The sequence below is a fragment of the Coregonus lavaretus genome, assembly GCF_964263955.1.
Source record: "Coregonus lavaretus genome assembly, chromosome: 8".
NCBI lineage: Eukaryota > Metazoa > Chordata > Actinopteri > Salmoniformes > Salmonidae > Coregonus > Coregonus lavaretus.
The window spans coordinates 19,280,179-19,350,469 of record NC_139995.1 but is presented as its reverse complement, the minus strand read 5'-3'; the positions used below and the strand labels follow the sequence as shown (position 1 = coordinate 19,350,469).

The following is a 70,291-nucleotide window of genomic DNA, read 5'->3' as shown; positions in this document are numbered from 1 at the left end:
TAGTAGTGTAATATGAAGTCCAAGTCCCCCCTGTGAGGACAGTGTCTCAGTGTGCATATCAGTGTGCAGGTGTACCAGCCGAGAACAATCCCATATGACTGTCATTTGTACAGCTTGGTTCAGGGCGAATTGCCATGGACACAGACACCTGTATGTAAAGTGATCCAGGGTAGGAAACCCAGAGACAGCCAGGATGTGTCCAAAGGTGTCCAAACAGATGAATGTGAGACACCATCAAATTAGAGCTACATAATTCATCAGCTTAGTGAGCACACATGAGAGGAAACAGAAGAGTGTGGTGCTGGTGGTGGTATTAAATGTGGACCACATTGTGGTCGCCACCAAATAGGTGCCCATATTGTAGCTCAGTATCACTTTATATCAGCCCAGTTTCCCTTTTTCCTTTTACTGGTGCCTTTTGAAATGGTTTACTAAATATTTTAATTGTTAGGTTTCTGTTTGTGTACCTGACAGCAACTGTGACCCATTTAGTGGTGACCCTGATTGTGCTTTCCTCTTCTGGTGTGTTCAGGGTTCAAGTCTTTTCACCCACTTCTACATCTGCAGCTGCTGAAAACCAGTGGGTGTTCCATCTCTCTCTCTCTCTCTCTTACAGGTTTCACTGTGTTACAATGCACATGCTCAGTCAAATGGGCCGTTGCTAAACCTCGACCAAAATGGCCTTGTTTAATTCATGTCTCCCTCTCCCTAGAGCATCATGCCTTTATTCCTATTATAATGTCAGCAACACCCACAGTCCCACCCAAACCCGAGAAAGGGATCTGCTCTGGACAATGGCAATGCTCCTTTTGAAGTGTATTCTGAGTGTTTGACTCTCTCTCCCTGTTTTGTCAGTCCAGCAGAGGCACCAGTATCAATACAACATCGCCTTCCAGCTCCAAAAATACAAAAGCTGTTGAATTGTTGTGTAATTTGGGGAAGTTCCTTAAGGAGAGAACACTGAAATCCCACTGGCCGAGAGTATAGTAGAGAGAGTTAGGCCATTTGCCTTTCCAGAGAGGAGGTATGTAGGTGAGCGGATAGGGCTGGTTTGAGGTTATTTAAACAGGAAGCCACACTGTTGTGTAAGGTATGTGCTGACTGCAGAAATGTCATTATGGCATTTCATACAACAATCAATCACAGCTCCATCAGACTTTGGGACTGATAAGGGAATGACAGGCCTTATGTGAGATACTGATTCTGGATCTGTAAGGGGAGCTTCAAGTTCATGTGCATTTCTCTGCTGTGATAGTTACAGTGCTCTTACATACAATAATCCCTTTAAAAGATTTGTGGATATCGTTTTAATTAAAATATTTGCATAACCAATCTACCATCCACAAATTATTGAACTACTGAGCATACATCAGATAATAGCACTTTGATCTGTAGTGATAATCGAAATGAAGATGGTTGTTGCTAATATCTCTATACACTAATGAACTGTTAGAGAGACTCCACATTCAAAGTATTTTTGGACACCAGGCCCACAACATAATTAGCTTTGAGCTAATTAGTCTGAGCAAATGTAATGATAAATGTCTCCCTATGAGCTCATGTGATGGCTTGATTAACTATATAATGAACTATCTAATATTTGTATTAATTTATCTGAAGGTGATGTCCTCTTTGGTAGAACCTAAACTTCTATAAGAGTAACAGTTATTATTACAATATCATATCCTTATTATCAATTATTAATATTGTATTATGACTTTGTTGTCATTGATATGGTCATTACTACTAGTGTTAATCATCCTTTCATCTCCCTGGGCTTGATTCTTTCTCACCATCTCAGAGCACTGGGCCAAGGCCATGCTTAAAAACACAAACAGCAGGGCTCTGTCGCCTGTGACCGCGCGTCCCGACAGTGCTTTGTTAGTATTGGGGCGAGCGGTGGACCGTGGACGTCGTGATTTGTTCACTCAAGGTATACAGGATATGGCAGGAGTTGCCAGAGCGTCGTGACTCCTGCATTTTTAAGCTTGATAAAGACCAAATTTAAAAGAAAACAAGTGGAAGCGAACACTTCTGCCAAACAAGGGCATTGGTGGAATTTATTTTCAGCATCCAGCCAGCCAGCCCAGATAAACATAAACACGACCACATTAAATATGGATTCAAAACAATCATTAGGTTACCATTCGTGCAGTTTTGTAATAAAAAAAACGTTATTTTTCAATCTGGATAGGCCTGTCAGACATGTTTATTGTAGGCCTAGGCCACGTAGCACTTTCAACAGGCCTACTAATAAAAACATACACAATAAGTATTATTAAATATTCTATTGAAATATAAATCTATTCAGCACCCGCTTTAAAATAATTGTGCCTACTAGCCTATACGCCAAATAATCGACGATAAATATTTTTTTCACGTTGAATTCCGTATTTTCATTTTGGTGACTGTATGACTTTAGGCTATTATCTCCTTGCCTCGACTCAAAAGCGTTTAATCATGCTCAAGCCTGAATATTTGCGTTTCAAATATTAGTCGTTTCATGTTAAATGCTTAGTCGTTTCATTTAAGTGGATGGTGTTTACAAGTGGTGACGAATGCGATGGAACAGAGATAAGAGCCACTGCGACAGGTTTGGGGAGGAGAGAGAAGCGCTGCGGGTAAAATAACCTGAAGTTATTACAGCAACCGTTCGACAGCGAAACACTTACAGGACCACCCAATCTATTTATTGAAGATAAAAGCGTTCATAGCCCTACAAAAAAAAAGTAATTTAGAGTAGGCCAATGTTAATTATTGTTTGGGCCGAGACATAAATCCATGCACTTCCTAAGCGTTTTGACAAAACATAGGCCTAGTTTATATTGTCAAACATGGACTCCCAATATTTGTATACCTTAAAATTACACAATTAGGCTATACCAGACTCTTTATGCGCAGGGTAGCTTTGGAATAGACTTATGAAACTCACCTGAGCATGACCGGGCTTTGCTTTTACACTTCGGCGTAAAGCTGGATGAAGATCCACCCAGCAGGCTACCGGGGTGGAAAAGACTGCTGCCGTATTCGTGTGGTGTTGGGAGAGAGTATGGGTAGGTCGGGATGGGGTGGTGTGTTGCGGGAGTTTGGGCACTCATCGAAGCCAGGCTGTTGCGGAGAGGACTGCAGCCCTCCATTTTCATTCCGTCAGCCAGTGACACTTGGTATTTGATGGACTCCTTTTCGTCCATTCTCGTCGAGGTGGAGGTTGGAGAAGTAGGGCCGAGGTCCGGAGACACGTCTTTGGGAGGCGTAGGAGGGAAACTGTAGAGATGGTGCGGGCTGCAGTGGGACGCAGGGGTGAGGGAAGACACTGGAGCAGTGCTGGAGCTACTACTGCAAGGATAGCCGGAGCTAGCAGGATGCAGTCCGGGCTTGCTGAAGTGACTGACCGCCCATGCGTTATGGTGGTGGGCAGCAGAGAGGGCCGCCTTCCCGCTGTCCAGCCACGGAATGCCGGGGCTGTGGATGAGGTGTGGCCGGCAAACCTGACTCCCAAGGCGAGCTGTAAATAACAAATATTATGATTTTTTTCTAATCGAAAACGATGTGTCCAGTTCTATCACACTGCGTAAAGTGCTATCTCCTTACCTGTTGATACCAACTCCAAACTATTTAAACTCGACATTGAGGTATAATTTTCTCAGTGTAAAAGTTATTCAAATAGCCTACAGGGCACCAACTTTAAAACCACGCCATTTTACAGTCCCCAGCTAAATCTTAAACAATAGTTAGGCTACTACAGCTCCGTACCATAGACTACTTGACAAAATATTTACAAATGTAAATGTTTACGCTTATTGCAACACAATCTCTTATTGCAGAAAGCATGTAAGGGAGAAACAAAATCCACGAGGAGAAAATGGGATCAGTGTAGAGGCCTTGACTGATCTGCTATTTGCCTATGGTCTATGGCCTGCCTGTTCGTCGCTCAGTTCCAGATCTCAGACTAAAGAATGTTATTAGTAATTTTGCGGTTTTGATTTTATATCCGGGAAGTGCCTCTCTCTCTCTCTCTTTCTAGAAACCCCTGCCCCAACAGAGGGTAAATGACATACTTCCCTTTCCTCTTGCTGTCTTTTGCTAGAAATTCTAGTTTTATGATTACATGCCGTACGCCAGAGACAGCCACGCGTATGGACATCTATTCGTTACAGTATTTCAATTTACATCATTTATGTGCTCACATTTTAAATAAAATACCCTATATAGATGTATTTTTAAATACAAGGTTCTGTGTGGACGACTTTTTACTAGTAATGGAATTTTATTTACTGGCATTGGAAAGTTTTGTGCATCAAACATCACACAACTAGTTATGGCAATAATATAGGCCTACCATCGATGAGTTTTAAAGCAACCGCCTGGGTGGTTGGATACATGATGTCTTATTGTAACTATACATGTTGTCTTATTGCACCCTCTCACAATTACCTAAAGGCTATAAAGCAGATTTTAATTAATACAGTTTAGTCACAAGGCTGAGCGCGTCTTACCATGTGCCTGGCTGTATGTAACCCTGGCCCGGGAGTTGGCATAGTAGGGGTTCCCCTGAGAGTCCAAGTGGTTTAAAAACACGTCCACCTCGTCTGGGGGTAAAAGCGGCGCCATGGGCTCCATGTAGTTGTGGGTCAGGCTGTGGTGATGGGAGTCTGGGTGCTGCCCATTCAGCACGGCGTGATGATGCGCCATCCACCGAGATTGATCGGCTGCGACTTCCATACCTAAGTCGTCGATCTCTTTATCCAAGATATAACCAAAACGTCGTACTTTTTCTGAAAATATAAATTATCTTTATGTGGTCCTTCTCCTGGATTAAGCACTTTTTACAGTCCCGAAATGTGGAGAAAAGGATGGAAGTAGTGATGTCATACGGGTTTTCGGCACACACTCCTTAAGGTTATTTGCTTCAGAAATAGAATCCTTGATCCGTGTTATTGGCTCTTACTGACACCTGCAATGAAACACAACAACATTTTCAAATTTAATACACAACCTGGTGCCAGACCTTTTTGCACAACTCCTTCGGCGATGTATGCAAAATATAAGAGATTGTTGTTTTCCATATAAATTCAATCATTCCAGGAGCATTGTATAGGCTACTGAAGGCCTTTTACAAACAGCTTTCACCACAAATGTGGATTTGTTTTAAACCATTGCTGCAATGTTATACTCATAACAAATGCATCCAATCTTATTCCGTTGGGAAAAAATATTTCTTCTGAATTTACCTGTTGAATGTTTGATCTATGACTACGATCAGCTGTTCAAAAACACTTTAATCTCTGAAACGCCTGATCCGTGAGGTACCCGGGCGCACGTTCCTACTGAATTGTGGCTGTACACTGACGCGACAGGCGCCAGTAAATTCCATATCAAGCGAGCCGGGGCGGAGTCACGGGCGAGCAGTGACCTCCTGTAAGCCAATCACAGATCAGTATAGCTGCAATTGGCTCATGTATTCCAGCTCTTTCAGTTTCCATTCGAAACAGTAATGCCCCGGACCAAAAAACTAAAAGACATATCAATCAGCGGTGTAATTTCTCGGGGGACTTTTCTCTCTCGTGAAGCTCGCAGAATGAGCAATTTGCCCCTGATAATGTCTTCTTTTACCAACACGCAGAGACAGACAGCCCAGATGGAGGCAAATTGAAACTATCAAATGTAAGCCTGACAATTTCTGTAAGTCAACTAGGCCTACATTATCTGGAAAACGCAGTAAACTATAGGCTGTTGTCGCTTAGCCTAGTTTACCACTTTTAGATAGCACAACATTATATTACTAAGAGTTTTAATTCAAAGTGTATGCCAATGCTATTTTGTATAGGCTAGTTAAATGAAACCAACCAGATTATATTTTCTACAGGCTTAGTGGGCTAATAGAAATGCTATCAAACATCATAAAATAATTAAGCAGTCTTTTGGTTATTATTCTGTATTCAACAGTAAAGTGGTTGGTTTTCACATATGCCTTGTTTTACCCATAGGCCCTTGTGGAGAACTGCATCGGCAGTTTGGACAAACTTTACAAGGATTATATATGCCAATTATGTAAATGTCTTGTAGAACAACACCAATTGCAAGTGTGAATTTTCACATGAGCCTGCAATGCATATAAACACAATTTTCAGCACCTCTAGGATTAATATAGGAGGAGCCGTTTTATGACCTCGAATGTGGGGCCATTGTTGTGAGCGCCTAATTGTCTTTAATTAGTATTCACGACATTCCTCTTGTGAAAACATTGGTTTTGCCTCAGAGATAGAACAGTCAAACACTTTTTGCATGTTAATGGAGCCTTTTTCTCACTTGGTGGTGCAGACTAGGCGTCAGGCCCGCCTCACCTGCGTAAAACCAATTGGTGACCATTAGCGACACTTTGTTAATTATTGTTTACATTCACCACATGGCTGAAACAAGAAGGCTTGTCCACCACAGGCAGAAAGACAGAGTGTCGCCAATAACCTTATAACAAGTGCGCCGGTATAACCAGCTAGGCTTTGTCCTATAACCGCTCTACATACCTAAATACCTATGTATAGGCCTATATGTGATTTATTTCAAACCAGGAATAGATTGGAAGTCCTCATAAGCAAAAGCCTATTGAATAATAGGCTACCAACTGAACCTCATAAAAAGTGGTCTATAATCCAGCGCTTGTTATGAGGTTATTAGGCTTAGCCTACAAGCTGTATTTTATTATAATGTGATGAAATACTGTAGCCTACACACTTTTGCACAGGTATTCTATGGGCCTGTCTGTACCTGATCAAAAGAATAGGGGGAAAGAGCATCCAGGATAAAATCGCCAGTCGAGACATACTTGTAAAAATGTGGCATTTCGTGCCATACATCACGATATTGAATATTAAAAATATAATGTTTAATTATGTATTTTTTAATAAAGAAAGTGTGTGTGGGGGGGGGGGGGGGGGAGTGAGTGTGTGTGTGTGTGTGTGTGTGATTGACAGGCAATAATTGGAGGGAGCTCGGGGCCCAGACTGGCCGCCTCTCTGACGCCGCGACTAGACGTCACAGAAAAGGAGAAAAAACCTCAGCGCATGAACTTTACAATCGTTCCAAAAAAGCCTCGAGATCAGTGACGACCAAGCTTTATTCATTCTGATAGAAATACAGTGATGTTTTGGCCAAGCATAAATCAAATAATTACATGCTTAGGCTACTATCCTCAACCTGTGAAAAAAGGGATGCATGAATAGCTTAATACATTGTTAGAAAGAGGGCATTTGGACAGTTTGGGCTTTGATATGAGGATGTCTGCAGGGTGTATGTGTGTGTGTGTGTGTGTGTGTGTGTGTGTGTGTGTGTCTTGGCATTCAGTCATTGGCATCTGGTCAGGGGCCATGACATGATGAGCTCAGCTCTATGTGCTTGTCAACTTTTAAAATCAACAAATTAGTGTATGTGGGGTCATAACACACCCAAGGGTCTCCCTATATGTAATCACCCAAATAACAGACCTTCTCCTGAAATGACACTGCTATAGCAGTTGAAAATGGCAGGTGTGGTAGTGAGGATATCTGTCTTAATAAATAGGTTTCTTTGAAATAATTTGCAACTCTCTGTCAATTGTCATTCATTGAGCTGCTCAAGTTACATAGATTTCAAACAATGTTTTCTATGGCACTTTGGTCTAAAGTACAACATAAATATTCCCTAAAGATATTTCAGTGAAAAAGTACAGGACTTAATGTCAACTGCATTTAGAAAATAATAATAAGCATCAACACAAGAGATCTCTAAACTATAATGCATCAATTTAACAGCCATGTACCAACTACATAAAAATTTAAAGCAAGAGGAATTAAGATCTTGTCTTGACCAAACCCTAATAGTGATCATAGCAGGTCATCCATTTTTTCTTTACATCACTGCTGCTGTCTGTCTGGTTGTCTGTCCTCGGTGCTGTACTCCTCTGTACTGCAGCCTGATCTGTGCTGTGTGGCTGGGACTGGGTGGGTCAGGCCCAGCAAGCAGCCTCTCCATTGTTGTTTTGCATGTTTGCCAAATGGATTACTCAGCGGGATTTACCCCTCTGTAATTTATACCTTCATTAATCCCATTTGTATCTGTGCTGGAACAAAGGATGGGAGGATGGGTTTGGGGAGGGGGGGGGGGGGGTCCTCTCTCAAGGACATAGCAGCATTGTCTCACAGGGGATACTATCCTACTAGAGCGGTAGAGCCCTTGGAGGTAAGCACATGAACCCTTTCTTGCTGCCTATAGCTGAGGGAAAACATTTATTCCTATAGGAAATGTTCATTGGCTATACATGGCAATAACAGGCATTGTTATGAATAAGAGGCAATACAATGGTAGAAAAACCATGTCAATTCAGGTTGCTTTTTCTCTTCTGCCGTAGGTTTGTAGGCCTATCTGTGCAGCAGTCAGCTTTAAAGTCCTACTCCAGTCTCCTTTTCACCCCATTTAACACCTGATTTACTTAACAAAAGGAACATTCCATGCTGAAGATATCCCTACGACCATTGCTAAGGTAAGGTAAATAACAGATGGTTGTTATTACTGAACCAGAGTAGATGTATGAGCCACAGAGACCATTCCAATAATTAACAGGTGCTGTTATGAAATGAGGGGGGGGGGGTAGAGAAAGCCACAGAGGGGTTTGTGAAGATAAGCAGAGCTGGGGAGAGGAGAATGACACAAACCAGCTGAAGCATTATTGTCCTTTACTCATGGGTAATTACATTGAGCCAGGGCACTGGGGGCTATAGTGTAGACACAAGCAGACAGCACCCAGCACACAGCTCATCCTATTGGAAGGGTGAACCCAGAACAGGGTTGTGAAAGCAATGCATTTTCACCCTCATATTAAACTAGATGCATTAACTGTTTTCTGAGTTGGTGAATCTGGCGACTGAATGTTCAAAGGAAACCCCATAGTATAATGTTCCATTATTGGATGGACTTCTGTACATTTTGGCTCCATGGATCTCACTGGTAGCCTTGACATAATATTCGAGTTTATTTATATTAGGTCTAAGTGATCATCTTGACCACACTTATCTGACACACAAACGCAGAATAGGGACGCTTAACTAGTATGGCGTGTGAGGGGACTGATAGGTGATAGGTAAGGGGCCACATGCCGAGTTTCGAGTGTAAGTGTCATTTTTATTAGCTGATGACAGTCTCACGAGGGCAATAAATCTGCCTGCGCGAGACAACAGTCCCGCCCCTGTTTCTATTCGACCACTGAAAGCATGACGTTATTGCCCTTTCTTGTGATGAAAGGGGGTTGGTTACTGGAGTCTTAATGCGTTTGAAAGCACGGGTGATTAGTGGATACATACATCGTCATATCAATATAACGCTGATGTTGATCTCACACCCATGATTGGTTAGCCTAGATCTGCATAATTCCATAATTCCATAACCCAACCCAAGGCCACAGCAATTGTCAAGTTTAATTCAAGTTAAATTGTGATTCACTTTTTAATACTTCACGAACATCTAGTAAAAAAAAAAAACGGATCACATTAAGTCAGTTCATTCAACTGTTTAGGCTACTCGTAATAACACTGTTAAACCATGAATAATTGAATCTGAACAAATGATAGCCTAATCGATGATCTTGTCTGGTGCAGCAGGTATTTCTTTGGGAGGACGTTAGCTCTACCAGATGACTTCATGTTCAATGCATCACATTGTGTTATATTCCTAGTTTATATAGCCTAATAGTTACAAAGACAGGTAATAACGAATACTCAAAGGAGCTATAGCATACTGGTTCTATGCATTTTTCACCAACTCCCTTATTTTAGGTCTATTTAGTCTGATAAAAAAAGTATGTGATTGTTTTGAAAACCAGAAAACCGCGTTTGATAGTATAATTATAGATTATACAGGGTGCATACAGCACGTAATCGCAGAAGATATTTGCAGAATTAGGTTACATGCTGCAAATCGAATTCTTATGAATGGTAGACTATATTATATAAAGAAATTAGAAACTGTTTGCATAAAATACATTGAAATGGGAGTCTTTTGTTATTATTGTGATAGCTTATATGTTCTCTTGTTCTTCCCACGTTCTAACACTGCTACTCCGTGACGGTGCCACTCCAAGTGCCGTGCCAGCTAGGGCTCTCTGTAGCCTATAATGTGTGCAGTCAACGACGCATGATTATAAGGTAAGTATATTTTAAATGATATATAGGCATGGATAAAAAAAAATAATCTTGGATAGCCTACTCTCACATATTTAATTTCAGTTGATGGAGAACTATTCTTTCAATATGCACCCCAACCAGTAACAAGATTGCAAGGAATTTACAGCATCCTAAATAATTCCAATTACAACAATAGTAAATAGTAAATATTGAATAGCTCTTACCACCAGACTGACTTGGTCCTGCTCTGTCTTGGAGAGGAGTAATGAGAGATTCAGTCCGGTAGCCTATAACCGGGTCTCCGTTTCGCCTGCCTGGCACTACGTAGTTCTCGCTGACGTTTCCCTGTTATGCGCACAGTTATGGGTGGTGGAGTGGTGGTGGTGGAGTGGTCCTGACTGCTTAAAAATCAATCCGCGTTTGTTGGTGATGCTGCTGTGGAAGCTATGTCCTTCTGTCCCAAAAGAGTTCTGTCAGCTGGCAAGTAGTTTAGCGTCCTCTCTCTCTCTCTCTCTCTCTCTCTCTCTCTCTCTCTCTCTCTCTCTCTCTCTCTCTATCTCGCTCTCTCTCTCTCTCTCTCTCTCTCTCTGTCTCTCTCTCTCTCTCTATCTCGCTCTCTCTCTCTCTCTCTCTCTCTGTCTCTCTCCACTGAAAACAAGGAGAAAAAACGTAATAGACATATGAGCAATGTATGTCGGTATGGTGCATCAACCAGTCTCAATCTTGTCTTCCGGGTCGTGACTTCTTTGGCCATTTTGATATGGACTGTGAAGGAGGGGACGCAAGGTATAGTGTTCATTATTCAAACCCTTTTAATCATAAAGTTTATCCGGCCAACATTTCCATTACATAATCGAAGCAGAACAGTTCCTTGTGGAATGTTAGAGAGAGTGGCACGTCAGTATCACTCAACCAACCCGTGCAAGGTGAGTAACCCAGTAACTAAGTGAATACAAAAAAAACGCTTCATAAAGAGACACTGTTTTATTATTGTCATCCAATCCACTTGATTGGATCAAACATCTTCCCAATCAGGTTATTGTGTCTAGCTGACTCAGATTTTTGTGATTATATTGAGCTATATTCGGTTGTTGGGCTCTCAAGCAAGCTAAAACTACATGCACAATATAATTGGCCTACAGCAATCCGGTGTAATTAATTCCTTCCCGGCTCATTTTGATTGAAATACGGTATACCCCATGACCGACCCTCCCTCCTCCCATCTTCTTTTTACTCTGTCCCACACATTAACACCAACTTTTAAAACATGCAAAGCCTCAAAATCTCCTGCACGCGACCTGGGCTCGTGCGCTGCGGCTAAAGCCAGGCAGGTGCAAGGGCACAAGGACTGCTGCATCACGGGCCCGTGTCCCCTAGAGTGCACACACACAAAAAGGAGAAAACCAAGCTTGCATTAAAAAATATAAGAAAAATTGAACTTTGACAGAATTACTTGCATTCATTTCAATGCTTAAAATCACTGATGCAAAATTCAGCAAATACCTCTGTTTTGCATCCTGAATAAGACCTTGAATAAAAACAACAAAAATAATATACACTGTCACTAGCTTATTTGTCATCCCCAAAGGCCTAGTTGATGAAATAATCGAAAGAAAAATAAACTGATAAGAATCGGTCTGGTCTACATATATCATAATTTCCACAAAATAAAGAAGAAGAAAGGCTCGAGAAAGAAAGACACAAGGTAGCCAATAGGTTATCTTGAGATGGCTTTATGGCAACCCTCCATGAAGGCAGAAAAAGCTCCCCAATGTAGGCTACACGGTTGTTGTATTTTGACGCCATACAAAAGTTTGTGCCTATAGGCCGATATTTTAAATAGCCTGTAAATAGTCTGTATGGCGCATATTTTAAATAGCCTGTATGGCCTACATTTTTCTTCGAAATGTTTTTGTACAATATCAAATTCAATGACCGCGCACAATTGAAGACACTATATCTTGTTGAAACTGGATAGAGCATTACATCCTTGAAATGTAAACTCGACCCCTGTCCTGATGTTGTTATCCCATTATTCAAATTAAAGTTAAGCCACAAAACTGAAAATGCACTCAACATTTGGCAATTTGGAGCAGATGTAAGAGATAAATTCGAATGTCCGTTATTTTCACTGTATCCACCCCAAAAGCAACAGTTCTTTCTTTTAGGCTACTAAAAGTTACACCAACATCAACAACAATGGTTATGATAATACTTGTTAATGTTAATAATTAGAATCAACCACTCATCACGAATAGCTCTTTTCGTTTAGATTATCTTTTCGTTTATTTACAAGAAGGTAGGCTATCATCACTTGACAAAAAAAATGGTTGGGCTAAATTAAGAATTTCTTAACATACCCATACCATTAAGCCAATTAGAATGCCAATTAGTTACAGATGAATAAATGTATGAGCAGCGTGAGCCTTGCGATCTGTCCAGCGAAAAGAACAGCCTCCTGATTTGAGCGCGCGATTAAAGTATATCAGCGCAGAGCTTCCATTCCTATTTGGAATAGAAAAAAAGAATAAAACATAGGCCTAAACTATAGATTGATAAAGCTGCCTGCCTATCACGTTCATTGCTCAGTTGGTTGAGCATGGCGCTTGCAACGCCAGGGTTGTGGGTTCGATTCCCAAGGGGGGCCAGTATGAAAAATGTATGCACTCACTAACTGTAAGTCGCTCTGGCTAAGAGCGTCTGCTAAATGACATGTCACACTGTCCACCCAAATCTAGCCTATAGTTTGACACCTATCTTATATTACATTTTAGTCATTTAGCAGACGCTCTTATCCAGAGCGACTTACAGTTAAGTGAGTGCATACATTTTTCATACTGGCCCCCCGTGGGAATCGAACCCACAACCATGGCGTTGCAAGCGTTATATTATGGACATTTTGAAGCAAATTGTCTTTAGGTGAGCCTAATGACAATTTTTTATTCTTTTTTATTTTATTTAACTAGGCAAGTCAGTTAAGAACAGATTCTTATTTACAATGACGGCCTACCCCGGCCAAACCCGGACGACGCTGGGCCAATTGTGCGCCACCCTATGGGACTCCCAATCACCACTGGATTGTGATACAGCCTGGAATCGAACCAGGGGGTCTGTAGTGACGCCTCTAGCACTGAGATGCAGTGCCTTAGACCGCTGCGCCACAAAGTTATAGTTTACGATTAGCCACAATAATTATAATAAATCAAGGTGGAGGACTTAATAATAATAATAGGCCTAAAAATAATTGAATAATAATATGTATCATGGGGTTATCATAATCACATAAGCACATGGACATGTATTCTGTGTATTTATTCATTTATTTAGCCTATGTTTCTTTCTTATCATTTTCAACATGTAGGGGTTTTGTCCTAAGTGTCTGCACGGCGCTTGGCAGAAACGTTATTATTTATATATGCATGCTGCATTAGATGCCAGGGCCCTTCTTCTTCCGATTATTAGCCTACCAGGGGTAATATTTCATCGGCACTAGGCAATCTTTGTTCTCTGTGAAGATAATAAATGGCCTAATCGTTATCAGCAAACTGCTGGGGGTGTCAGCACCGAACGAGGCTGGAAGCAGGGACCAAAGTGCCGCTGAATAAATTGGTGTTCCTTATCTCTCATTCCCAGATTATCGCCGCCTTTTCAAACTTGCACAAGAAATACATTCAATGCATCTAATGCATCATTTGTTGGGGGAAGATCCCGCAGGTTGATAGAGACAGATAGATGCAGAGAATGAGAAATATTTACACGTTTTACGCGCACGGTGTTGGAGCCAATATTAGCTCCATTGGGTTTTTAGATTAGTTTATTGGGTATAGGCCTTTGGTACACACACTTTACATATCAATACACGCTATATTAAACATATATCATAGTGAAGTGATATGATGGTTATCTGACTGATTAATCCTGACTCCTCGGTTGTTGTCTACATTGGTAAAGTGGTAGGTCTAAATGTGTTTTTTTACTCGTTTGCCTCGGATGTAACCATGCATGCGTTTTCAGATATGCTATCTATATTGAATAGTAGCTTTCTTACTATAACTTATATTAACTATCACCGTTGATATTTGAAACACAATGGAACATAATTACTAATAGATAATAACAATTCATAATGACAATATTAATGGACATAAATGACAATCAAATAAATAATAACATAATACTGTAATAATAGTAGCTTAGGCTAAGTAAGAGGAAGAACAACCACAATAATATTGGTCTACTATTCTACTGCTACTACTACTAATAATAATAATAATAATAATAACATATCATTATTATGTCTATTAATCATAGTATTATCAATGGCAATAATATTCACTTCAATATCGGCTTAAAAATACAATATATACTATAACAAATACAAAAGGCCATACTAAAGATTCCGAAATGCCAAAAGTTTATTATTGCAAGTAGACAAGCAGTTCCTGCTGTTTTTGTATATGTTTATTCTCTAACAAATGCCTTTCTTACCACTAGAATAAAATATTCAAATTCAAACACTATTCTTTTTCACTGTCTTATGTGTAGACCTATAATCTTAACAGGTATAGGCTTACGATAGACCTGGTGTGGTATGGGCCTAATATTTATTTACTCTGATATTTAATTATTGATGGCTAATGAGCGCATGTTTCGCAAACACTATTAAGGGCAAAAACTTCACCATAGACATCCAGTTCCCTCATGACTGCCCTTTGCTGTAGCCATAACCCTCAGAGTCTACATTAATCATTTGACCACACAGATAGTAAAATGTTTTGTAAGAGGGAGAAAACAGGTTTCCATTCATAATCGAGCATGGAACATTATCTACTATTTATGAGTGACACTTATGACAAAAAAAAATCCAGTATACACAACCTCCCCTTTTAATAACGACCCACTGCACACACTGGTTGAATCAACGTTGTTTTCACGTAATTTCAATGAAACAACTTGGAATAGACGTTGTATTGATGGGGCATATCCACCTGCCCGGTGCTCTGATGGTCTCCTGGGCAACCAAGATAACGTAGCAGCAGTTTTCCATATCAGCACCAGAGTCTATTATATCCCGGGATTAGCTCTCTTTCCGAAAAGGTCAAACACAAAGTCATGAAACCTGGTATTTTCACCCTGGACGTGAGTGCATGCACATTCGTATATGCATTCGTGTGCCATTTCATTCGTGTGCCTACAGTCATTAACTTAATGGCCTTCAACATTTCCCTGCTCACAAAATATCAACATCATAAAGAAGGATCTTCTTTGACTCATGGTGAATGAACATAAAGACAGAACAAGGCTTGGAGAGGTTACTCAGGCTATTTGTGTTATTACCAACCCGCTAGCGCTCGGTTTTAGCAATCGGGCCCAATGTACTGTTATGTAGCGACCCCTAGTGATGAAATTATGATTAAAACGTAGACCTAATCAAATGAGTAAAGCGAAGAAGTGTGCGTGCGTGAGTACCTGCGAGACACCAGAATAGTGGGTTTGATTCCCGGGACCACCTGTACGTAAAACGAATGCATGAGTGTAAGTCCTCTGTTAAATGGCTTTTTTTTGTGCATGTGTGTGATAGAGAGAGAGAGAGAGAGAGAGAGAGAGAGAGAGAGAGAGAAAGAGAAAGGGTGAGAGAGAGCGAAAGAGAGAGAGAGAGTGCGTGTGTGTGTGTGTGAGAGATAGAGAGAGAGACAGAGAACATATAGAGAAATTAATGCCAGATATAAATTCATAGAGTCTTAGAGAAGAGATGCAGGGGATGGACTCAGAGTGACACAGAGAAAGAGAGAGAGAGAGAGAGAGAGAGAGAGAGAGAGAGAGAGAGAGAGAGAGAGAGAGAGAGAGAGAGAGAGAGAGAGAGAGAGAGAGAGAGAACGACTGCAAAAGGCCATTGCACAGCTGGAATGTTCCAGCTGGGATTCCCGTTGGCTGGACAGGAAGAGAGTGGAGTCCTGACAGGAAGGGTGTGCTGGGAGGGCTAGCGCTGGGTGGGGAGAGAGAGCTGTTTCCTGTTAGCTGTTCTCCCTCTCTCAACACATTTCTCTCTAAGTTTTCTGTCTACCTATCCCTGTCTTTCACCATGCTTCACTCCCCATCCACTTTAGGGCTTGTAGGCCTATTGCTTTTGAATCCATCCCATTTCCCTGAAATGTTGCCCTTCAAACTCCTCATGTGAGTTCACACAGCCACAGTGTATGATACTTTGTTTAAGGGGGTTGTGGGGAAGAGGACAATGGGTCAAGCTGCCAGGCCACCAGGTTGCTTGAGGTGTAAGTAAACTGCTGTGCAGGAACCAGGTATTACCACGATGACACTTCCTGCCTGTCAGATCTGTCAGATCTGGCTCACAATGTAAGGCCATGTACCAAGGGGACAACAAAGAGTTAATGTCAGATTGACAAAAAGAGGGTGAGGAAACAAGGAAATAATGTGAGTCTCACTGTAGAGATGAAATAGAGTGGTATGTGATGTGTGAGAGGAAAAATGTATTTGTCTCTCCTAAGCTCAGTGGACAATCAAAGTTTCCTATCAGCTCTGGAGTAGGGGAAATTGGCTGCCCTGGAAAGGAGAGGGCCACTCTCACAGCCAATGGGAAGTGCCCCTGTCACTTTAATCAGGAGTGATAGAGAGAGAGGAGGAAGTGTGTGTGTGAGTGTGTGTGTGTGCTGATACTGGGTGTCAAGTAAAGTGTTACCGCAAGGGTATTTGAAACAAATACATATTTATTTGATGGCTGCCAAATATTTGATGAAGAACCAAAAACAACAAGTTAGTCGAATTAGTCTAAATATATGATCATAAGCACATGGTTTGGAGGGCTTTTAGATATGAATCTTAATATAGCCGATAGCCTAGAATGAAATACATGAGGGACATGGACTCTCCTCAACATTAGAGTAGACCACTTTTGCAGCTTCAATATGACTAACACATATATTTTCATAATGAGTGAGACAAGGTAATACAGTAACACTTGACATCAAATTCTAATACATGTATAGTAACTTTGTGATCGTTACAATAGCAACATTGTTGTTACACAGGACTTTGGAAATTGCTATATAGTTGCATATAATGGAGTTATTACATAGCTAAGTGGAATAAGGAACAGTCACTATTCCTCTTGTGTGCAGAAGTTACAAAAACTCTCAGCTCATTGCTATGCAATAAATATGCAATTACCAAAGTATTATGTAACAACATGCGAATAAAACGTTGCTCAAAAAGTCAATACAGTTTGATTACACAGGCACAAGAACAGTTTAATGTTACGTGTTACTGAGCATGCTAACAGTAACAAAATATGGCTATTACGTGTCAAAAGGAAACAAAATATCCCAAAACTGCCTTCTTGAATCAACTACAGTAGGTTGAAAATCATTTTAGTTTGTATTCTGAGTAAACTATCCCTTTAAAGATGGTATAGTGTGTGTTTGAAACAAGAACCCTTACCCTCAGATGGACAAAGAGGTTCGAAGTTGTTCTTGCTAAACATCCAAAGTCTCCCGAGTGGCGCAGTGGTCTAAGGCACTGCATCGCAGTGCTAGCTGTGCCACTAGAGATTCTGGTTCGAATCCAGGCTCTGTCATAGCCGGGAGACCCATGGGGCGGCGCATAATTGGCCCAGCGTCGTCGAGGGAATGGCCGGCAGGGATGTAGCTCAGTTGGTAGAACATGGCGTTTGCAATGCCAGGGTTGTGGGTTCGATTCCCATGGGGGGGCCAGTATGAAAAAAATTAAAATAATGTATGCACTCACTAACTATAAGTCACTCTGGATAAGACCGTCTGCTAAAATGTCTGTGTGCAATGTTTGCAAATGGCTTTGAATTACTCTGCAGTATTTTCAGGTATCATAAAATTAATTGCAGCTTTCAACCTTTTCAGTGGCCTGTTGATAAAGTCATACAGTAGTTGAGCATCACAACTTATACTTATCTGTACAAAATATAATTGGTTAATTGGTTTGAGTTGATTATGTACATCTGGGGCAATAGACATTCAGGAGAATGGATATTTGCAAAATGAAGAGTTTAATTCCAAAACGCTATATATCCATTTTCAGAAATGATGATAAATGAGCTTATCTTATCTCATTTACATAGGTATTCACACCCCTGAGTCAATACTTTGTAGAAGCACCTTTGACAACAATTACAGCTGTAAGTCTTTCTGGGTAAGCCTCTAGGAGCTTTCCACACCAGGATTGTGCAACATTTGCCCATTATTCTTTTCTAAATTCTTCAAGCCCTGTCAAATTGGTTGTTGATAATTTCTAGACAACCATTTTCAGGTCTTGCCATAGATTTTCAGTAGATTTAAGTTAAAACTGTAGCTTGACCACTCAGGAACATTCACTGTCTTCTTGGTAAGCAACTCCAGTGTAGATTTGGCCTTGTGTTTTAGGTTATTGTCCTGCTGAAAGGTGAATTCATCTCCCAGTGTCTAGTGGAAAGCAAACTGAACTGGGTTCTCCTCAAGGATTTTGCCTGTGCGTAGCTCCATTCCATTTATTTTTTATCCTGAAAAACTCCCCAGTCCTTAATGATTACAAGCATACCCATAACATGATGCAGTCACCACTATGCTTGAAAATATGGAGAGTGGTACTCTGTAATGTGTTGTATTGGATTTACCCTGAACATAACACTTTGTGCTCAGGACAAAAAGTGTTTTACAGTATTACTTTAGTGCCTTGTTGCAAACAGAATGCATGTTTTGGAATATTTTTGTTCTTTACAGGCTTCATTCTTTTCACTCTGTCAATTAGGTTAGTATTGTAGAGTAACTACAATGATGTTGATCCATCCTCAGTTTTCTCCTATCACAGTATTAAACTCTGTAACTGTTTTAAAGTCACCATTGGCCTTATGGTGAAATGCCTGAGCGGTTTTCTTCCTCTCTGGCAACTGAGTTAGGAAGGAGGCCTGTATCCTTTTAGTGACTGGATATATTGATACATCATACAAAGTCTAATTAATAACTTCACCATGCTCAAAGGGATATTCAATGTCTGCTTTTTTTTTTACCCATCTACCAATAGGTGCCCTTCTTTGCGAGGCATTGGAAAACCTCCCTGGTCTTTGTGGTTGAATCTGTGTTTGAAATTCACTGCTCGACTGAAGGACCTTACAGATAATTGTATGTGTGGGGTTCAGAGATGAGGTAGTCATTCAAAAATCATGTTAAACATTATTATTGCACACAGAGTGAGTCCATGGAACTTATTATGTGTCTTGTTAAGCACATTCTTACTCCTGAACTTATTTAGGCTTGCCATAACAAAGGGGTTGAATACTTATTGACTCAAGACATTTCAGCTTTTCATAATTCATTTGTAAAAAATTTGAAAAACATAATTCCACTTTGACATTATGAGGTATTGTGTGTAGGCCAGTGACAAAAATTCATTTTAAATTCAGGCTTTAACACAACACAATGTTGAAAAATGCAAGGGGTTTGAATACTTTCTGAAGGCACTGTAGCGTTTTGGAATGAATCTCTTCAAATAAGACTGTCAGATAGATTGGAATAGTATAAGAGATTGTGTGTGTCCTCTATTTATTATATTTCTATCTTCAACATGCAGTTCCAGATACAGCCCTGCCATTTGTTGAAGGCAGCCAATCCAATAGTTTCCAAAAAGTAGTCACTTCCTGAGAAATGTAATCAAATATTTTTTTTAAGTAGTTGCTTTCTCAAATCTGTATTCAAACTGTTTACAAAAGTAGTTACCTTCTGAGATCTGTATTCAAATAGTTGTAGTCACCTCGAAAGTAACTATTTGATCCCCCAGAAAAATAGTTACTTTCCACAAAGCATAGTTAAAACTATAGTTATCATTATTATTATAGTTATTTGACTCTTAGAGCAACATATATCCATAATTTTTTTGTAAAAAATGCAGCAATATTCAAACCATGTCTCTGATTTTTAAGCAATCAAGACATCTTTCTTTTATATATTTTTTATTAATTTGGAAAATGTTCTATAAATCTCTTTCACTTTGAAAATGTTGTGTAGGTTGTGTAGATCTGTAGGAAAAAAATATAATTTAATCCCTTTTTAGATTTAATTTTAAGGCAGAAAAATTTGAAGACAAGTGCAAGGGGGTGGATAGACTTTCACTAGGCACTGTATATATGCAGTACATGGACGCAATGACAACATTCTCAATGATCTTCCCCCTCTTTCTGTCTCTCTTCCACCTTTTCCTCAATCACCCCACCCTCCCTCCACCCCATCGTCCCCGCCCCTGACAAGAATGTGTCTCTCCACACCCGTGACACAATCCTCTGTTTGAAGTCAGACGAACACAACCCGTCCAGCAATCTCCCCATCTCTCTCTGTTCCCTTCTATCCCCTCCTCCGTCCGTCTGTCTGTCAGCCGTGCTCATCCCCACCCCCTGCAGCTGTGATAGGGGCACAGGCGCTGTCATTGTGCTCCTCTTCCTCACCCTGCCACCTGCACAGGACATGGGCCCCGACCAGGCCGCTTTCATCCCCCTCATCAGCGCAGGCCCCTCCGCCCCAGGCCTGTCACTGTGGAATGGCTGACACATAAGCCAGAGGCGAGAGGGCCACAGAAAAGGGGCTGCTGTTGTCACCTCTCCATCTCGGTTTGTTTCCAGGTCAAGAGGAGCTAAAATATGCAGGATTTGTCCACAGCGAAGCTACAGATTCTATCATAGGTCGCTATATTTGTAAATTATTTTGAATACAACAGGAGGCAGAGACCTGGGAGTGTGTGGGTATTGCCAGGATGCATGATGGGGATTTTCCTGATTTATTTAGCCTTGTAGCCCAAAGTTAATTATTTAAAGACCCAGCTAACAATTCTAGGGAGAGAGAATGTTTTTGTAATCTTACCCGTAATGTTGATGTTTGAGTGTCCAGTTTTCCATCAGTTATGGGAACATTCTATGTATGTTTGCAAAAATCTCCTGAGAAACTATTTAGCATGTTTTGGCATTAGAGTTAGGAGAACAGAATTTACCCAGAATGTGGTTAAACAGAATTTACCCAGAATGTGGTTACCATGTTCTAAGAATATCCTATTGTTCTAGACACTTTCATGGGACGTTGCACGAACATTAATGTGTCCAGTTTTCTGAGGTTTAGGAGAATATTCCATCAACGTCACACCCAACATTTGGACACAGAGTACAGAGGCCTAAAGCACTTGATGTGTGGATTAGTTTCCTCCTAATCTGCATGTTGTCTCTTCTGTCTTTTCTCTTATGCTGTGTGTGTGTGTGTGTGTGTGTGTGTGTGTGTGTGTGTGTGTGTGTGTGTGTGTGTGTGTGTGTAATAAAATGGGGACAGGGAGGATGGTGTCTGTTGGAGTGATTTATGAGCATGCGCTGTGAAGTGTCTTCAGTGCATAATATTGTTCTCTGACAGTGACTGGTCCCTCGGTAGGGTGTGTGTGTGTGTGTGTGTGTGTGTGTGTGTGTGTGTGTGTGTGTGTGTGTGTGTGTGCGTGCGTGCGTGCGTGCGTGAAAGAGAGAGAGGGAGAGAGAGAATGAGATTAGGAGAAAGGGGCTGCAGGTGAGCTCAACGTAATCAATCAGCAGCACGCCACGTTACTCTTTCCCTCTGGATTCCCCATTTCACAGGTACCTGGCTTTTTCTTTCGGATTCTTCCAAAACTATTAATCAATTCTGAAAAATAACTTACTTGCAATAGACTAAGTTACATAACAACCACATGGTGCCCCTTACCCACACACACACACATATGCACACACACACACACACACACACATGCACACACCAGTGTTTCTCAGCTTTCACTGTTCGCCACATCAGGATACAGTTCTGTTCGTGGATTCCGGTTTTAAACAGAATTTTGCTCGGCTTTGGCCAACAACTCAACCGCAGCCCTGGTGCGACCGGTTATCACATCCACTATAGGGTGAAGCTAAAGCAAGACAGGGACAGAACTCAAAAGAACATCTCTAACGAATCTTTTCCTTCTACCACCCACATATCAACCAACCACATACAGTAAATCACACTGAGCTATTACAAGAAAACAGTATGGCATGCATTTGTGTAAGACAATCAAATGATTACCACTATTGGAGTTGACGCCAGATGTAAGGAATTGGTGATAATATGAAGTGCTAATGCAACATACTGTACAATACTTTCTCTCTGTTGTGATATAAAAATAACAGTGTATTTGCCAAACATACAGCAGTTCAGAAATAAGTATACATATGATACTCAACCTGCTGTAGAATGCAATAACATCTGACATACTCGTAACCAAGTTGCGATGTGATGGTGTCATTAGATTGTAAGAAGCATTACATTACCTCAGCCGTTTTGTTTGACATAGCAAACAAGTGAGGGAAACTATGTCTACTATAGTCTGTCTGCAGTAGTTTGATGGTGTGAGAATGAGAGGCTGAGGGGGTCTCCCAGCCCTGCAGCTCCAAATCTCCACTGAAGCACAAACAAAAATGCCATTGTGGGGCCTTGTAGCACCACCGAACATCAGTGCTAACAGACATTGTCTTTGCCTTCCTCCAATCTGTATTTTCAGAATGATTATTGTATGGCACATACAATATGTTAATGTTATCATGGCGACCAGAATGGGTTTTGTTATTATGGCACAGGAAATGAACTAGGGCAACCTCTCATGACCCTAAAGGGAAAGCAGTGACCTCAGACTGACCTGTGTCTCATCTCCTGTTTGTCCGACTCTCTGATTGGGAAGAATTAAGCAGGTCTCCACCCTCCTCCAGAAGCTTGGATCATTCTGCTTAGGCCTGGTCTGCACACTATAATACATAATTGTTGGAAATTCATGCAATTTCCCAGAGGAGTGTGGAGAGAGAAGGGAAATGTAATCAATGATGTCATGCAGTATGTGATATCTTTGAATGTAATGGAGAATTCAATCCAACATTGCCCTCTTGCTTATTCATTGATTGACAGGTGATCCACTATTTAATATCTTCATCACATAACAAATTATATTCTTGGTGATGAGGAATTTAACAAATACATCAGCAAACCACATCTACATAGATACTATAGATGACATATGGATTGTGCACATCATATTTGTTTTCATATTGCAATAAAAAAAAGTCAGGATCAAACTTTGTACTCTCACTTTCCGAAGTCAAAAGCTGAATGAATGACTCAGGTCACCACCAGAGATGGGAAAATATATTGAGAGCAAGATTGCCCTCGGCTGGTGGAAGTAGGTTGCTGCCATTTGGATTTCACACTGATGTCAGGCAATGTTTCAACACATTTGATTTCAAAAAATTATATATTCTTTCATGTTTTTCAGATTTATTTCAAATTTGGTTCATTTTTCCCCATTTCATTTACAACTGGTACAGGTTCACATACATTATCACCCAATGTCTTTGATTGCCCCATACTCTTCCCCACACACATGGCCTAATCTCATGCATTCTCTAATCTATCAAAGAAAACATACCATTACAAAACAAGAAATCATACAAATATTAGAAATATTACAGAGGGACAATTAGAAACTTTACATGAAGATGCTAACCCTTTGAATTGGGGTCCACACTGTGTCAGAGCTTCAACATTGTTCAAATACACAAATGTAATGGCCAGTGGGAAGTAGCAATTGTGGTTCGTAAGTGCAAAAAATATGACAAAGACATTTAGAGATTGTTTGACTCACAAGGACCACCTTATTTCAGGGGCACCGGCATTGATGACTACTTCCCCCTTTAGAGGAGCGCACAGGTTGGAAGGGCTCAAGGGAGTATAGACATGGGACAGATGAGACATGTATGAGACAACCCTTACAGAGTAACTTGACTATCCATAGGAAAACAATTATTGTTAATCTCCAACAATCATTCAAAAGGGTGAAAACTAAACAATACAAAAGAGGATTCCAAATTTAAACATGAAAATGCTGCATTTACTCTGAGCAACAACACTCTTCCACGCAATTTAAATCACAATAGACTCTCCCACGTAAGGTGTGATGCAAGCATTCACTGTGGTGTTAAGCATAATGCCGTCATTTTTGTAGCGAGGCACAAAGGCACAAGTGTTTGTATGCACCTACAGGTTACATTACATTTACATGAGTGTGTACTTCGTGTCTGGGTCTCAGAGGATGGACAATGAGCTTGCGGGTGTAAGTGTGCAAATGTCGATGTTCCTTATTATAAATGAGTGCAGGAGCGGTTCAACAGATGTGTAACACGTGTGTGTGTACTGTACACTAATGTGTGTATTGTGGTGTTTACAGGGTGTCCAGCAGACTGTCGATGCGGGTCACCAGCTCCAGTCTCTTGCTAGTTAGGGTCTTCTCGTTGTCGATGTAGGCCTCCTTCTTCACCTTGCCTGCCACCAGGCGCTCAGCCTCCTGACAGGAGCGACCCACCAGGTCCTTCACCTGGCCATCCAGCTTCTGCACCTCACCCACCTGACGACACACACAGCGGAATCTAAGGCTCAGCACAGTGTATACACACAGGTAGGTACAAATACTGTACACACACCAAATACTGTACATACAATTGAATACACACACACCTTATCTGCAAGGTCGGAGCCCTCTGCTTTAAGGCGGGCCTGCAGGGAGCTGATGTCGTTGGTGAGGGTACGGTGGTCAGCCTCCAGGGTCTTGCGACCGCTGTTCAGGGCCCCCGTGTCTCGGGATTGCTTATAGCGATTCACCACCTCGTCCATGTGGCGGTACAGCCCTAAACGCTTGTTGACCAGGGTCAGGACCTGCTCTGTGATGGAGGCCACCTTCATACGAACCTCTGCAGCAGGGTCCTGAAAAAAAGATGGAGAGAGAGAGAGAGAAGGGGAGAGAGTCAGCAAGTGCACACAGGAAAAAGGAGATGAACTTAGAAGGGAGTAATGACAGGAGAGTTAAAGTGCTCCCAATAATAATAATTATAATAATAAGAGGAGCAGAGTATGTTGAGGATGGTGTACCTTAGTGATGGAGAAGTCCAGGCGCACATAGATGATGACTGTGAAGAAGAGGATGTAGAAGGCCCCCACCACCAATAGAGGCTCCTGCAGCATCAGGATCTTATTGAAGGTATAATGCACCTGGCGGACGAGAGAGAGAGCCACTGAGGAACTTGCACCATCAATGAGGGACCTAGTCTTCCATTGCATCTAAAGCATTTCTATGCAAGGGTTTCAGATGTAAAGCATGCAGCTGTTGGGCCCTAGTGGTGGTGTATCTCTGGAGCGATTGCTTATAACAATCCTGTCATAGTAATGGCACACTGGTTTTAGAGATACATTGAACCCAAAAACATAAACTGCCTTCCTTTCTACCCTGAACTTTCCCCCTAAAGTCTCAAATTCCCTCTTCCACTAGGGCCCAGCAGCTCACCACTATGTCCTGGATGTGCTGCTCCACCAGGTTGTTCTTAGAGGCCACCAGCACGGGACGGCCAAAGGTGTCCAGGTAGGTGTAGTGCAGCTGGTCTGGAATACGGTCAATGGGGTAGGGGGTTTCCACATGGATGTTCCTGAGAGGAAGCGATGAGGATCATTAGAATGAAACAGGAGATTTCCACAGACACTAAAGGAGTGTGTGCACATACACATCATGCATGCTCACCTGGCGCCTTCTGGCAGTATGAGTTTAACAGTGAGGGAGTCGATGACTTGGTCATCATATACATGGTCAACCAGCCTCATCTTCAGAGCGTACTGATCACCTGAGAACCAATGGGATGCATTCAAGCAATAGCATATTCTTTTTTAGCTTTCAGGCCATTTCTCTTTAAAGAGTTATGGTTATTAATAGTTATGGTAATCTAGTCAACGCAACTCACCCAGAGTGTAGAGGTACTCGTAGCTGGGCAAATTGTAGCCGATAATGTAGTGGGTCTTCCAGCCACCAAACAGGGGGAAACGGGGCCTAACCTCCACCTCCACAGATTCTTCCAGAATCTGGAGGTGGGAGGTGGATATGTTGCCGATCTCATCCCGGTAGTACACATCCTGAGCTGAGGCAGGAAGGATGGTCTTCGGGAGAATTAAGAGATGCAGTTATTATACAGTCTTAAGAAGTCCTTCTGCGAGCATGATTTGAAACTGCACCAATATCCATGGCAATAAAGGAGTCTTTAAAATCAACACACCTTAAAGGATTTGACTGATGAGATGCCACTGTCAGACTGGCGCTGGTAGTCATAACGGGAGAAAGGCCCTTTCAGGAATGCCCCTGTGTGCCTCATGTCAATGGTCTCTTCCACAGCAATGTTTCCCCAATGAGAGACTTCGATGATGCGGGTGATGCTGCTAATGGTGAGGAAGGGTGTGTTGTTCTCATAATGGACCTTCATGGCATCCTAAAAAGAACAAAAAAAATACATTTCTCCTTTTGCTTCTCTTCCAAATATGAATCCACTAAGCCAATGTTTGCTATTCAGCTGGCCCAAAAGTGTTTAAACCATTGAAGGACGTGGCCTAGGGTGGTCTAGCTGTCTAAGCCGCAGCCTCTGGCACACGTCTACACATGTGTACGGTTCAAATCCAGCCTTCTGCCCTTTGATACAATGTCCATCTTTCCCCACTGTCATCCTCTCTATCAATCTATTCAATAAAGTCTGAAAATATACATAAAAATATATATTAAATGAATCCTAAATCCAGTCAGGGCCCTCCGAGACACTTTACCTCGCTGAATGGGGCGACATCACGGAAGGGGCCATACTCAATAGCTTCATCGCTCTTGCTGGGGTTGCCCAGCTTGGTGTAGCTCTCCACAGTCTTAGAGGCGAGGCGGACGCGGGTGGTCTGGCTGCGGGTGGGGTAGGGGGAGTACAGGTAGTGGTTACCCTGGAACACCACCAGCTGACGCTCAGCCTGGGTGATGTGGGTGGGGTAGGGCCTCAGGATGTGGCTCAGGACAATCTCCACCTTCACCCGCAGCTTAGCGCCCACACCCAGACCGGAGGGTAACTGCACCTTGTAAAACTCCCCACTGTAGAGAGGATAGCAGATAGGAGAGGGGTCAGGTCACCAGCACCAACATATATGGTTCTAAAAACAAGAAGGGGACAAACTAAAACAGTGAGAGAAACTCCACTGGAAAAAAAGGGGTGAAGTTTAACATGGTGAAATTGTGCATATCTACAAACTTTACAGTCTAATGACATACAATGGACAATGCAATGTAACCTTAGTGAACAGGGATGCACAATATATTAGACTTCTCACCTTTGACCTTGGATCGTTGTCTGCTTGAGCTCAAGCATGACATCCTCCTCTTCATCACCCTTCACCTGGCAAAGACACACATTTACATGTCTGTCCATTCTGCTGCAATTCAACTACAACTGGACATGAGGCTTATTCATTTACAGGCAGGAATGAGTTTGAGTATGCAGCGGTAGCGGTGTGAATGTAGAGTGAGTATTCATTCCCCACTGGTATGGGTGGAGTATAAACAATCACTGATAGTAGGAGAAAGCCAAGAGGGAAGCATTTAGTCTAACTAACAACTATCTGACATAAATTAAGGTCCTAGGCAATTCAAAAATATTGCACACAAAAGGGGGCTGTTCAGATTAGACACGGAAGTAGCTACCCTCTAAGCGCATACGTGTCATTTCGCCACTGACAGAACGAGTTGTGTTGCGGAAGTGCACCCGCTAGCCCATTCAAACAGTTCCACGCCACCTTCATATAATGCCCTTCTAAAAATGTTTTTGCAACATCACTTCCACAGTTAGGTAGATCGGCCATTTAGCAAAAGTAGACATTTACTAGCGAGCAAGTACTGTAGCTTCCTTGCCTTGACTGGGCGCTTCGGGACAAAGATGTGCATGTTAGCTAACTAGCTAAAGTTAGCCGGCTAGCTAATGTTAGTTAGCCAACTAGCTACCTGGCAAAATATGGTTTACAGCAAATTCATTCCGAAATCACTTACCGATGCTCCGACATACGCGAGGTGGGGGGCCAGGTCGGGCTCTACTGCCAAGATAAAGTGATGTACCGCCGAGTCTCCCTGGTTTGACAGAAGAATCTCTGCTGTTATCTTAGCAAGGTGCGTGCTCAGATCCACCGTTCGTTTCACCTCCTCGTTCACCAGCCCATCGGCAGCCACTCGATAACACAGTCCAGTGATAAGAAGAAGACAAGTGGGGGCGGCGTAGAAGGGGATGTTTCGCGCCATGGTTATAAAATTAAACATGAGATAATTTGCTTAATTATTGAGTTGAAGCTAGAGAGAAAGAAAGGCCGCGCACCACTGTAGGACCAAAGCTGCAGCCGTAAGGATGACGTTTCATTCATTCCTCACGTACTGACGTCATGGCGTAAACTGGTCCAAAGATGCTGTTCGGAACAGCTGTAGGTACATTGTGTTTTTCTGGCCCAGTAATAAAGGTCCTTGGCAATTCCAAATCTTGCACACAAAAGGAGCTGTTCAGATCAGAAACAGGAAGTAGCTCTCCTCTCAGCGCATACGTGTAATTTCGCCACTGACAGAAGGTGTTGGGTTGTGGAAGTGGTGGAAAAAGTACTCAATTGTCATACTTGAGTACTCAATTGTCATACTTGCGTAAATTGTCATACTTGCGTAAAAGATACCTTCATAGAAAATGACTCAAGTAAAAGTGAAAGTCACCCAGTAAAATACCACTTGAGTAAAAGTATTTATTTTAAATATACTTAAGTATCAAAAGTAAATGTAATTACTAAAATATACTTAAATATCAAAAGTAAAATGATAAATAATTTCAAATTCCTTATATTAAGCAAACCAGACATAATTTACAACTGAAACATTTGTGTTTAGTGAGTCAACCAGATCAGAGGCAGTAAGGATGACCATGGATGTTCTCTTGATAAGTGCGTGAATTTGACAATTTTCCTGTCCTGCTAAGCATTCAAAATGTAACGAGTACTTTTGGGTGTCAGGGAAAATGTATGGAGTAAAAAGTACATTATTTTCTTTAGGAATGTAGTGGAGTAAAAGTAAAAGTTGTGAAAAATAGAAATAGTAAAGTAAAGTACAGATACGCAAAAAAACGACTTAAGTAGTACTTTAAAGTATTTTTACTGATCTGGACCATATAGTGCAAATCAATTGTAAAATAAAAAGGTGCGCCCCAGGTCTGGCCCACATACTGCACAAAGGTACAGCTCAGTTCCCGGCTAGGCTGCCGGTCTAAAGGTGGGCCAGATGCAGGCTGCCACACAGACCTTATATGGGGCTACATTAAACCAGCTACTCCCCAAATTAAATTTAAATACTCTTCTATTAAATGCTGTACTTAAATGAAAGAGAAGAGCAGTTGCAGATAAAGTCAAACAAAAATGGCTTCCCGAGTGCCGCAGCGGTCTAAGGCACTGCATCGCAGTGCTTGAGGTGTCACTAAATCAAATCCAATTTTATTTGTCACATGCGCCGAATACAACAGGTGTAGACCTTACCGTGAAATGCTTACTTACAAGCCCTTAACCAACAATGCAGTTCAAGAAATAGAGTTAAGAAAATATTTACTAAATAAACTAAAGTAAAAAATTAAATAAAAAGTAACACAATAAAATAACTATAATGAGGCTATATACAGGGGGTACTGGGACCAAGTCAATGTGCGGGGGTACAGGTTAGTCGAGGTAATTTGTACATGTAGGTAGGGGTAAAGTGACTATGCTTAGATAATAAACAGTGAGTAGCAGCAGTGTGGGGGGGGGGTCAATGTAAATAGTCCAGGTGGACATTTGATTAATTGTTCAGCAGTCTTATGGCTTGGGGGTAGAAGCTGTTAAGGAACCTTTTGGACCTAGACTTGGTGCTCCATTACCGCTTGCCGTGCGGTAGCAGAGAGAATAGTCTATGACATGGGTGGCTGGAGTCTTTGACAATTTTCGGCCCTCCTTTTCCGGTAGTCCATGATAATCTCCTTTGTCTTGCTCACATTGAGGGAGAGGTTGTTGTCCTTGTACCAAACTGCCAGGTCTCTGACCTCCTCCCTATAGACTGTCTCATCGTTGTCTGTGATCAGGCCTACCACCGTTGTGTCGTCAGCAAACTTAATGATGGTATTGGAGTCGTGCTTGGCCTCGCAGTCGTGGGTGAACAGGGAGTACAGGAGGAGACTAAGCACGCACCCCTGAGGGGCCCCCGTGTTGAGGATCAGCGTGGCAGATGTGTTGTTGCCTACCCTTACCAACTGGGGGCGGCCCGTCAGGAAGTCCAGGATCCAGTTGCAGAGGGGAGTGTTTAGTCCCAGGGTCCTTAGCTTAGTGATGAGCTTTGTGGGCACTATGGTGTTGAACGCTGAACTGTAGTCAATGAACAGCATTCTCACATAGGTGTTCCTTTTGTCCAGGTGGGAAAGGGCAGTGTGGAGCGTGATTGAGATTGTGTCATCTGTGGATCTGTTGGGGTGGTATGTGAATTGGAGTGGGTCTAGGGTTTTCGGGATGATGGTGTTGATGTGAGCCATGACCAGCCATTCAAAGCACTTTATGGCTACCGACGTGAGTGCTACGGGGCGGTAGTCATTTCAGGAGGTTACCTTCGCTTTCTTGGGTGGAGGGACTATGGTGGTCTGCTTGAAACATGTAGGTATTACAGACTCGGTCAGGGAAAGGTTGAAAATGTCAGTGTTGACACTTGCCAGTTGGTCCGCACATGCTCTGAATACACATCCTGGTAATTCGTCTGGCCCCGTGCCTTGTGAATGTTGGCCTGTTTGAAGGTCTTGCTCACATCGGCTATGGAGAGCGTGATCACACTGTCGACCGGAACAGCTGGTGCTCTCATGCATGCTTCAGTGTTGCTGTTCAGTGTTGCTTGTTACAGACCTGGGTTCGATCCCAGGCTGTGTCACAAAAGGCAGTGGCCAATGTCCCATTGGCTCATCGCACTCTAGTGACTCCTTGTGGCAGGCCGGGCGCCTGCAGGCTGACTTCAGTCGTCAGTTGAACTGTGTTTCCTCCAACACATTGGTGTAGCTGGCTTCCGGGTTAAGCAGGCGGGTGTCAAGAAGCGCGGTTTGGCGGGTCATGTTTCGTAGGACGCATGACTCGACCTTCGCCTCTCCCGAGCCCGTTAGGGAGTTGCAGCGATGAGACAAGATTGTAATTGGATCGCAATTGGATATCACGAAATTGGGGAGAAAAAGGGGGGTAAAATTAACTTTAAAAAAATAAGAATTCATCAAAAAATTAATCTGGTTTATTACAAGTCGCAACAGGAAACAAGAAGCATAGAAAAACATACAGCTTCTTACATGAAGCACAAAAAATATATAGTATAGGTACTCCAATGCATTGAATTGGTGCCACAAATGACAGCGGCCAGGTAAACAAAACCAAAAAATGGACTGCTGTCATACCTTGTCCATATACTGCTTACAGGGTAAGGATAACTGGTCATACGAAAATGGGTCACCTTTTAGCCAGGTACATTTCTATGGCAACGAATCCTTCAGAACTAACCCGCTCCGGAGCAGGCTAACTCGGGGCTAACTCCATTTATCCTGAATGAAGTGTCTGCCACGAGTACCAATGCAATCAGATACCCTCCCTCTCACAAAGATTGTGGCATCATCACCTTCATTTGAGGAAGACGACTGATTAAGTATTAATAAATAAATAAAAATGGTGTACCATTTTTTAAATGTTAAAATACCTAACACATTTAGTTATGACAGATTTACCTTTTAGGTCTGTGTGTAGCTAGCTACAACTAACTTTAGTTGAAAATGACCAGAATAGAGATGGAATATCACTCAAGCTTCATTGACTCATGTTTAAATAGGCCATAGGGTTTTAATTTGCCTGGCTACCCAGACTCCTTGCCAAACGCTACACCACACCCATGGACGTTAGTTTCTTCTCCGCAATGTAAAGTATGTATACAAGTAAAGTATGTAGCAAACGACAGAGCCGCGGAAGAATTTAGTGTGAGTCGTTATGCTACATTTTCATAGAGGTGAATAACAAAAAATACTACTGAAGAAAGTCAATCCATAAGTTAGCTGACTTTCTAGCCTAGGCCTAGACACATGGGCCGGCCGGTTTCCCGGACCCAAATTCAGCCTATCTATGACTCTTAGAATAAAACACTTTCAGTGAAGCTTCCATTGAGAATAGTGTTGGAGTAGACTTTGAACCATGATGGTATATAAATTAGAGTAGCAGCCAAGCAGATCTCTTGTTCCATAAAGTTCCAGACCAATGAATACAGGGAGTGACAGGGAAAAGCGACATTATTCCCCCTCTCTTGAGAGGCGGACCATGCATAAACCCCACTATGAACAGATGCTCACTTCCAACAAAAGCCCAAGAGACTGCAGGATGATCCCATTTCTGACAACGATTGAGGGGACAGAGTCAGCGCAGTGCTAGAACCAGGCAGGCAGTGGCATAAAGATCCAGACCTCTTGGCAGATGACTTCAGTACACAGCACCCTGGGCTACACATGGTCAAATTCTAATTTTAATAACTTGCATAATGCCTATAGCTAGCTGTCTGAACAAATGTTGTTGTTGATGAAAAGAAAGGTCAGAGCTATCCAAGATCCTTGGGACGTCCCTACCCCTAAACCCTAACATTACCCTAACCATTTTACATTTCAACTTCAATGGGGTAGGGACGTCCCAAGGATCCCTGATTGCACGGACCTGAAAAGAAACCATACAGTACAAAGAGGGCAGGGTTTAGGGCGTGTCTTATCCAACATCTGTGATGACGTCAAAGATCGCTGACACAGAGGTTGTTTTGGAGGAAGTGACAAGAGATTGAAAAATAAAGAATTAGGCCCTCTTCAAGTAAACAAGCAGGGATTCATTTCGCTTAATAATTTATCTTACTTTGGAAACACAGGTGGCCACCTATTAGTATTAAAAGTATATTGCATAGAATTAAAGAGACGTGCGTTCTGACTGCAGCTAACCACCACTGGTGGCACCAGACAGTTTTCCGTCCGATCTCGGCCTATCCAGCTAGCCTAGGTTGGGGGGCAGACAGACAAAATTGAATTCATCTGTTTTTTATCCAGCAGGACGAAAGGCCCATTTTGACATTCTTTAATATACCATCCCTGGGTTTGGGTTGATCAAGGTAAGATTTGTAACCGGTATTCTTTTTGTGCACAAATATTTGATAAAATGTATTTTTAAAATGTTTACCAATTAGCCTGCTAAGAGACGCTAAGTACTGAGCTAGCTAACGGGTCGATTGTCCCCGCAGTGGGTGTTGGGCACTAGCCACTGACTGTGCACTGTCTAAAGTCAGCTATATAACGAATGTTAGCTTGTTTCTCTACTCTCTGTGTCACTCAAAATCCATAGTCCTGTCCCAATTAATTGTGCAATTACAGTTAGTTAGCCAGTAAGCTAACGTTACATGTCAAATGGCGTTGCTAGCTTGTTGGCTAATGTCTGCGTTAACAGTATGCGTCCAGAGCCATACTAGTTAGTATTTATTTTCTAAATTCATGGCTCTGTAAATATATAGATAGCTAGCTAACTTACTAGCTAGACCCATCAGGGGTGAAGTTAAGTGACTAGACTTACTCAACTCGGGTTGGCTGAGAACGTCACGAAAATGATGCGCGCGCATCGATGTGGCCGGAAAGTGTGTTATGATTCTGATAACTGTCAGATAGCTAGCAACAATGACAAGAAGCTGGCTCATTGGATCTTGTTATTGATACCATGTCTTGTTTTGAGGTGTTTGACTGTGGCTAGCTAGTTAACAAACAACTGTACATTTGAGACAACAAACGGGGCAGCAGGTAGCTTAGTGGCTAAGAGCGTTGTGCCAGTAACCGAAAGGCACTTAACCCTAATTGCTCCTGTAAATCGAGCGTCTGCTAAATGACAAAAACATTAAAAAAAAAAAAAAAAAAAAAGTGCCCATTGTGCAAATGTATTTATGTTTTCAATAAACATTCAGAGAGAAAATATAGTTTACATGTTGTCATCAAGCTAAGCCAACCCTGTCTGTTTTTCCTGATATTTGTGCACATGTCGGTTTTGTTTCGTAAACTACCAACCCCTCTATAGAGATCCTATTAAATTAGAGTATTCTAATTCTATGATGCCAGCTACAGTTGAAGTCGGAAGTTTACATACACCTTAGCCAAATACATTTAAACTCAGTTTTTCACAATTTCTGACCTTTAATCATAGTAAAAATGCCCTTTCTTAGGTCAGTTAGGATCACCACTTTATTTTAAGAATGTGAAATGTCAGAATAATAGTAGAGAGAATGATTTATTTCAGCTTTTATTTATTTTATCACATTCCCAGTGGGTCAGAAGTTTATATACACTCAATTAGTATTTGGTAGCATTGCCTTTAAATTGCTTAACTTGGGTCAAAGGTTTCGGGTAGCCTTCCACAAGCTTCCCACAATAAGTTGGGTGAATTTTGACCCATTCCTCCTGACAGAGCTGGTGTAACTGAGTCAGGTTTGTAGGCCTCCTTGCTCGCACACGCTTTTTCAGTTCTGCCCACAAATTTTCTATAGGATTGAGGTCAGGGCTTTGTGATGGCCACTCCAGTACCTTGACTTTGTTGTCCTTAAGCCATTTTGCCACAACTTTGGAAGTATGCTTGGGGTCATTGTTCATTTTGAAGACCCATTTGCAACCAAGCTTTAACTTCCTGACTGATATCTTGAGATTTTGCTTCAATATATCCACATAATTTTCCTTCCTCATGATGCCATCTATTTTGTGAAGTGCACCAGTCCCTCCTGCAGCAAAGCACCCCCACAGCATGATGCTGCCACCCCCGTGCTTCACGGTTGGGATGGTGTTCTTCGGCTTGCAAGCCACCCCCATTTTCCTCCAAACATAACAATGGTCATTATGGCCAAACAGTTCTATTTTTGTTTCATCAGACCAGAGGACATTTCTCCAAAAAGTACGATCTTTGTCCCCATGTGCAGTTGCAAACCGTAGTCTGGCTTTTTTATGGCGGTTTTGGAGCAGTGGCTTCTTCCTTGCTGAGCAGCCTTTCAGGTTATGTCGATATAGGACTCGTTTTACTGTGGATATAGATACTTTTGTACCTGTTTCCTCCAGCATCTTCACAAGGTCGTTTGCTGTTGTTCTGGGATTGATTTGCACTTTTCGCACCAAAGTATGTTAATCTCTAGGAGACAGAATGCGTCTCCTTCCTGAGCGGTATGACGGCTGCGTGGTCCCATGGTGTTTATACTTGCGTACTATTGTTTGTACAGATGAACGTGGTACCTTCAGGCGTCTGGAAATTGCTCCCAAGGATGAACCAGATTTGTAGAGGTCTACAATTATTTTTCTGAGATCTTGGCTGATTTCTTTTGATTTTCCCATGATGTCAAGCAAAGAGGCACTGAGTTTGAAGCTAGGCCTTGAAATACATCCACAGGTACACCTCCAATTGACTCAAATGATGTCAATTAGCCTATCAGAAGCTTCTAAAGCCATGACATCATTTTCTGGAATTTTCCAAGGTGTTTAAAGGCACAGTCAACTTAGTGTATGTAAACTTCTGACCCACTGGAATTGTGATACAGTGAATTATAAGTGAAATAATCTGTCTGTAAACAATTGTTGGAAAAATTGTACAAAGTAGATGTCCTAACCGACTTGCCAAAACTATAGTTTGTTAACAAGAAATTTGTGGAGTGGTTGAAAAACGAGTTTTAACGACTCCAACCTAAGTGTATGTAAACTTCCGACTTCAACTGTATGTAGTATACTAGCAAACATTAGCATTAGCAAACAAGCAGACAGTTTATCCAGAGTTTAGCTAGAGCTGTCATGCTAGGCAATTTAGCTAACCTGGTTGATAAAATAGCTAACGTTAGTGTTGTATGATGTGCTCATCTGTAATCATTAGCATTAGCTAGCTAGCCTAGTACTATGTTAGCAACTGGTAACATTAGCTAACCTAGCTAGCCAACTAGGGGTGTAGTCATTAGTCGAATTCCGTTGCAAAATGTTTCATCTGTTGCAATTGCAAAACTTTTGCAACAGAAACCGTTTAGCGTTTATTCTAGGAAGCAAATGGAACAAAAACGGGGAGGGACCTACCTGAATTTGTCCAATATAAATGATTGTTTTTGTTGCAAAACGTTTTCCATTTGAAGTAAACTGTTTCCATTTTGCAACAGACCAAATGTTTTGCTACGGAATCCGACTAATGAATACACCCCAAAATAGTCAAAACTGGCTCCTTGGGACGTCACCCCATTAAAGTTGACATTTAAAATGGTTTAGGTAAGGGTTATGGGTAGGGGTTAAGGTCAGGGTTTAGGAAAGGGACGTCCCAAGGATCTGGATAGGACTAACCAATAAATCATTATTGGTGTTGTTTTCTAGATGAGAACCATGTGACCCAACTCTCACGAATGTCATGGGTTGCAGCCAGCCAGACCACAGTCAGAGAACTGCCCTATTAATGTTAGAAATGAAAAAAGCTATATAATACTTCATTTAATTGTTCAGACTGAGGTTAGGCCTCTTTTGCCACCATGCATCCATCTTCCACCCTCATAATCGAGTGGTCTAATGGATCACTTATGTAGGTCTACATCCCAGGTCAGGGTTCTTGGATGCAAGGTCTTGTGGTGTGATTTACTGACAAATTGAGAAACTAGTTCAGTTTAACTTTGCTGTACTATATTACACCAAATAACCTTATTATACCGATTTACTCTGTCTTAATACTGTGCTCAGGAAAATATTCACATTAGAATGTAATTGTTTTCCATGCTGTAGTATATGTGTTTGTGTGCTCTAAGCAAATGTTGGACTCCGTACTCAAAGCTTAGCCTACTGCAAACTGCATGGTCCAGTGTTGGCTCCCTTTGCCTTCAATGATTGAAATGAGAGAGCAGAGGTAGTGGACGTTGACCGTCTTTTAAAGATGCAACCTTTGGCTACTGTTTAGGCTAGTATAGGACACTGAGTAACTAACTGCTTGTGCAAGAACTGCAGCAATGAGAATGCATTTAAGAGCCTGGCTTGTTTTGAAATGTAGCCTATGTCATCATGTTTCTGGCCCCCCCTGATAGCTTATTTCCTTATGCCATGATCTTTATCAACCAGTCAGTCATATGGAATCAATACTATCCTGGTGTTTTCCATGCTTGTCTGCATATTTTTTGGAACAAACACCATTTTACTGTGAAACCAATAATGGAACTGATACTGTATGTCATTACTTTAACGATAAGAATAAAGTGGTGAGAAGTATTTTCGCAATTCATTGTAATCATTGCTATTTTCTCAAGTTTTCTTGAATAAAGTCAGATTTAAAAAGGTTAAGGGTACAAGACTGTATACATAGCTGGCTGTGTTGGCAAAATCACTACATATCCCATCGAGCAAAGCAGGGAGAGGCTGCCCGTTGTCACAGTTCCTACGCCAATGACGCCAGTGGATCTCAAAATCGAACTTGGATCCGCGTTAAGTAGCAATGATATCCTTTGCCACTGTCGCCTTACGACAGATATCTCAAACCAGTCATGACTATTCAACAAGACAATAAAACAATAAATAATTTAAGGTTCTTTCCAGCAATTTTCTTAGTTACATGATTGTATAACTAGCAAAGGAGTTTTGAAGTTGAGGGTGCAGTATTTATAAAGTTAGGCAACATTAGTGATTGATTAGTAATGCCTGACGAGTTCATATAAATTGGTGTCTGTTACGTGAACTGATTAAGATGGTTTTTGCTTCCTGAGAATAAAGTCACGTTTTATGAGCTCCTGTATGCTGCTTCTGTCTAGTCTTAACTTTCCTTATAGTTCATGTTCCCCCCTCTGAACGGCACATTATATTACCGTCAATGCAGCATTCTTAACAGAGAACCCTCATTGTCACTTTGTGTTGCTTGAAATAAAATTAAGTTGAAATGAAGGTTGCTTTGTTTCAATGCTAGGGTAACCATTAAGGGTGAGGCCCCTTGAGAGAGAGAAGCAGTGCTAATGATGGCACTGCATGGCAGCCTTGCTTAGCCTAAATGTTGTGAATTTTTTATTTTGGGGAGATATGGTGATGCTGTTAAGAAAATGTAGGTCAGTGAGAGCAAGAGATACTTTATCAACAAGAATAGTGTATTCCACTCTCTCTCACAGTCTGTGGATCAAGTCACATAACTGGCATTCACATGTTGAAACGTTTCTGGTTTACGTTAAGCCTACATTCCTCTCCCAAACCTGTGTCCTGTGCAATTGAAAATAGAGGAACATGTTGGAGGGGAAGGCAGAGTTTTAAAGACTAGTCTTGTTGTTTGTTGTTGCTTATTTAGGTAAGCAGTCTCCAATGAGGGACAAACTGTACTTGGTTACATTCCCAGAACTATTCCTACTCAGAGCATTTCAACACACACTGTGCCAGATGGCCAATCGCAACTTCTAATGGGCGTGGTTCCACATTTGATTGACAGACGGGCAGTATAACGTGTGACCTTTGGGCCTACTGTTATGTGTGTTTATGTGTATAGCCTACATGTGTTCCTGAATGTCTCCATGTGCGGGCATGCCAGTGTCTGTGTGTGTTGTAATCCCCATGACTGGACCACTAGCTTTGGACCACATGACTACAGTGAGGGTGAGCTGGCAGCTGGTCAAAGTAGTCCATGGCACAAAGGAAGTGTTCCAAGTATTTGCAGTAGTAGCCTATTATAATATTGCCTGCGTCGTAGAGCATAAACAGCATTGCTTTTTAACACTGGGAGGGGTTCTACAGTCAAGACACAGGCAGCATGCTTTATAGGCTGCTTTTATACTGTGTTTATCATGATGGATGATGTTAGCCATGCTACATGGTCAGTCCACCATTCTAATTTAGTGCCCCTTCTATTTCCCCAGCTGTGGCACAATGACATCTAGGAAGAAAGTACTACTTAAAGTCATCATTCTGGGAGACTCTGGGTGAGTGTCCTGTCTACCTTGCACAGCCACTTACACTTCTTCTCTGTTATCATAAAAGGTTACAAAATATATTTGTTTACCAATCACTCTGTCATAACTGTTGCTGACCTGAATCTCTATCTTGTCAGAGTTGGGAAGACCTCGCTGATGAACCAGTATGTGAATAAGAAGTTCAGTAACCAGTACAAAGCCACAATAGGAGCTGATTTCCTGACGAAAGAAGTGATGGTGGATGACAGGCTTGTTACCATGCAGGTACTGGGGAAGGGATACTATCAAGGTACTCATCACAAGTGCTGTGCTGAAGTACAGGTCAATGGGTAGGCCTATATTTTATTGTTCTTCATAAACGTGTATGCCCCTCCCCTGTGCTCTGTCACAGATCTGGGACACAGCGGGGCAGGAGAGGTTCCAGTCTCTGGGCGTGGCGTTCTACCGCGGGGCAGACTGTTGTGTGCTGGTGTTTGACGTGACCGCCCCCAACACCTTCAAGACTCTAGACAGCTGGAGGGACGAGTTCCTCATCCAGGCCAGCCCGCGAGATCCTGAGAACTTCCCCTTTGTGGTGCTAGGCAACAAGATTGACCTGGAGAACAGACAGGTGGATCCAGATGTAGTGTTTGAGACCAGAGCATCTCAGGCAGTAAGTAGCTTGTGTTCCCTTCAGAGAATGACAGCTGCTTTTTGTCTGTATCTGACAGGTGACGACTAAACGAGCACAGGCCTGGTGTCAGAGCAAGAACAACATCCCCTACTTCGAGACCAGCGCTAAGGAGGCCATCAACGTTGAACAGGCTTTCCAGACTATCGCACGCAATGCTCTTAAACAGGTAGGGGGTCAGAAGGGAACTTGTGAGAGCTTAGCTGAATGCCATGTGTGTATTTACAGTATTAATATCTTGATTTCCATGCATGTTGAAGTCACACAAAAAAAGCTTAACACCATCTCGTCTTTTTCTCCCTTTAGGAGACAGAGGTGGAGTTGTACAATGAGTTCCCTGAACCGATAAAGCTGGACAGGAACGAACGGGCCAACCCATCAGCGGAGGCCTGCAGCTGCTGAGGACCTAGCAGACTTACAGGGCCGTAACTGTCGGCCCTGCTACCCTGTCTTGCCTTGTCTAACCCCTATCCCCCACACCCCACTGTGTGCTCCCCTTTGCCCAATATTATCACTGGCCTTCGTAGATGCAAGTTCCGCTCGAAAAATATACTTTACACACACGCTGCACTCACACCTGTGTACATATCACACACTTACTCTCAAGATAAGTCTCCAAGCCCAAAGAACACCCAGATGAATATTATAGCATTTATTAACATGAGATCTGCTTAGTATTTCCCCCTTAACTGTCTCGTGACGCAAACACTTTTTTAGACACCATTGTTTCCATGGCACCACCCAACCTCACACACACGCATACGGAAATAAAATCCCATGACATTTAAAAGGGGGGGTTAGTTCCAGTGGTAAAGGAGGTTGTGAAGGTTCAGAACGAGTAATTTATATAATTGTGTGTGAAAGTGTGTGTTTGGGTCATGCCAATGTACTGCCCAAAGATACATGTGTTAATTGGCTTGGAAGTGAACTAGCAAGTCCAACATACGAGTATGTTGTTCAATGCATTTTTTTGCACTTTGTTGTCATGTAGACGTATTCAAATCCTGTTTGACACCTCATTTTGAAGCCACAATAAAAACCAACATTTTAAGTCGAGGCTGAAGAGGCAGTGTGGATTTTAACTCTGCTCCCCAACTTCAATGATGTCCCCTAACTGCCCTATACATTCAATGTTTCTCAATGTCAAGCAGCAAATTATTTTGTCAACATTCTGCGACCTGACACAAGGGGTAGAGAATCAAAGGGAGGACGTCCTATCTGATACAGCTGGGGAGGGGACAGAGATTTTTCAAGCGTATAAATATGACACATTACTATTATTAGCTATTGCCTCTATATTGTCTTATTTTTACACTGTCAACTGTTGCAAGACTATATGTGCAAACCTTTAAGTCTGTCAATCGTTTAGCGTAGGCAAAAACCATGTCAGTTTCCATGCCTCTGCCGATAGCTCAGGTTGGCAAATTTCTTGTTGACAAGTGCTCGATATTTCTTTTAACTGATCAGATCTTTTACTGTCTGTTCATATATTGTTATTATTACTATGTTTAGAATTTGAATTGCATCATAGATGATGAGAACACAACTTTTTTTTATTTAATATTATTAATTAAATGATAACTTAATCTACATTGTTTGAAAATGTCTTTGGGTTTCAAGGAAATTATAAAAGTTATTGAATAGAGAGTGTGTGTGTGTTTATACAAGTAGAACATGTAACGTATAGGTGACTATCAAGGCTCATACACAGCTGTTCTACTACACTGAACAAAAATATCAACGCAACATGTAAAGTGTTGGTCCGATGTTTCATGAGCTGAAATAAAATATCCCAGAAATTGTCCGTAAGCACAAAAAGCTTATTTCTCTCAATTGGTGTGCACAAATTTGTTTACATCCCTGTTCGTGAGCATTTCTCCTTTGCTAAGATAATCCATCCACCTGACAGGCATTGCATATCCAGAAGCTGATTAAACAGCATGATCATTACACAGGTACACCTTGTGCTGGGAACAATAAAAGGCCACTAACATGTGCAGTTGTCACAACAATACCACAGATGTCTCAAGTTGAGGGAGTGTGCAATTGGCATGCTGACTGCAGGAATGTCCAGAGCTGTTGCCAGAGATTAATTTCTCTACCATAAACTGCCTCAAACTGTAACTCTAAAATCTTTTAAATTGTTGCATGTTGGGTTTATATTTTTGTTCAGCACATAATCTATAGTATACATTGACATTTTTTGTTTTGCATGGGGGCACTCACTCTGTATTTCTATTCTTCAGTCTACTGCTCGTACAGAAATATCAAAATTGGGCACTTGTGAAGGCGAACACTTGCCAGAACCATCAAAATCTGTAAAATGTTTAATAACTTTATCATCTTTAACCAATACCAGACAGATACAAAAATAATCAGAAACCATTTCCTGTCTTACATGTCTATCAACACACAGCAATATCAAGACAAAGCCTACATTTTTTAACCTGTTCCCTTCTCTTTTCAGTCAGTCAATGTTTCTGTCCCACTCAGTTGGTCCTGGGTTTCTTATTGGCTCCCTGCAGCCACTGTTGGAGAGGCCCTGCAACCTTCAGCTGCTTCTCAGGCCCGGTCTCTCCTGTGTGCCCCTCCTTTTTGACTTCCCCAATGTCTGGCTCTTTCCTCTTGGGAGGCGTGCTGCTCTTCAGCCAGCCCATCATCATCTTACTGCTGGCTGAGGGCTTGGGCTCCTGGGGAAGGAAGGGCATATGATGAGGGGTAAGTGGCAGCAGGGAGGAACATGTAGTATGGTATGGAGCCCATTATCAATTTTTCCTCTTCCAAGGATTTCAATCTAGATTTGGGGTAAATATGTGAAGTGTTCGGTCTGGGATAACCTTTCTAATGATCATGAGCTATTCAATGATTGGAACACATCATCAGACATCTCAAATATGGGTATGTAGTGAGGTCATGAGGCACTCACTAACTGTAAGTCGCTCTGGAGAAGAGCGTCTGCTAAATGACTAAAATGTAAATGTAAAATGTCATGCAGTTGTACCTTCTTAGCCTGAGGATCCACTGGCTGCAGGCACTCAGGGGAGTTGTTTCGAGAGTTGTTGACAAATGAGGAGACAGGGTGAAAGGTCAGTGTATTTTTGGACTGAAGCAGTTTAAGGGCATCTAATGACTTCACCGCACCAAAATCCAGCCATCTTCTGACCTCCTCCTCTCCATCGAGAACCGCTGGCATCCTGTATGTTAATCACAATCATTGGTAATTCTACATCATACACAAACGCTCATATACACAGAACATACTCAATTTACACAAAGAGAGAGTAATGCTTGAGACTGAGGCCCTTACCGGTCATGGATGCCTTGAAGATTAGGGGATGCATCCACAGTGATCACAGTGTAGGTGTAGAGGGGATCTCCACCACTAGGGGGAGTCCAGCAGTCAAACAGTCCTGCAATGGTCAGCAACCGCCATCCTCTCCACTCACAGTCTCCTTTGTCCTCCTACACAAGACAGACACACAAATAGGCAAGGTATATATGGTCAAAAGGCAATGCTCACATTATTTCATTACTGCAGTCTAAAAACAAAGAAAGTTTACAAATGGGTCTGAATGGAGTCAAAAAGTGTGATAAGGTGTTTTTGAGGCAAAAAAGGGAAAAGGATGGGGGATATCATCAGTGTCATCAGACTCAAGCATCTTACTCTGAATGTTGTCAGTTTTCTGTGTTTGCTCAGTGATGCATGGTCCATGAGTGTGTGTCAGCAGCTCACCTCTTTCTGGTCTACAGAGCCTTCCTCAGAAGTGCATGTCTGTGGATCCTCCTTAAAGGGTATCCCCTCATCCTGGTCCTCTGTTTTCACATGAGCGGGTCCTTGAGTCTGGGGGAAATAGATGAAGAAGGGCTGCTTGTCTTTCTCCTGCCTCCTCCATTCATAAAAGCCATCAGCCAGGATGACACAGCGCTGTCCTTTCATCAGCGGATCCTGAAACGAAATAGTATACAAATATTCACTACTACACAGGGAAACCGTTTGAGGATGCATGCTGTCCCTGTTGATAATGAGTTATGTGCATTTCATGTGGCGATGAATCAAACTCACTCCACACCTTGTAGGACTTCTTCTCTAGCAGGCTCTCACTGCGACAGTTGTTGGTGCTGTACTGCATCTTGCTTGGGTCATTCTCCCGGAACCAGGCAGGCACCAGGCCCCAACGCATCACTGCCAGCACACATTCATCCACTGGGGCATTCTGAGAGAAAAGGGTTGGATGGGAACCATCTGGTTAATACACAAATATTTTCCTCCAGGCAGTGCGCAAATGACGCACCCCAAAATAAACATCCAGCCCCCCTGGCCAGGATCAGTTGATCTGCTTCAGTTGCACATCTATACTTACCTTATCAAAATGTCTTTGGGACAACAAGACTGGGCTCAAGGACTGGGGGCTCTTGTTGTAGGAAGGTCGGTACTTATCCGAATTTCCATCTTTCCACCTTGGATGTCGACGCCGCCCTCCTCGGTCTCTGTACTGGGAGGCGCGGCTGACTTCATCTGCCGCGAGGGTGCATGCAGTCCTCCCGCACATCCTCAGCCCAGTAGTCAACAGTGCAGTCTGATGAAACAACAACATGCAGTCATGAAATGCATGCATTGGATTTGCCAGTAGATTCCGACCCAATCATTGCGCTTGTTTACACTGAGCTGCACTGGGGTCGGAACACAATCATGGTTACATTAAGACACCGTGAAGCCAGCGCGAGATATGGGTCGGAAAACATCCCTCAATGCAGGGATGAGATATGATACTGTATTCCAAATTCTACCTTTATGCACAACGATACATCGAGAAGATTTAAATACTGCTAGTTTTCCCGGAAAACGGCCCTTTTCATCCTCATGCTTGCTAGCAGTAGCCACCGCAGCCATTATGGAACGGCAGTGTCAGCCAATCAATTTTTTTGTTGTTCAACGCGACATGCCATACCATAATGGCTGCTGTGGCTATTGCTAGCTAGCATGAGGATGAAAAGGGCAGTTTTCCAGGAAAACCAGCAGTATTTCAATCTTCAAATCAAATCAAATTTGCCACATGTGCCGAATACAACAGGTGTAGACATTACAGTGAAATGCTTACTTACAAGCCCTTAACCAACAATGCAAAGTAAAACACATTTTTAAAAAGCGTTAAGCAAAAAAAAATTAAGCAAATAACTAAAGAGCAGCAGTAAAATAAAATAACAGTAGGGAGGCTATATACAGGGGGGTACCGGTGCAGAGTCAATGTGCGGGGGCACCGGCTAGTCGAGGTAATTGAGCTAATATGTACATGTGGGTAGAGTTAAAGTGACTATGCATAAATAATAAACAGAGTAGCAGCAGCGTAAAAAAGGGGGACGGGGTGGGGGTGGGGGGGCAGTGCAAATTGTCCGGGTAGCCATGATTAGCTGTTCAGGAGTCTTATGGCTTGGGGGTACAAGCTGTTGAGAAGCCTTTTGGACCTAGATTTGGCGCTCCGGTACCACTTGCCGTGCGGTAGCAGAGAGAACAGTCTATGACTAGGGTGGCTGGAGTCTTTGACAATTTTGAGGGCCTTCCTCTGACACCGCCTGGTATAGAGGTCCTGGATGGCAGGAAGCTTGGCCCCAGTGATGTACTGGGCCGTACGCACTACCCTCTGTAGTGCCTTGCGGTCAGAGGCCGAGCAGTTGCCATACCAGGCGGTGATGCAACCAGTCAGGATGCTCTCCATGGTGCAGCTGTATAACCTTTTGAGGATCTGAGGACCCATGCCAAATGTTTTCAGTCTCCTGAGGGGGAATAGGCTTTGTCGTGCCCTCTTCACGACTGTCTTGGTGTGTTTGAACCATGATAGTTTGTTGGTGATGTGGACACCAAGGAACTTGAAGCTCTCAACCTGTTCCACTACAGCCCCGTTGACGAGAATGGGGAGTGCGCAGTCCTCTTTTTTTTCCTGTAGTCCACAATCATCTCCTTTGTCTTGATCACGTTGAGGGAGAGGTTGTTATCCTGGCACCACACGGCCAGGTCTCTGACCTCCTGCCTATAGGCTGTCTCATCGTTGTCGGTGATCAGGCCTACCACTGTTGTGTCTGCAAACTTAATGAGGGTGTTGGAGTCGTGCCTGGCCATGCAGTCATGGGTGAACAGGGAGTACAGGAGGGGACTGAGCACGCACCCCTGAGGGGCCCCCGTGTTGAGGATCAGCGTGGCAGATGTGTTGTTACCTACCCTTACCACCTGGGGGCGGCCCATCAGGAAGTCCAAGATCCAGTTGCAGAGGGAGGTGTTTAGTCCCAGGATCCTTAGCTTAGTGATGAGCTTTGAGGGCACTATGGTGTTGAACGCTGAGCTGTAGTCAATTAATAGCATTCTCACGTAGGTGTTCCTCTTGTCCAGGTGCGAAAGGGCAGTATGGAGTGCAATAGAGATTGCATCATCTGTGGATCTGTTGGGGCGGTATGCAAATTGGAGTGGGTCTAGGGTTTCTGGGATAATGGTGTTGATGTGAGCCATGACCAGCCTTTCAAAGCACTTCATGGCTACAGATGTGAGTGCTACGGGTCGGTAGTCATTTAGGCAGGTTATCTTAGTGTCATTGGGCACAGGGACTATGGTGGTCTGCTTGAAACATGTTGGTATTTCAGATTCAGTCAGGGACATGTTGAAAATGTCAGTGAAGACATTTGCCAGTTGGTCAGCACATGCTCGGAGTACACGTCCTGGTAATCCGTCTGGCCCTGCGGCCTTGTGAATGTTGACCTGCTTAAAAGTCTTACTCACATCGGCTACGGAGAGCGTGATCACATAGTCATCCAGAACAGCTGGTGCTCATGCATGCTTCAGTGTTGCTTGCCTCGAAGCGAGCATAGAAGTGGTTTAGCTCGTCTGGTAGGCTTGTGTCACTGGGCAGCTCGCGGCTGTGCTTCCCTTTGTAGTCTGTAATAGTTTTCAAGCCCTGCCACATCCGACGAGCGTCAGAGCCGGTGTAGTACGATTCAATCTTAGTCCTGTATTGACTCTTTGATGGTTCGTCGGAGGGCATAGCGGGATTTCTTATAAGCGTCCGGGTTAGAGTCCCGCTCCTTGAAAGCGGCAGCTCTACCCTTTAGCTCAGTGCGGATGTTGCCTGTAATCCATGGCTTCTGGTATGTACGTACGGTCACTGTGGGGACGACGTCGTCGATGCACTTATTGATGAAGCCAGTGACTAATGTGGCGTACTTGTCAATGCTATCTGAAGAATCCCGGAACATATTCCAGTCTGTGCTAGCAAAACAGTACTGTAGCTTAGCATCTGCGTCATCTGACCACTTTTTTATTGACCGAGTCACTGGTGCTTCCTGCTTTAGTTTTTGCTTATAAGCAGGAATCAGGAGGATAGAGTTATGGTCAGATTTGCCAAATGGAGGGTGAGGGAAAGCTTTGTATGCGTCTCTGTGTGTGGAGTAAAGGTGGTCTAGTTTTTTTTCCATCTGGTTGCACATTTAACATAGAAATTAGGTAGAACGGATTTAAGTTTCCCTGCATTAAAGTCCCCGGCCACTAGGAGCACTGCCTCTGGATGAGCGTTTTCCTGTTTACTTATGGCCTTATACAGCTCATTGAGTGCAGTCTTAGTGTCAGCATTGGTTTGTGGTGGTATATAGACAGCTACGAAAAATATAGAAGAAAACTCTTGGTAAATAGTGTGGTCTACAGCTTATCATGAGCTACTCTACCTCAGGCGAGCAAAACCTTGAGACTTCCTTAGTATTAGATTTTTTGCACCAGCTGTTGTTTACAAATATACACAAACCGCCACCCCTTGTCTTACCGGAGTCAGCCGTTCTATCCTGACGATGTAGCGTATATCCCGCCAGCTGTATGTTATCAATGTCGTCGTTCAGCCATGACTCAGTGAAACATAAGATATTACAGTTTTTAATGTCCCGTTGGTAGGATAATCGTAATCTTAGGTCGTCTACCTTATTTTTAAATGATTGAACATTGGCTAATAGGATTGATGGAAGAGGCAGTTTACTCGCTCGCCGTTGGATCCTTACAAGGCACCCCGACCTACGTCCACGAATTCTCATGCGAATTACGGGGATTTGGGCCTTGTCGGGTGTCTGTAGGATATCCTTCGCGTCCGACTCGTTGAAGAAAAAATCTTCGTCCAATACAAGGTGAGTAATCGCTGTCCTGATATCCAGAACTATTTTTGGTCATAACAGACGGTGGCAGAAACATTATGTACAGAATAAATTACAAATAACGCCAAAAAACACACATAATAATAGAATTGGTTAGAGGGCTGTAAAACGGCAGCCATCTTCTCCAGCGCCATTCTAGAAGAATGATAGAGCAGTGTGGATAATGGTAAAATTTGCAGTACAGTTACATTCCAGGTACGTTTTCCGACCCATATCTCGTGCTGGCTCTACCTGTCTTAATGTAACCATGATCGCTTTCTGACCCTAGCCAGCAGATCCGACCCGCCTGCTTATAGCTGCACTAGGGTCGGACAGGCTTCATGTGTAGATTAAGACACTGCAGAGCTGGCTCGAGATATGGCTCGGAAAACATACCTTAATCCAGGGATGAGAAATGCATTATACATCGAATTGTACTATTATCCCAACTGTTACACAGAGAAGATTGAACGACTGCTAAAAAACTAGCAGTCGTTCAATCTTCTTGGTGTAACAGTCGGGATAATGGAACAATTCAGAGTACAACAAATTTCTTATCCTTGGATTAAGGTACGTTTTCCGAGTAATATCTTGCGCCGGCTCCACAGTGTCTTAAGCTTCATGTCCACCAGGTGCGTCAAACTTCACATTCCGGCAGAAGTTATTAATTGTTAATGGCAGCTATGTTTGGGATGCCGCACTAGGCAGCGGTGCGTTCTGTGTACCGCATTCAATATTTTGCTTTACCGTGCGGTGGTACAAACGGAAGTTCATAAAAGTTCCCCATGACGGGGTTGGCACCATACTGAGGCCAAATTATGATGACTATTGTGTAGTTAGAGAGGAGAAAATACTGGCTGAATGACTGGAAATGTGTCTCTGGTAAGAATGACACTGGGACAATTCGTCATTACTATCCTTGGGTATTGCACCCTGTTGGCTAGTTTTCACGAAACAAGCCAACAGAATGGAGTGCAAAATTAACACACAGAACTTTTCTGTGCGTAGTTTAGCATGCCATCATGCAGAGCAAGCTAGTGATTTGAAATCAGTACTCTATATGGGAACAGCCAATTCAATTTGTTGATTTTGCTAGAGATGAGTGGCAAGAATAGAAACAAACTAGATTAATTGTTGTAATAACCATTGTGCGCTCCAGTCTGTTGGTAGCTCTGCCAGCCTGTGAAACCATTAGGTTGATAGGAAAATAACTTTCATCTGTTGTAATTATTATCTTTGGTCAAACAGGTCGAAAATGATCTTCTCTATGCTGCAAACCGTTCTGCAGCCTTGCGAAGCACATGTGCAACATGCATGTGTATCTGGCATTAATGTACACAGGAAGGCTGTCAGACCCTATTGCAGCTGTAAGCAAGTGGGTCGGATCTGCTGGCTAGTTCCGACCCCAATGACAGTGCAGGTCAGTGTAAACAAGTATAACAGTAGGGTCGGTATTTTCTGGCAAGCATTGGGTATACGAACTGACAAACGAAAAAAATTCCGCGGTGAATCAAGAAGCATTAGCTAATAGCTAGCTATATCACTCTACCAGTAACGTGAACTAGCTCTATTCGCTTAGCTTGCTAGCTACCAAGTCAACCACGCAACTTTATTTTTGGCTAACTGCCTAGGAAGCTACGGTTCAACTTCAGATAGCGGACAAATCTTTCAATGCATGGTAAAAATGGGAGAACCAAATATTAGTATTTACATAGTGGTAATTTACCGTTGTTTGTGAAATGTCTGTTGTTTTGGACTGGACTTTGTCTCGACTTGCCAGACCGCGCGTTCAGATGGTTCTTCTTCTTCTATGAAATCATGGCAGTCCGCAAACAAACGTTTAAGTGCATGCCGCCACCTTCTGTGCTGGAATGTACGACCAATCATGATCTTGGCATATTTTTTCCTTCCTTTACATTGTACAGCAACGTGTCCCATTCGTTGGCATTTAAAACTCCGCAATTGAGATGGGACAAATTCTCTGACATTGAAACTAAGGAATCCTATCTTTACTTTTCCAGGTAAAACCTTCTCAAACCTCAGCAGCCCTGATAAGCTTGAACTTATTTGACCCTCTTTCCTACTGATCAACCTTTTGGCCTCAATGACTCTTCCTCCTTTACATTTTCTTTAATATCATCTATGGATGTAGATATTGGGACCCCAGTGATGACTCCCCTCAACCTAGCATAAGCACCTGGGACATGGCTTTTAATATTCTTCCCATTAAGCACTTTCAGAATCTTCTCTTGCTGAGCCTGGCTACCACAAAATATTAATCTACCATTTCCAATGAACCAAGCTAATTTGACTTCACCTATCTCTTTCTCTACGGCATTGGTTAGTCAGATAGGGTGTAAATGAGGCCCTGTGGTCTCATCAAACACCATCACCACTTTCCACTCCGACACACTATTACTCTTGCTTCCTACCTTGGTCCTCTTTATGCTTTCTTTACTAGACACTCCACTGCTTTCTGTATCATGATCTCTCTTCTTCCTATGTCTTTCCACTACCGACCATTCCGGTCCTCGACCCTCATCCTCCCGCTCCATACCATCAGAACCGACACCCATATTGTTCGCATTCCAGCACAGCTGTTGCTTCTCCAACCTTCTCTCCATTTCCTCCCGACCCATTCAGTTCATTTACATTTTAGTCATTTAGCAGACGCTCTTATCCAGAGCGACTTACAGTTAGTGAGTGCATACATTTTTTCATACTGGCCCCCCGTGGGAATCGAACCCACAACCCTGGCGTTGCAAACGCCATCCTCTACCAACTGAGCTACAGTTCAGAGCTACAGTTCAGTTGGTTAAATGTCTTGCAACATTATGTAGTGTGAAAGTAAATCGCACATCACATTGATATACCCTCACAACCCTTTTCCTGATATTTATTTATTCACACATTACGTTTTTGTTTTTCCATCCTAGAGATACACTATAAACGTTAAAATGTAAACAAAATCAACAGAACTTGGAAAATGCCAGTGGAAAACAATCCTAGTTATAGTCTCAAAAAACAAACGCCAGAGTACCACATGAAATCATCATAAGCTCCTCTGGTGAGGATGTTCGAATAGTGAATACAGTGCACGGAAAGTTTAGTTAACATACTCATACAAGAATACAGGAATTATCTAAAGAAAAAAATGCATGCCTCCATTTTCAACAACTATGACAATCATGCTACATCATTGCAGGTATTCACTGTACTTCCATTGGATAGTTATATAGAGTAAGAAAATGTGATAAAATGCTTATGGCCACTAGAGCATGGAAGCATATGACCAGACACACACATATACAACAGTATATACTCATTGGCAGACTGAAAAACGACCCCTTCCCATTTCCTTCCCACACCCACCCTACATGATTGCCCCTCTACCCATCCAGCAGCTTGAGGATGCTGTCTCTCTCCTTCAGTGCTTTCCATGCCTGATCCTTCTCCTTCTTTGTCGGTGTGCGTTTCTTCTGCCTGGCAGCCATAATGCGACGGAAGCCCTCCATGACCTCATTATCAGACACCCGGACCCTCTGCCGCAACTCCTGCTTCCGCATCTCCTCCTTTGCCAGGCTGTAAGGAGGACAATGAAGGGAAGGTTAGAGTAAACTATGAATGCTGAGTGTTGTAAATAATATCCAAATCCAGTACTAGTTTGTGATGAGTGTTCAGGTAATGTACTACTGCACATATGATGGTGGATGAAGTGAAACAATGTGAAGCAACTGGGCCTTCTATAAGTGCAACTCATCATCATCAACGTAAGAACATCCCTCCATTTAGGTCTTAAAACAGGGGTGTCAAAATCATTCCATGGAGGGCCTAGTGCCTGCTGGTTTTGGGTTTTTCCTTTCAATTAAGACCTAGACAACCAGGTGAGGTGAATTCCTTACTAATCAGTGACCTTAATTCATCAATCAAGTCCAAGGGAAGAGTGAAAACCCGCAGACACTCGGCCCTCTGTGGAATGAGTTTGACACGTGTCTTAAACTAAGTCATCAGACAGTTCTTTAGGACCTTAAATCAACCGTATTGCTCATGTACATTTTACATTTCTCCCCTGCACTTTTCTCTTGTGCTCTCACCGGAGTAACTCCTGCTTACGGGATCTGTTGTGGGCACTAAGGGCTTTGAGTTCAGCCTGTCTCTTGTGGAGCTCAGCGAGCACCTCATCCTCTGAGTCTCCGCCTGCTCCAGGCCGCTCCTCAGAATCCAGCAGCCCTTGAGACATCAGCTCCTCCTTGATCCGTGCCTCTAGGGAGCGCGTGTGAGGAACACTAGGAAAGAGGAAGGGTGGGAAAGTCGGCGGAAAGAAAGATCTAGTTGACTGATTGGTGAGTGACTGAGTCGCAGAAGAAGTAATCAGTGATTGGAATATATTGGCGTAATCTACAAAGCCTTTGTTGCTATTGTGAAGGAATTTTCCTTCAGGGTATCTGTAGAGTGTATCCTACAAGGTTATGACGGGGTGATGTTAGTTTATGGAGGATAAGCCTTTACCTAAAAGCTTTGCCCTGGCTGCGAGGTGAAGTCCCAGCCCCCTCGTTCCCTCCATCCTTCCCAGATATGTCAGGGATTGGAGAATCCTCCATGGGTGATATGATATTCTCCTGCAAGAAAGAAACAAGATGAAATAAAGAATTTCAATTATAATTACAATGTATTCAAATCAACTAGTTATTTGCAGGGATGTGTTTAAGTCATTTAGAATTGTATGCGTAAACAACAAAGCCTGAAATATGCGACCTCGACAAGAGCCTGAAGGAGCCGCTGTGTAAGAGGCCCGAAGGGACAACCATCCTCTGGTGGGTCGTGCTGGGACTCTGACTTTTTCAGCAGGGCATCCACATCTGAGGGAATAAAATCCCCCTTGTATCAGACATAATTACACATGATCCTTTCAGTGTTGATGCTAAAGGAAGACAACAATGCCCATTTGTGAAGGCTCATCCACTCAATACATGCTGTATGTCGTCATCCCCATCTCCTAGCATGCCCTCACCTTTGGCGTCTAGTTCAGACAGTGGTCCCATGAAGCTTTTCTTCTTGTCGTTGGCTCGTGCTCCTTCCCTCTGTTCCTCCAGCAGATCCTCCTGAGCCCATCGCTGAGAGTAGTGCTTCCCCAATGCCGGAATCTACACAATATAACCAATACAATATTATTTATCTACAGTTGAAGTCGGAAGTTTACATACACCTTAGCCAAAAACATTTAAATTCAGGTTTTCACAATTCCTAGTAATAATCCTAGTAAAAATTCCTTGTCTTAGGTCAGTTAGGATCACCCATTCATTTTAAGAATGTGAAATGTCAGAATAATAGTAGAGAGAATTATTTATTTAAGCTTTTATTTCTTTCATCACATTCCCAGTGGGTTAGAAGTTTACATACACTCAATTAGTATTTGGTAGCATTGCCTTTAAATTGTTTAACTTGGGTCAAACGTTTCCGGTAGCCTTCCACAAGCTTCCCACAATAAGTTGGGTGAATTTTGGCCCATTCCTCCTGACAGAGCTGGTGTAACTGAAACAGGTTTGTAGGCCTCCTTGCTCGCACATGCTTTTTCAGTTTTGCCCACACATGTTCTATAGGATTGAGGTCAGGGCTTTGTGATGGCCACTCCAATACCTTGACTTTGTTGTCCTTAAGCCATTTTGGCACAACTTTGGAAGTATGCTTGGGGTTATTGTCCATTTGGAAGACCCATTTGCAACCAAGCTTTAACTTCCTGACTGATGTCTTGAGATGTTGCCTCAATATATCCACATAATTTTCCTTCCTAATGATGCCATCTATTTTGTGAAGTACACCAGTCCCTCATGCAGCAAAGCACCCCCACAGCATGATGCTGACACCCCCGTGCTTCACGGTTGGGATGGTGTTCTTCGGTTGCAAGCAACCCCCTTTTTCCTCCAAACATAACGATGGTCATTATGGCCAAACAGTTCTATTTTAGTTTAAATCAGACCAGAGGACTTTTCTCAAAAAAGTACGATCTTTGTCCCCATGTGCAGTTGCAAACCGTAGTCTGGCTTTTTATGGAGGTTTTGGAGCAGTGGCTTCTTCCTTGCTAAGCGGCCTTTCAGGTTATGTCGATATAGGACTCGTTTTACTGTGGATATAGATACTTTTGTACCTGTTTCCTCCAGCATCTTCACAAGGTCCTTTGCTGTTGTTCTGGGATTGATTTGCACTTTTCGCACCAAAGTACGTTCATGTCTAGGAGACAGAACGCGTCTCCTTCCTGAGCGGTATGACGGCTGCATGGTCCCATGGTGTTTGTACTTGCATACTATCGTTTGTAGAGATGAACGTGGTACCTTCAGGCGTTTGGAAATTGCTCCCAAGGATGAACTAGACTTGTGGAAGTCTACAATTTTTTTTCTGAGGTCTTGGCTGATTTCTTTTGAGTTTCCCATGATGTCAAGCAAAGAGGCACTGAGTTTGAAGGTAGGCCTTGAAATACATCCACAGGTACACCTCCAATTGACTCAAATGATGTCAATTAGCCTACCAGAAGCTTCTAAAGCCATGACATCATTTTCTGGAATTTTCCAAGCTGTTTAAAGACACAGTCAACTTAGTGTATGTAAACTTCTGACCCACTGGAATTGTGATACAGTGAATTATAAGTGAAATAATCTGTCTGTAAACAATTGTTGGAAAAATTACTTGTGTCACGCACAAAGTAGATGTCCTAACCGACTTGCCAAAACTATAGTTTATTAACAAGACATCTGTGGAGTGGTTGAAAAACGAGTTTTAATGACTCCAACCTACGTGTATGTAAACTTCCGACTTCAACTGTATGTTCTCTCCTTGGGGAAATGTGTAACAGAGGATGAGTAACACACCATTCAATCACACTCTTATCTGAAGTGTCACAGAAAACCTTCTATCAGATAGGCTAGTAGTCTTGGGACCGTAGAGGCCAGCTAAGGCAGCTACTATAATGCAATGAGCATAACATGACAAAACTTTAAAAGGGGTAGGATTCAATATTGTACCTTGTAGTATTCAGCCTCGTCATCCAGGGGCTTCAGGAGTTCTTCTAGAACCCGGATTTCTTCATTTGTGATGTCAGCACAGTATGGCTCTACTGATGCCCAAAATCTAGAAAACATTAGACACAAATACACTAGAAAATCTTGCATGTGGGACAATGAAAAACAAACACTGTCAGTGACCTTAGAGCAGTGTTTCCCAACCCTGGTCCTCAAGTACCGCCAACAGTACACATTTTTATTGTAACCCTGGACAAGCACACCTGATTCCACTTGTCAACTAATCATCAAGCCCTCAATGAGCCGGTTTCCCAAAAGCATCTTAAGGCGATGGGTTCAAGAAGATGGCGGACAAGGGAAAAAGGAAGAAACTGGAACATATTATGAATAAATATGGAGTGGGGTATTGTACAAACCTTCTGGAAGTGAAATATGTCCTGAGTGAATATAGAATGGAGGATTGGACAGAACTTCTAGAAGAGCTAAAGAAAGAAATTGAACATGACAAGACTGAGGGTGAATCAATTGCTGTGGCAGGTGTAGTGATGACAGCCGAGAATGAGTTGAGTGTAGAGGGAAGAGGGGTGGTAGGCGACAAGTGTAAAAAGAGGGATACGTGATCTAGTAGCTCGGAGATGGAACCTGAAGTACCCGCGGTGGAGCCTGCCGAGTTTGGGCCTCGTTCCAAGGATGTCAAGGATAATTCTGGCCCAGTGGGAGTGAGATTGGTGGAGAGAGTGGATCCTTGCAGTTTGGCTGAAGAGTGGAAGACAGGTGATAAAGGAAAATGGAACAAAAAGGGCTAAAGTTGTTAATGAGTATACGTTTCTGGTTGGAGTAAGGTTCACTAACAATTATGCTTTTGTGGGAGATCTGTTTGAAGTATCAAGGATGATAAGGGATGCATTGGGAAAGGTGGAATCGTCAGAGGGACCAGAAGTGGTTTTGTTTTGATTTCTTGTGTCGAAAGAGCAGAAGGAAATGGCATTAAGGATCGACAAACTATCGACTTATGAAGTGGAGAGTTTAGATTTTTGTAGCAGAGCACCGTTAAAAGGTCTCATCTCTGGCGTCGCGTTGGATGTGGAGGCCTCGTGGTTTACGGGGAGCATACCAGGAGTAGTTGGAGCACGCCGGCTGAACTGTGTCGTAGATGGGGATTAAAGAAAGCCTGTCGGTATTATTGATGTTTGACGAAGAGTATCTCCCTTCACATGTGAAGATGGGATATGTTAGATATGCGGTGAGAGCTTTTGTGTCCAAGCCGTTGTTTTGACGGAATTACGAAAGGTATGGACATGTATCAAGTGTGTGTCGAAGGAATGTTGTTGAAGAATCTGAGGGTGTCCGATGTTCCTACTGTGATGGCAACCACGTTCCAAATTCCCCGGAGTGCCCGGTTAGGAAAAAGGAGTATGAAGTGGCAAGAGTCAGGGCTATACAGCAGGTCTCTTACACTGAGGCTCGTGAAATAGTTGAAGGAGCGAAGGGAGCTGAAGATATGGGGGTGGACGCTCCGCAGACTGTGGAGATTCCGAGGGAAACTGATTGTGAAGAAGGTAGATGTGATGGTGTTTATTGTGCATGTGATTAATTGTACTGCACAAACAAACAAAAAGTCCAAGAAACTGGACATAATAGTATCTGCGGCTGAAAGGTTTTTGGGTTTCCAGGACTTCACTGCCGAAACATTGCAAAGAATACTGTCCTAAGATGCTCTTCCTTCTCAGGCCCCAGAGCCTGTTGGGATGGGCGTTGGCAGTTGAATCAAAATAAAGGAGTACATTGAGTTTAGTTCATTTTGTTTCGTTTTATTTTGTTCATTATATACACCCAAAAAAGTAGGTAGCGGCATGCACCTATAGCATTTGTTTGCGGTCCGCAATAACATCAAATAAGAAGACCCTGTACAGTAGGTGGCGGCAATACACCAATAGGTGTAGTTTGCCATAAAACTTTAAAGAAGAAGAAGAAGCAGCCCTCAATGAGGTGTGTTTGTCCAGGGCTACAACAAAAATGTCTACTGTTGAGGGTATTCGAAGACCAGGGTTGTGAAACACTGCCTTGGAGCACTGTTTGTGTGAGATGTGATTGTCACCGACCTGTTGGGGGCATCATTCTTAGGATTACGGGGAATGTCCTGTGGATCCTCACTTAACTCGTACTCCTGGACTTTGGCCTGCAGATTTTTGGATTTGGGTCGTCCGGGACCAGGCCCAGGCCCCTGACTGCCCTTTCCATCAAGTTTCTGCTTCTTCGGTTTATGACGTGATGAGGCTGAGAAGTCTGCGTCCTTTCCCAGCTTCAGAAACCGCTTGTCCCCTTTCTTATCCTGCCAGTCTGTGAGGATCTGAGAAAGATAGGTACCAGTTACCAACAAACCGTCCTTATCAAATAAGGATGAGACAGGAAGATTTGTAACATCAGGCAAGTATTTACATTTTACATTTTTACGTCATTTAGCAGACGCTCTTATCCAGAGCGACTTACAGTTAGTGAGTGCATACATTATTTATTTTTTCATACTGGCCCCCCATGGGAATCGAACCCACAACCCTGGCATTGCAAACGCCATCCCTGCCGGCCAAACCGTCCCCTACCTTGGACGACGCTGGGCCAATTGTGCGCCGCCCCATGTCTCCCGGTCGCGGCCGGCTACGACAGAGCCTGGATTCGAACCAGGATCTCTAGTGGCACAGTTAGCACTGCGATGCAGTGCCTTAGACCACTGCGCCACTCGGGAGGTTATCACTTGTAGTGTCAGAAACACTATGGCAGCAAAATATCTTGCCTGTCCAACATTACAGATGGAGGTATAGCAGCAGCAGGTAGAGTAAAGAGGCAACTGAATCCTCAGGCTGTCCAATGACATAAAAGCTGCTCAATTGTTTGATGAAAACATTTGAGATGTGCTCACTGACTCCTGCCTTACCTGCCTCTGTTCTTCCAGAGCTCTGAGACGGCGGCTAGCAGAGGACAGGAGAGTCTCCAGCTCCAGCTGCAGTGTGTCCAGCTCCTCAATACCGATGCCATCGTCCTCTGAGCGCCCGAGCACTGCAGTGTAGCGGGGGCACACCTTCACATGCTCTACTGGCTTAAAGTCATAGTACTTTAGAGGCGGGCAGTCCTTCAACTCACTCATCTTGATGGTTAGAGTGGGCTATGTCTATGTGGAGGAGAGATCATGTGCACCATTGATCATACAAAAATGGACAGACATCATGAAACAATGTCAATTAGCTCTTTGTGTCACTGTCACTGTCACACCACACACACACACACACACACACACACACACACACACACGGCCAGGCCATGCATGATTTTGTTTTAGCCCAGTACTAATCCACTTGATTCAACTATTAAAGCCAGGGCTGGTTTAACCAGGGGGGTGGTACTGCGCTGGAACTAAAATCTGCATAGCCTGTGGTCCCCTCAGAACCAAGAATGGCAGGATTAAAAGAAAACTCAAATCTGTCCATAAAGCAACATTGGACCACTGCTCTGGAAAGGCTCCTCACATTACTCGCTAAACTCTTCTAGCCTACTACTACTAGCTTCAAGACCGGGGAACAACGTGGGTGATTTCCATTGAAGACAACGTGAAAATTAGCGTTAGCTAGCTTGTTAACGAGCTAGCTAGCTTTAGCACAGTATCTGCGTTCAATGACCGGTGCATCGGAAACTACACTGACCATTCACAATGTCAATCAGAACCTCCAATACACTTTATAAATAGACAAGACAGTGGTTTGATTGCAAATGCATCATGTAAATCTAAAGTAAATTGGCTAAATTTTGAATATTAACACAACAATATTAAATTTACCTCTGACTCGTAGACTGCCATCCATAATTGACTGAACCATCTATGGAAGAAGGGGGGTACGAAAATTCAGGAACAGGGATTTGTGTTCTATTTTGAAAACTTGTAAATAGTATTTCTGAGTGTGAAATTATTTTCAACTATTAATAATATTTTGTTTTACTAATAACCAAGTGAAGGATAAAGAATGTCAGAGACTCAAAATTGTAGAATAGTATCTCCGGTAAAAAAAACATATCATATTTGGGGATGTGTATTTACGGTAAGGGATCAAAATGTTTCATTTGTCAGTTATATTTGTAATAATACAATAGTTCTTAATACAATTATTATAATAAAAATAGCACATGGCCTAAATTCGTATTTTATTTAACTCCCCTACAAAGTGAGGCCAACAAATGGATGCGTCCAAAGATGTTTAGAGCCCAGAGAGATGGCCGCAGCGACCGAAAGGTTTCAACTAGTTACCCCAGCCACAAAGTCAAAATTGGCTATAGTAAAATTCATGAAAACAAACATTTGCTTTTTGGTCTTAATTTAAGGTTAGGATTAGTCATAATGTTAGCAGTGTGGTTAGATTTTAAATCAGATTTTTAAAAAATACAATGTAGAAATGGGCGGGGTTTATGACTTTGTGGTGGTGGTAACTAGTGATGACCCGACGAAATCCAATGAAAACGCTCTGTCAAAGATTATCTATTATATTGACAAGATGGTCGACTGACCGCTCTAACAATGTAAATACATGTCCGCAAAGGCGAACGGCAGGCGGTAATCAGCAGATCCGACCCGCTTGCTTACAGCTGCACTAGGGTCAGACAGCATTTTTGTGCATATTAAGACACCGCTGAGCCGGCGCGAGATATGGCTCAGAAAACGTACGTCAATCCAGGGATGAGAAATATGATGTACTCAGAATTGTCCCATTACTCCAACTGCTACACTGAGAAGATTGAACGACTGGTCATTTTTTAGCAGTTGTTCAATCTTCTCTTAGTGTTAATTTAGGACTGTGAGTCGTTTATGAAATGTTGTCTGGTCTCACGGTAATTGACCGTTGATCAACATAAACATGTTTAGCATCCCCAGGCTTCCACGCATACTAGCTGCTGATGCACGCCTTTGGAACATCTACTTTTTAAAAAGTCAAATAAATCAGTTTAATATAGCCTATTCCATCACAATAATATCCATGATTTAATTAGTTATGATAGACCTATAAACCTGGGAATGTCTTCGAAATCAAGACATAAGGGGTGGGGTGCATGATGAGACTCTATATTGATGATTTGGGAAAAGTTACAAAAAAGGCATGCGCTCTGATCCTTCCCGTGCGATAGAGAGACAATTGCATTGCTACTCTGCTTGTGTGGCAAGCAAGTTAGGGGATATCTAATCAATGGAAGATGGAATTAAACTGGCAAAATTAAAATGAAATGAGAAAGAGAGGCTACAACGACCAAAAGCCAACAGATAGGCTGCTATTTACTTTATAATCTGAGTGGAGTTGTTGTTATGTGTAGCTAACTGTAGGATGTGAGAAGCGTCCCGTGTAGCTCAGTTGGTAGAGCATGGCGTTTGCAACGCCAGGGTTGTGGGTTCGATTCTCACGGGGGCCAGTGTAAAAAAATAATAATATATATACATGTATGCACTCTCCAACGTGCTAAATGACTAAAATGTAAATGTGAGTGCAGTAACGTTATGGCTAGCCCCAATTAGCCTAGTTAGCTAGCTTCTCTCAGTTTGATGCAGTCAATACAGGTACTATGTAATTGGATGGGATGATAAATAACTAGCAAGAAGTTAGTCTAGCACGAGATAACAGTGGTCGCGGTCTCTCCCTCCATGCCTGCTCTGAGCCTCCTGTTTCACACACACCACACCTCAAGGCCTCCACTCCCTAATAGCCTACAGCTGCTTTTCTCTCTCTCTCTGGAACGGGTTTTAAAAATAAATGTATGCATATTGTGTAAATCAAATCAAATGTTATTTGTCACATACACGTGTTTAGCAGATGTTATAGTGGGTGTAGGCCCTCTGTAGCTCAGTTGGTAGAGCATGGCTTTTGCAATGCCAGGGTTGTGGGTTCGATTCCCACGGGGGGCCAGTATGAAAATGTATGCACTCACTAACTGTAAGTCGCTCTGGATAAGAGCGTCTGCTAAATGACTAAAATGTAAATGTGTAGCGAAATGCTTGTGCTTCTAGCTCCGACAGTGCAGTAATATTTCACAACATATACCTAACACACACAAAACTAGTAAGGAATGGAATTTAAGAAAATATACATATATGGACAAGCAATGACAGAGCAGCATGGACTAAGATACAGTAGATACATATGAGATGAGTAGTGCAAGATATGTAAACATTATTAAAGTGACTGTATACATAATTAAAGTGACTAGTGTTCCATTTCTTAAAGTGGCCAGTGATTTCAATAGGCAGCAGCAGCCTTTAATGTGCTAGTGATAGCTATTTAACAGTCTGATGGCCTTGAGATAGAAGCTGTTTTTCATTCTCTTGGTCCCAGCTTTGATGCACCTGTACTGACCTCACTTTCTGGATCATAGCGGGGTGAACAGGCAGTGGCTCGGGTGGTTGATGTCCTTGATGATCTTTTTGGCCTTCCTGTGACATCGGGTGCTGTATGTGGGCGGGTAGTTTGCCCCCGATAATACGTTCGGCAGACCGCACCACCCCCTGGAGAGCCCTGCGGTTGCGGGCGGTGCAGTTGCTGTACCAGGTGGTGATACAGCCTGACATGATGCTCTCAATTGTGCATCTGTAAAAGTTTGTGAGGGTTTTAGGTGCCAAGCCAAATTTCTTCAGCCTCCTGAGGTTGAAGAGGCTCTGTTGCGCCTCCTTCACCACACTGTCTGCGTGGGTGGGCCATTTCAGTTTGTCGGTGATGTGTACGCCAAGGAACTTGAAGCTTTCCACCTTCTCCACTGCGGTCCCGTCGATGTGGATAGGGGGGTGCACCCTCTGCTGTTTCCTGAAGTCCACGATCATCTCCTTTGTTATGTTGACGTTAAGTGAGAGGTTATTTTCCTGGCATCACACTCCCATTGTTGGTAATCAAGCCTACTACTGTTGTGTTGTCTGCAAACTTGATGATTGAGTTGGAGGCGTGCTTGGCCATGCAGTCATGGGTGAACAGGGAGTACAGGAGGGGGCTGAGCACACACCCTTGTGGGGCCCCAGTGTTGAGGATCAGCGAAGTGGAGATGTTGTTTCCTACCTTCACCACCTGTGGGCACAACATCACCTATACACTTCCTGATAAACTCAGTCACCGTTTCAGTGTATTCGTCTAAATTATTTTTGGAAGCTACCCGGAACATATCCCAGTCCACGTGATCAAAACGATCTTGAAGTGTGGATTCCGACTGGTCAGACCAGTGTTGAATAGTGTACAGGGCTTTCCTGTGTCCATTTCGCAACGGGAACTCTAACTCCCATCACCATTTGTCCTCATCATTCAGATTATTCAAATTTGATCATGAAGTGTTTAGAGAGTGATTAGAAGGACAATAGAGTACTGAGTACCAAGCCATTAGCAAGTTTTGTAGGCTACACATCCGAGCCATTCATTTTCACAGTTTTGGATGTCATTACTGTGACAGGAAATTTGACTGCGGTCATGACTGCCGGTGTGGCGGTAATACGGTCACCGCAACAGCCCAATGTTTATTGGATGTTATTAGGTAACATGTTTATTGTTAGCATGAGCGCTTCTTGTGATATGATTTTTTAAAAATACATTTTTTACATTTTTAATCATTTAGCAGACACTCTTATCCAGAGCGACTTACAGTTAGTGAGTGCATACATTTTTATTTAGTTTTTTCATACTGGCTCCCCATGGGAATCGAACCCACAACCCTGGCATTGCAAGTGCCATGCTCTACCAACTGAGCTACACGTAATGTAATACATGGTCATTTGCTCCAGTTGTTCTATTCATTATCATTCCTTAATGCATAGCTTATCCCATTCTATTGTACTCTGCACATATCTATATTTCTCTCCTGTATAGCATATTCATTATCTATCTGTCTCTGTACCTTTACAGAACGATCCTCATGTACATCCCACTGTACATCTTCGTCAGTGTGTGTAAATAAAGTTCCCTATGTGTGTCAACTCTTGGACTGCCTTATTCCCTCTAACCAGGGGCGGTGTCAGTGAGTCACAAACCAGTAGAATAATATTTTCATTGTCTCGCCGGATTTGTGACTTTGCTGACACCACTACAGTATGGCGGCCCACAGAGACCACACAGGATACTTTCCACACTGCCCACCTGTGGTCCAGTGGAGTATGGCTCTGGGGTATCCAGTGAACTACTACCATGTGGATTATACCTCCTCTCTGCAGCCTATGGGAGCCCTACGTCTGCCGACGGTGCAGTATGGACCCTATGGCCCCTCTCCTCCACCTGTGGGATACTACTCAGCACCAGGTGGGGCTGCATTAACACCCCAATGTGTGGACTAACATTGAGTCACATCGCTGCATCCGTCGTATGGTTTTCCCTTTTTCTTCGGTGGAGTAGAGGAAGCACGTATGGCTCGTATGGAGCAGAATATACAGAGTCTTCTTCGCATCGTGCAACAGCAGACCAGATCCCAGGATTCCTCTGTTCAGGGGAGCCCTCTCCGACAGGTTGCAGTGGAGGACATGAGACAGTAGTATGGAGTTCAGCAGCCTCTGCAACGTTACCGACTACAACTGACTTTAGGGTGTGAGTATTCTGCCTCTTCGGCCCCGGCACCATTGTCGGGCATGGCTGCAACTGAGACCGGGCATGTACACGTCATGTCCCCAGCCCCAACTGGTCATCTGGAGCTGCCTGCTATCGAGACTGAGCCCACACCGGATGTCATTTTCGATCCCCCCCTCCACTGCTGCAGAGTCTGGGGGAACCATCCTCGGCTCAGGCGGCCTATGCGACTCCAACAGCATTGCCACGCAGTAGTGAGCCTATGTTGCTGACCCTATTTCTGACTGCTACCAGATCATCACTAGCCAGAGCTACCTGGTGAAGGGGAACCCAGCCACGAGCTGCCCAGTGACGTGAGCCTACCAGACGACCTAAATACTTTTATGCTCGCTTCGAGGTAAGCAACACTGAACCATGCAAGAGAGCACCAGGTGTTCCGGACGACTGTATGATCTCGCTCTCCGTAGCCAATGAGAGTAAGACCTTTAAACAGGTTAACATTCACAAGGCCGCGGGGCCAGACGGATTACCAGGACGCATACTCAGAGCATGCGCTGACCAGCTGGCAAGTGTCTTCACTGACATTATTTAACCTCTCCCTGACCCAGTCTGTAATACCTACAGGTAGCTTAGTGGTTAAGAGCGTTGTGCCAGTAACCGAAAGGTCGCTGGTTCTAATCCCCGAGTCAACTAGGGGAAAAATCTGTTGATGTGCCCTTGAGCAAGGCACTTAACCGTAATTGCTCCTGTAAGTCGCTCTGGATAAGAGTGTCTGCTAAATGACTAAAATGTAAATGTTTCAAGCAGACCGCCATAGTCCCTGTGCCGAAGAACACCAAGGTAACCTGTCTAAATGACTATCTCCCCGTAGCACTCACATCTGTAGCCATGAAATCCTTTGAAAGGCTGGCCATGGCTCACATCAACACCATCATCCTAGACACCCTGGACCCACTCCAATTCGCATACCGCCCCAACAGATCCACAGGTGACGCTATCTCTATTGACTCCTGAACAGCTAATCATGGCTACCCGGACTATTTGCACTGCCCCCCACCCCCCATCTTTTTACGCTGCTGCTACTCTGTTAATCATTTATGCATAGTCACTTTAACTCTACCCACATGTACATATTACTTCAACTACCTCAACTAGCCGGTGCCCCCGCACATTGACTCTGCACCGGTACCCCCCTGTATATATAGCCTCCCTACTGTTATTTTATTTTACTTCTGCTATTGTTTTTCTCAACACTTGTTTGTTGTTGTTTTATTTGACTTTTTTAAATTAAAAATAAATGCACTGTTGGTTAAGGGCTGTAAGTAAGCATTTCACTGTAATGTCTGCACCTGTTGTATTCGGCGCATGTGGCCAATAACATTTGATTTGATTTGACTCCACACTGCCCTTTCACACCTGGACAAAAGGAACACCTACATGAAAATGCTGTTCATTGACTACAGCTCAGCATTCAACACCATTGTGCCCTCCAAGCTCATCACTAAGCTAAGGACCCTGGGATTTAACATCTCCCTCTGCAACTGGATCCTGGACTTCCTGATGGGCCACCCCCAGCTGATGAGGGTAGGCAACACCACATCCGCCACGCTGACCCTCAACATGAGGGACCCCTCAGGGATGTGTGCTTTGTCCCCTCCTGTACTCCTTGTTCACCCACGACTGTGTGGCTGCACACGACTCCAACACCATCGTTAAGTTTGCAGACGACACGACGGTGGTAGGCCTGATCACCGATGATGATGAGACAGCCTACAGGGAGGAGGTCAGAGACCTGACAGTGTGGTGCCAGGACAACAACCTCTCCCTCAACGTCAGCAAGACAAAGGAGCTGATCGTGGACTACAGGAAACGGAGGGCCAAGCACGCACCCATCCACATCGACGGGGCTGTTGTGGAGCAGGTCGAGAGCTTTCTAGCCTATACGCTATGGATCATTTGATTGAGACCACTCTAAATAGCCTATAGGCACACTTGATATTGCACGCCCAGCAGACAATCAGAGATGAGGGGTGGCATCGGGCACACATTGATTTATAGCCTAATAAGAAACTAATTCTAAAACACAAAGAAATATTGAAATGTCATCAATTACAAATTACATTACCCTCCCCTGGACTAAATTTAAAAAATACTAAACCCTCCCCTTGACTGAAATTGCTCCATTTTCCTCCAGGTAGCCATTCTGTAAATTTTGATTAATCCCTTATTGTTATCTATTGTGTTACTATTTTCTTACTTTTTAACTCTGAATTGTTGGGAAAGGGCTCGTAAGTAAACATTTCACAGTAAAGTCTACACCTGCTGTATTCGGTGCATGTGCTAAATAAACTTTGATTTGATTTGGTTCGAAGTATGTTTTCGAGCCATATCTGGTGCCTGCTCCATTGTGTCTTAATATATACAGTAATGCTGACTGACCCTAGTGCAGCTGTAAACATGCAGATCGGATCTGCTGGCTAGGCAGGTGGGAAGAGGCCAGATCAGGTGGGAACATTCCAGCTAGCCAGTGATCATTTGTCAAAAACCTATCAATAAACTCGTAACAACCTCAGTATTATGAAATTTCTATTCGATCAAATAAGCCTCACCTATCAAAAACTCCTCACATGGTCTGCTTAATCTGCGCGGAAAGATTTTGGGCGGAGTCGACCCTCTCGCATTGCCTCTTCTTCTCAGGCTCTGTTCGCTGTGATGAGAAGTGTAAGATTTACGGAAGAGGTGTTGAATGCAGGCGTGGCACAATAACTTCCGCCTTCAAAACCCAGAACAACAGAGAAATGGTGAGTAACTTTAATTCTATTTCAATCAGAAATACCGATGAAATTCTCTGTTTTCAAATTCCTAGGTTAAACCTTTGTCCTTATTCTGGTGGCTTGATAGTTGCACAGATTAATGTGGGCGTGACGGTGCGCTCTAAGAAAAAAATCTGGATCAAAGCTATTATCAAACCAGTTGGACTAGTATACTTGTCTGATCCGATCCCTTTGATTGTATTAAAGCTGGAAAGCTCTGACACCACCACAACATTCTTAGATTGTGCAATACTATGCAAATGAATGAGGAGTCTAAATATGCTTGTAGTAACATGGTTGTAGCATAACCTGTGACCATGGTACTTCCTCTCTAGAGGTCCGGACAGCAGTCTGTCTGAGACATTTTACATTTACATTTACGTCATTTAGCAGACGCTCTTATCCAGAGCGACTTACAAATAGGTGCATTCACCTTATAGCCAGTGGGATCACCACTTTACAATGTTTTATTTTTATTTTTATTTTTTGGGTGGGGGGGGGTGGGTTGGGGTAAGGGGGGGATAGAAGGATTACTTTATCCTATCCCAGGTATTCCTTAAAGAGGTGGGGTTTCAAATGTCTCCGGAAGGTGGTGAGTGACTCCGCTGTCCTGGCGTCGTGAGGGAGCTTGTTCCACCATTGGGGTGCCAGAGCAGCGAACAGTTTTGACTGGGCTGAGCGGGAACTATGCTTCCGCAGAGGTAGGGGAGCCAGCAGGCCAGAGGTGGATGAACGCAATGCCCTCGTTTGGGTGTAGGGACTGATCAGAGCCTGAAGGTACGGAGGTGCCGTTCCCCTCACAGCTCCGTAGGCAAGCACCATGGTCTTGTAGCAGATGCGAGCTTCAACTGGAAGCCAGTGGAGTGTGCGGAGGAGCGGGGTGACGTGAGAGAACTTGGGAAGGTTGAACACCAGACGGGCTGCGGCATTCTGGATGAGTTGTAGGGGTTTAATGGCACAGGCAGGGAGCCCAGCCAACAGCGAGTTGCAGTAATCCAGACGGGAGATGACAAGTGCCTGGATTAGGACCTGTGCCGCTTCCTGTGTAAGGCAGGGTCGTACTCTCCGAATGTTGTAGAGCATGAACCTACAGGATCGGGTCACCGCCTTGATGTTAGCGGAGAACGACAGGGTGTTGTCCAGGGTCACGCCAAGTCTCTTCGCACTCTGGGAGGAGGACACAACGGAGTTGTCAACCGTGATGGCGAGATCATGGAACAGGCAGTCCTTCCCCGGGAGGAAGAGCAGCTCCGTCTTGCCAAGGTTCAGCTTGAGGTGGTGATCCGTCATCCATACTGATATGTTTGACGGAAAGGTAAAGCCTCAGTTGTATTGTGTGTCTTGGGAATGAAAAAAAAGGTTGCTGGAAGATTGTCGTGATCATTGATCTGTAATAGTAGTGTTTTCAAAGTTAATGTTGACACCCCCTCCCTCAGACAGCGACCCTACGCCCATACTTGAATGCTGTGCGTGCCACACTGCAGGCCGCCCTCTGCCTGGAGAACTTCTCCTCTCAGGTGGTGGAACGCCACAACAAGCCAGAGGTGGAAGTCAGGTGAGTTGTGTTGTGTGTGAAAGTCTCTCGCTCACTCTCTTCCTCTCTCTCTCTCTCTCTCGCTCTCTTTCTCTCTTAGTCCTCATAATGATATTGTTAGTGTTATTTGTTACAGAGTCTTCTCTCATTACAGGAGTAGTAAAGAGCTCTTACTACAGCCTGTGGTGATCAGCCGGAATGACAAGGAGAAGGTCCTAATCGAGGGCTCCATCAACTCTGTGCGAGTCAGCATTGCTGTGAAGCAGGTCAGGGGTTATGACCCTCCTTTTCACTTTCAATGTCACCCTTCCATTATCTTGATGTTGTGTGTTTGTTTAAGTAAGTAAAGTCTTTCACGTACACTGAGTGTATAAATCATTAAGAACACCTGCTCTTTCCATGACAGCCTGACCAGGTGAATCTAGGTAAAAGCTATGATCCCTTGTTGATGTCACTTGTTAAATCGACTTCAATCAGTGTATATGAAGGGGAGGAGACAGGCTAAAGAAGGATTGTTAAGCCTTGAGACAATTGAGACATGGATTGTGTATAGTCCCGTGTAGCTCAGTTGGTAGAGCATGGCGCACGGGGCGCACGGGGGGCCAGTATGAATTTTGTTTTACAAAAATGTATGCACTCACTAACTGTAAGTCGCTCTGGATAAGAGCGTCTGCTAAATTACTAAAATGTTTTTTTTTAAATGTATGTGTGCCATTCAGAGGGTGAATGGGCAAGACTAAAAATGTAAGTGCCTTTGAACGGGTATGGTTGTAGGTGCTAGGCGCACCGGTTTGTGTCAGGAACTGCAACGCTGCTGGGTTTTTCACGCTCAACAGTTTCCTGTGTGTATCAAGAATGGTCCACCACCCAAAGGACATCCAGCCAACTTGACACAACTGTGGGAAGCATTTGAGTCAACATGGGCCAGCATCCCTGTGGAACGCTTTCGACACCTTGTAGAGTTCATGCCCCGACGAATTAAGGCTGTTCTGAGGGAAAAAAGGGGGGTGCAACTCAATATTAGGAAGGTGTTCTTAATGTTTTGTACACTCAGTGTAGATTTAAAAGCCTTCGGCTGCAAATAAAAAAGTGTGTTTGATGGAAATGCTGACTGGTGCTCTGTGATTGGCTCCATCAGGCTGATGAGATTGAGAAGATCCTGTGCCACAAGTTCATGCGCTTCATGATGATGAGAGCGGAGAACTTCTTCATTCTCAGGAGGAAACCAGTTGAGGTGAGCGATGAGTCAAGAAAACTGAAACGGGATACGATCCAGTTGGTGTTTGTATTGCGTCAGATGTTTTAAGACTTGCTCATCTTTTTTCTTCCTTCTGTCTCTCTTCCTTCATCTCTCCATCCTGTCATCTAGGGCTATGACATTAGTTTCCTCATCACCAACTTCCACACGGAGCAGATGTACAAGCATAAGCTAGTGGACTTCGTCATCAACTTCATGGAGGAGATCGACAAGGAGATCAGCGAGATGAAGCTGTCTGTCAATGCCCGTGCCCGTATCGTTGCGGAGGAGTTCCTCAAGAATGTAAGACTGCTATGTTTTAGAAGAAAAACCATCTAGATTCTAATGCATTTATAGAAATGTGGTCAAATCAATGGGAATAATGAAACAATATTATGATGTTTGTCAATGCCTTCCTGTTGTTTCAGTTCTGAGGTGGTATCCTCGCATTCCTCTCACTGATCACATGACTTGGCCATGACCGTGGATCTGTGAGAGACTGGGCAGGCTCAAGGGCCCGATAGCAGGAAGAGGGTGGAGAAGCGTACTGTGAGTGAACAACCAATCAGTGGCGAAGACTATAGAAAAGTGACCAATCCAGTGTGGGTGTGGCGCACCAAACTGTGTCTCACAAGTATGTACGGTACTCATAAATATTGATGACTGTATATAATGAAATATTTCCTAGTTTATTTTTCTGCCTCTTAGAGCAAATCTCAAAACCAAGGCGGGTCCTTAAAAGTATTAACCGAGTTGATATTCATGATGACAGGGACAATGAGAATGTGTTGTTGCAACTGAAACAGCCTGTATTGTTTTTATACATTCTGTATGTCTTTATGTACTCTTGTTTGTCTATGTGTTCAGGTTTTTTTCTTCTCATTTTGTTACAACAACAAAAATATTAACCTGTTCAGTAAGATCATCATGGAGAGAAAAAAATCAGATGTATGTTTACATTTGATTACAAGACACGTCACAGATTTATTGATTTGTCGTAAGATATGAAATGATAATAATGAATGATATAATCACCAATAAAAGTCATGACAGCTTGTTTGTACTTATGATGCTTGTGTGTATCCCATAAATCCCCTCCTTTTTGTCCACATCCTCATTCATGAGGTTGAGTGTGCATACCATTTGATACGCACTTTGTCTCATTCTATTTCTGTGGCACTAGCTGTGTTGGTTGGGACTCTAGTCTCTGCTAAGATCAGCTGTTTCTGTTAGTAAGGGTCTCTATTATTTCAGTTGCGAGAAAGGGGAAGCGAATA

At 43.1% G+C, this 70,291-nt stretch overlaps 5 protein-coding genes and 1 pseudogene across 7 annotated transcripts in view; 2 read left to right on the top strand and 4 right to left on the bottom strand.

Annotated features, from left to right (window-relative positions):
* Positions 1 to 4,722, bottom strand: part of LOC311133271 (GATA-binding factor 2-like) — a gene marked incomplete at both ends in the record, with an annotated part of 8,830 nt that extends 4,108 nt beyond the window's left edge. The window contains 2 exons of the mRNA XM_084166759.1: positions 2,933 to 3,505; positions 4,497 to 4,722. Of these exons, the coding sequence (XP_084022885.1) occupies positions 2,933 to 3,505; positions 4,497 to 4,722 (799 nt within the window). The remainder of the gene's footprint in view (positions 1 to 2,932; positions 3,506 to 4,496) is intronic.
* An 18,733-nt stretch (positions 4,723 to 23,455) lies between these two features.
* LOC311133606 (dolichyl-diphosphooligosaccharide--protein glycosyltransferase subunit 1-like) lies at positions 23,456 to 28,612 on the bottom strand. The gene is made up of 10 exons (XM_084167125.1): positions 28,080 to 28,612; positions 27,368 to 27,432; positions 26,825 to 27,131; positions 26,287 to 26,496; positions 25,978 to 26,170; positions 25,761 to 25,860; positions 25,530 to 25,668; positions 25,118 to 25,237; positions 24,707 to 24,952; positions 23,456 to 24,596 (listed from the first exon to the last, which is right to left on the bottom strand). Exons 1-10 carry the CDS (start codon positions 28,341 to 28,343, stop codon positions 24,414 to 24,416), a joined length of 1,827 nt encoding a protein of 608 aa, XP_084023251.1. The 5' UTR covers positions 28,344 to 28,612; the 3' UTR covers positions 23,456 to 24,413.
* Positions 28,613 to 32,854: 4,242 nt separating this feature from the next.
* On the top strand, positions 32,855 to 41,506 carry LOC311134377 (ras-related protein rab7-like). Its single transcript, XM_084168033.1, has 6 exons — positions 32,855 to 33,230; positions 38,979 to 39,041; positions 39,170 to 39,296; positions 39,424 to 39,642; positions 39,743 to 39,871; positions 40,009 to 41,506. Exons 2-6 carry the CDS (start codon positions 38,989 to 38,991, stop codon positions 40,102 to 40,104), a joined length of 624 nt encoding a protein of 207 aa, XP_084024159.1. The 5' UTR covers positions 32,855 to 33,230; positions 38,979 to 38,988; the 3' UTR covers positions 40,105 to 41,506.
* Positions 41,507 to 42,011: 505 nt separating this feature from the next.
* Positions 42,012 to 49,671, bottom strand: hmces (5-hydroxymethylcytosine binding, ES cell specific). Its single transcript, XM_084168032.1, has 7 exons — positions 49,586 to 49,671; positions 44,064 to 44,279; positions 43,773 to 43,916; positions 43,436 to 43,648; positions 43,010 to 43,164; positions 42,704 to 42,896; positions 42,012 to 42,392 (listed from the first exon to the last, which is right to left on the bottom strand). Exons 2-7 carry the CDS (start codon positions 44,250 to 44,252, stop codon positions 42,192 to 42,194), a joined length of 1,095 nt encoding a protein of 364 aa, XP_084024158.1. The 5' UTR covers positions 44,253 to 44,279; positions 49,586 to 49,671; the 3' UTR covers positions 42,012 to 42,191.
* Positions 49,672 to 50,743: 1,072 nt separating this feature from the next.
* Positions 50,744 to 66,339, bottom strand: LOC311133876 (transcriptional adapter 3). 2 transcript variants are annotated; one of them, XM_084167481.1, is made up of 10 exons: positions 66,040 to 66,339; positions 58,702 to 58,741; positions 57,805 to 58,038; positions 56,975 to 57,222; positions 54,876 to 54,981; positions 52,871 to 53,003; positions 52,615 to 52,718; positions 52,369 to 52,478; positions 51,954 to 52,145; positions 50,744 to 51,441 (listed from the first exon to the last, which is right to left on the bottom strand). In XM_084167481.1, the coding sequence occupies exons 3-10, from the start codon at positions 58,012 to 58,014 to the stop codon at positions 51,249 to 51,251; spliced, it is 1,296 nt and encodes a 431-aa protein (XP_084023607.1). In that variant the 5' UTR covers positions 58,015 to 58,038; positions 58,702 to 58,741; positions 66,040 to 66,339; the 3' UTR covers positions 50,744 to 51,248. The 2 variants fall into 2 exon arrangements, with proteins under 2 accessions (XP_084023607.1, XP_084023608.1); XM_084167482.1 differs by lacking the exon at positions 58,702 to 58,741 and having other exon boundaries at positions 66,040 to 66,337.
* On the top strand, positions 66,177 to 70,077 carry LOC311133877 (actin-related protein 2/3 complex subunit 4-like; annotated as a pseudogene). Its single transcript, XR_014615374.1, has 6 exons — positions 66,177 to 66,231; positions 67,680 to 67,798; positions 67,932 to 68,043; positions 68,916 to 69,011; positions 69,147 to 69,317; positions 69,443 to 70,077. The product of XR_014615374.1 is annotated as an actin-related protein 2/3 complex subunit 4-like (transcript).
* The last annotated feature ends 214 nt before the right edge of the window (positions 70,078 to 70,291 follow it).

What these genes read in the sequence shown, in the direction of transcription:
- hmces (XM_084168032.1), bottom strand. Translation starts at nt 44,252, where the DNA reads ATGTGCGGGAGGACTGCATGCACCCTCGCGGCAGATGAAGTCAGCCGC. An exon ending in TAGAGAAGAAGTCCTACAAG is followed by an intron (nt 43,649 to 43,772) that starts GTGTGGAGTGAG and finishes ATTTCGTTTCAG; the next exon opens with GATCCGCTGATGAAAGGACA. An exon ending in CTTCAAGGCATCCATGACCG is followed by an intron (nt 42,897 to 43,009) that starts GTAAGGGCCTCA and finishes ATTAACATACAG; the next exon opens with GATGCCAGCGGTTCTCGATG.
- LOC311133876 (XM_084167481.1), bottom strand. Translation starts at nt 58,014, where the DNA reads ATGAGTGAGTTGAAGGACTGCCCGCCTCTAAAGTACTATGACTTTAAG. An exon ending in ACGAGGCTGAATACTACAAG is followed by an intron (nt 53,004 to 54,875) that starts GTACAATATTGA and finishes TATATTGTGTAG; the next exon opens with ATTCCGGCATTGGGGAAGCA. An exon ending in GTCTGAACTAGACGCCAAAG is followed by an intron (nt 52,719 to 52,870) that starts GTGAGGGCATGC and finishes TTATTCCCTCAG; the next exon opens with ATGTGGATGCCCTGCTGAAA.
- LOC311133606 (XM_084167125.1), bottom strand. Translation starts at nt 28,343, where the DNA reads ATGTTTAATTTTATAACCATGGCGCGAAACATCCCCTTCTACGCCGCC. An exon ending in TCGCGTATGTCGGAGCATCG is followed by an intron (nt 27,433 to 28,079) that starts GTAAGTGATTTC and finishes TGTCTTTGCCAG; the next exon opens with GTGAAGGGTGATGAAGAGGA. An exon ending in ATACTGCCAGAAGGCGCCAG is followed by an intron (nt 25,669 to 25,760) that starts GTGAGCATGCAT and finishes GCTTCCTCTCAG; the next exon opens with GAACATCCATGTGGAAACCC.
- LOC311134377 (XM_084168033.1), top strand. Translation starts at nt 38,989, where the DNA reads ATGACATCTAGGAAGAAAGTACTACTTAAAGTCATCATTCTGGGAGAC. An exon ending in ACAGGCTTGTTACCATGCAG is followed by an intron (nt 39,297 to 39,423) that starts GTACTGGGGAAG and finishes GCTCTGTCACAG; the next exon opens with ATCTGGGACACAGCGGGGCA. An exon ending in CACGCAATGCTCTTAAACAG is followed by an intron (nt 39,872 to 40,008) that starts GTAGGGGGTCAG and finishes TTCTCCCTTTAG; the next exon opens with GAGACAGAGGTGGAGTTGTA.